This window comes from Leiobunum rupestre, chromosome 1, assembly GCF_980474605.1.
Source record: "Leiobunum rupestre chromosome 1, qqLeiRupe1.1.hap1, whole genome shotgun sequence".
NCBI lineage: Eukaryota > Metazoa > Arthropoda > Arachnida > Opiliones > Sclerosomatidae > Leiobunum > Leiobunum rupestre.
In genome coordinates this window covers 10,069,800-10,141,888 of record NC_143384.1, presented here as the reverse complement: position 1 = coordinate 10,141,888, position 72,089 = coordinate 10,069,800, and the positions used below count along the sequence as shown (strand labels likewise).

General features: G+C 34.4%; 2 protein-coding genes across 4 annotated transcripts in view; one reads left to right on the top strand and one right to left on the bottom strand.

Annotated features, from left to right (window-relative positions):
- Positions 1 to 3,064, top strand: part of LOC149961065 (uncharacterized) — an 11,795-nt gene extending 8,731 nt beyond the window's left edge. For all 3 annotated transcript variants that reach the window (XM_090174958.1, XM_090174943.1, XM_090174951.1), the window contains 2 exons: positions 496 to 861; positions 2,376 to 3,064. In XM_090174958.1, coding sequence (XP_090031084.1) covers positions 496 to 861; positions 2,376 to 3,019 — 1,010 coding nt within the window. In that variant the 3' untranslated portion in view covers positions 3,020 to 3,064. The remainder of the gene's footprint in view (positions 1 to 495; positions 862 to 2,375) is intronic.
- Positions 3,065 to 54,310: 51,246 nt separating this feature from the next.
- LOC149961064 (uncharacterized) lies at positions 54,311 to 63,861 on the bottom strand. The gene is made up of 7 exons (XM_090153725.1): positions 63,572 to 63,861; positions 63,422 to 63,516; positions 63,108 to 63,321; positions 62,912 to 63,045; positions 62,555 to 62,852; positions 62,308 to 62,488; positions 54,311 to 54,685 (listed from the first exon to the last, which is right to left on the bottom strand). The coding sequence occupies exons 1-7, from the start codon at positions 63,859 to 63,861 to the stop codon at positions 54,311 to 54,313; spliced, it is 1,587 nt and encodes a 528-aa protein (XP_090009851.1).
- Between the last annotated feature and the right edge of the window lie 8,228 nt (positions 63,862 to 72,089).

Here is a 72,089-nt window from a genome sequence, read left to right as displayed (position 1 = left end):
CCTTTTTGAAAAATGAAACGTTTCAATTTTTGTGTGCCATTTATAAGCCTCTACTTAATCTGGTTGTGAGAAAATACATTTAGAGGCGAAATTTTTAAAACAAAGATGACGCTGCTATCTTTAAATTTACCCTAGTGAACAATACCGTTAGAACTTTACTTAAAGGGACCGTTTTGATTCTATAGCTATAAACGTTCCTAAAAAAATGGACTCAAATTTATTTTTTTGCCTTTAATCGCTTTTGAAGTATCTTTCTTTACAACAGGAAATCAGAGTAATCGTCGTCTGATTGGCTTGCACATTTTTTACTTTTCAAATTTGATTGCAAAAATGCAATTTTCAAATATTGATTTTAAAAATTAGTCGATAATATTTTTATTATTTTAGCTTAAGATGTAAGCAGTATTGCTTCAGACAAAACGGCGCTCAATTTAAACATATTGAAATACTTAAGGTTTTATTTAAAGAAGAAAGTTGAAAATAGTTTATTTTTAGGTCTACCACCTGTAGCCCCTACGACTAAGCCACCGACCACTGCGACTAAGCCATCGACCACTACGACAAAGCCATCGACCACTACGACTAAGCCATCGACCACTACGACTAAGCCATCGACCACTACGACTAAGCCATCGACCACTACGACAAAGCCATTGACCACTACGACTAAGCCACCAACCACTGAGGAGAAGCTAAATCCTACCGAAGAACCAACACAGAAACCACAACCCACAGCGAAGCCAAAGCCTACCAAAGAACCAACAGATGCAGGCACAGAAACCAAAACGGAAGAAACTTCAACAAAACCGGCAGAAGGAAAATGTTTGCAACTCAGGAAAAAACTAAGCAATAATAAATTTTGTAATATAACCTTTTTATTTTATAAAATAGCGTTAAGGCTAAAGTGTCGAAGTTCGCAGTGGCGGCGATCGGAAAAAATTCCTGAGGGTGCCCGGACCATTATGTTTTGTCGAAAAATCCATATACTTAAAACTTGAGCAAGAAAATGTACAACTCTAAATCATTATCCCTATATTTTTTAAAAAAGGTCATTTCTAATATCTCATCCGTCAACAAATTCATAGATAACGAAAAATAAGTCGATGTCTTCAGAAAAATATCTGTGTACATGGCTAGATCATTAAGCCTTTCTTAGTATTTTAGGCTATTTTGCGTAATTTAAGATGATTGAGTAAAACAGGATACACGACGTTGCGATTTTCTGTTTGGGCGTATCTATCGAAATCAATTTTAGGCTTATATCATCTTATTGTTACTTGCATCTTCAATATCGAAATAACTTCTGTAAAAGACTGAATTCGAACCAAAATAAGGCAGTGAGATTAATTTAAACAGTTAATTAACAAAATGTTAAAACAGACTTATATTAGATTTCAAAAAACAAAGAATTTGAAAAACGTCAAAATGTTTTTAAAATTCGCTAAATAATTTCATGGTTTTAGTCAAATAAATTATTCAAAGCTTAGCAAATCTAGAATTTAACTTACAAATTGTTAGAGTTTATAGAAATATTTCTATTATATTGTATGAAAAACAATAATTTTAAAGTTTTAATTGAATTCGTTTTAATTGAAACAAAGCACAATGTTTCATAGCGAGACAATTAAAAAAAACCAAAGCAAACGCTTATCGAAATATTTATATTTAAGTTCCGCACAACGATTTCCATTTAAGTATGAGAGCTCTGCGACCTCTAACTGCGGAACTAGATTTCTTGGCGAATTTACAAAAGTTTTGTAAAATCGATCGTTTAGTCACGTTTTAAAATTTCAAATTCTCTCCACAGACGAAAAATACAATAAAATCAATTTTCAGGGTGATTTATTCAAATAGGATACATTTTTTATTAGAAATTATGTAAAGATAAAAGCTTTGAAACAAAATAAGCGGATGTTATTGCCTGTCGTCCCATACTATTCTTACGGCTGTTTTTAGCATATTAATAATTTTGAAAATTCAAAATTTTAAATTTTAATTAACCTCTTTTTCCAATATCCATGACAATTATGATATTTTTTAAAATGGATATCAAAATTAAATAAATTTTCTATCAAAGGTTGAAAACTTTTTCTTTTGCTACTTGCGTCTATGGGACTGACTATTTGCGAAAACCTCTTAAGGACACTATTTTATTTATTATATATATAATTTGAAAATATCTCATTTTTTTAAAAAATTTCACTAATATGACAGTATCCTATTCATTCCAAAGGTGTTTTCATTATTAACTTAATGAAAATTAACAAATTTAATAAATTTCTGAATATATAAAATGTTTATTTTGGGGATTCTTTCAAAATGTAGAATCTCTGGAATAAAGTGCTTACGCTTGATGAGTTTGTTTCTTTCCATAGGGAAAGGCATTTGGCCCGCTTGTACCAAAAAAGGCACATTTTCCGAAATACAGTGCAAGTTCCGAAGACGAGCGAACATTCCATCCTGTTACTGCGTCTCTGACAACGGATTCATTTTGCGCAACGCAACATTTTCGATTAGAGACATTAGAAAGTGTAGTCAAGCACGACGAGATTCAATTTGGAATCGCAACTGGCAACGCGACGATTACTACGAAAACAGTTATTTCGAAGATAACTACGACAACCATCAAAGAGATTTCTCTCGTAGGGCTGTTGATTTTGATTTTTGGTGGAATAGCAATTATCAGGGTGATCTGGATGATTATGACGACAATCAAAATAACAATGGAAAAGATTGGAAGAGTTTCTTTGAACAGTATTTTAGAAGAAATGAGCAGAAGAATCCACAAAATATCGATTTTATTAATAGAGGAGGTGATTACTGGTTAAACGATTATTCTAATTGGAATAACATGTTTGGAGATTCTGCGGATTTGGATTACGGTAATGAAATCGATAGTGACTATTCAAAGGGTGAAGATTACGACAACAAAGAATCACGAGACAATCACGAACGTAGCTCTTCCTTATCATATTTTTGGAAGCTTTTCAAAAAATGTCTCAATAAAGTCTTTAATTAAAGTGTAACTTTACATGATATTAAAACCACGTCCTGCAAACTAAAATTTATTAAATTTCTATATCATTACACAAGTAAAAAATCATTAACTTTACGTATTTTAATAAAGGTGATGAGCTTTTTTGTTCACGCTGTGAAATTTTGATCGGAAACAAATCGCTTCTCTTTTTAGTTCTTTTGGAGCGGTAAAAATTAAATTTTCACTCTTTTTTTTGGTAACCGATTGGCTCCTCTCCTTTCGCTCAATTTTGTGCTAGGAGCAACAAACACAAAGAGAACGCAGCCAGCATTTAAACACGCTAACGCAGTGTTGTGTACAAATTTCATTGGACGAACCTTTTCGCTGAACGTTTTACGAGCGGGGGTAGACAATTTCCGAATTTTTCCCTTCCGACGGCAGCAGGCGCTAAAGAATCTAACCAATGAAAATTGTACACAAGAAAATGCACGACTTTGACGGGTTGAGTTCTCCTTGCGTGGGGTGCTGTGTTTATTGCTTCTAGCTTTTGTGGTAGGAAGTCTTCGCTCCTTTCTTTTCACTCATTGTTGAGCGGTAAAATTGGGATTTACATCCTTGCGCCACTAATTTTCCTTTCTCTCTTTTTAAAAATGAATGTATTTCTTCTCTATTTCGCTGAAAATGACCTTAATGACTGAGCTTTCCTATTAAATTTTTAGTATAGATATGTATGCTAGTTGGTACAGGATTATTAAAATGTATTATCTTCACCAGAATAAGATAAGGAATCTTATAGGGGTGGATCTCGATTGTCTATTTTTGCTAAATGAGGAAAGTCTTTAGATTTTGGATTGGTGATTTCAATGGGAATTTTTAGCTGGATTTCGCTAAATGTTCGACACCTCGGAATAGACACTTCTTTCAAAACACCAGATTAGTTTGTTTAGCCAAAAATCTACAATTCATACCAAGTTCAAACAAATCAGCTGGTTTGGAAATTCACTTTATCAACGCCATTTTAATCGTTAAGGGAGTATAATTCTGGTAGGGACAGTCAACCTTTTGTCGATACTGCTCGTGATGAGGCAATCTAGAACAAAACTGCAATTCCCTTTGCTGCGGGGAAATCCGATATTTTGCAGCAAGAGTTTTGCCTATGCTACGATTGAGTTAGGGCTGTACTCTCATTGAAGGGCAAAAGTATTGCTTATAAGTCACATGTTTTGGGAAGCGGTAACATATACCAAAATCACTTGGTAGAAAAGTAAGAACTACGTGATAATCGATCGTAATTTTTTAGACGATTCTGTGACCTTTTCAGGTTGATTTAAAATGCAAAACCGCCAAGGGTCGACGCAAAAAAAATCGTTTAACTTAAGACAGGTTTCAGTTAGGGTAAAACTGTTGTGACGGCGAACAAAAACGTGTATTAAGGCGAATTTCTATTATTACAAAAACTCCGTGACGTTGAGTGTTTTTGCAACAAAGAAAACCCACTTCTAGGCTTAACAGACATTTTTAAACTCGCAGCTCACCGAAGTGGTGTTTTGCCTTAGAGGAAACTAGCCGAACCACACTTTCTTTCACGCCAACATTCAGCACACGGTGTGTTTTATCTCTTCAGTTCTTACAAGCCAAAAATAAAGAGTAGCTTGCATGAACAGGATCTTAGGTATTGAGGGCTGTATCCAGCGACTATTGGCACTCAGGGGTGTTTTAATTGTATTAAATTGTATTAGGAGCAAAAAAAGTGTGTGCATCCCTCTACGACACTGAGTAGAGGTGGGTCAAATTCACTGCTGCTTCAAATTTACCTTTACTTAAATAACATTTGTGTCGTTAAGTATTTGATCTCAACTAGTATTACCGCACAATCTAGTTTAAAAATATGCGATTGTGTACAAGTCTTTCACATTAAAAAGGAATGAATTTTCATAATTTAGGGCTGTAATTATTTCGTTGAAGGTTTAGTTATAAACCGATAAATCTTTTTACGACATGGTACGGCTACGAATAACTTTAATCAAATATCCGTGCTGTTAAAAACCACCTAATGACTCGGTTTATTTTAGCTACATTAGGTTGTGTGGGCTACGTTGTAAGTGGCTAAGAGGACTTCGCACACTGCAGTTTCCTTTACATGAGATTAGCGAAAGTGACGTAAATCTGTGTTTCACTACTCTCTGTTGAATAAAAATGAACTAAAGCTTGAACTAGTAACAACGATACAACTGCAGAGCTTAAAAACTATTCATTAATAACGTGTCGAACGATTTTTAATTAACTCGGACTTTAACCTTGGTCATTGGTATCCCCGGTGCCGATTTTTGGTTGGGCCGACTGTTCGACGGCGACTTTTTCGTCGCCAAATTACAGTCTGGAAACTACTCTTTTGACAGGCACTATGTCCGCCCAAATTACAGTGGGCGAAACTGTTATAACCGCAAAAAAACGCACTTTCAGACTAACATTTGGTACGTATCCCGACGCAAATTAAATTACTACTTTACTCAATAATGCAATGATACCCAACCCCGTTTCGGATTCACACCCGACTCCGATTAGGATCCATACCCGTCCCCATTTCGGATTCACCTCCGACCAAGTTTCGGATACACACCCCCTGTAGAATTTTAGAGTCGGGCCAACGCCGGCGTGTCTCTTAAAAAATAGAGGTCGGTCGACTGCCGGGCCACCCCACTCATTTACAACTCCGAAACGACGTTGGGCAACGACGTCAAATTTATCAGTATTTCCGACTCGGACTAAAAAAATACCGATTTGATGCCCTAAAAGATATATAGCTGTGATTGAATTGCTAATACTTTTTAATGAATTTGTAAACAAGCAACGATTTACCGTAATTGCAAAGAACTAATACAAACACTATTAAAATGTGTTGGTAGTGCTTGGTAAACTACATAGATGATTAATGCTCGCAATACAAGTCATCGATTTCACTTTAGCTTACAAATATTTAAGAATAATTAAGCAAACGATACACAAAATAATGGGAAACAAACGTTTTAAAGTATGCTAAGGGTCAGAGATCTTCATTAATAATATATTCCCTTAACATATTTATCTACACGAATATGACCTACTTGAGTTAAGAGATTTTTAAAAAAGCAAACACTTCAAAGAAATTTTTACTTGTCTACAAAGAGACTTTTAACGTAACAGTCATCCGACTGTCGGAAATCAGGCCCAAAACAAATATACCTCTGACAGTTATTTGAACAGTCGGCCAATAGTAGTTTTTGCCGTGTGCAAACTTTGGACACTAAAACCAACATATGGACTCTTAAGCGATTATATTTCGGCACCTATGTGCTACACGGGATGTCTTAGAGAAAAATATATATATTTTTTTTAAAGTTCAAATTAATCCTTATTTGTAAGTAAAGAGTTATATTTAAACTCCACTTTGACAAATTTAATAAAATTAGGATCAATCTTTGTCAAGATTTTGATAAATTTCTTGAAATTATATCAAACAAGCCCAAGTAAGACGAAATTCTTAATTGACCGAATTGGACATGACGTTCTTTCGCGCAACACTACTACTACATGTTTTGTTATCTACCTGCTTTTTTGCTTAAAACATGGTGGGTTATTTTCACACGCAAAATGAATTTCAAAAGCCGTCAATTTTGCAAACTAATCGGTATAGGCCGTTCTATAAAATAACGTGGCCTTCTTGTTTTAATGTGGCTATTACGTCACACTCTCTCACTAAGTCCACGAGCGCGCGCTACAGTCGCCAGAGGAAAATAGTTTTTTCTGCGCGCGTGCGAAGTATATACTAATAAAGCTGCGTCTTGTAACGTAAGATTCACATATTATATTTTTCTACATTATATTCTCATTTTAAAGAAACATCTATTGAAAATAAATTCTTGAAATTCAAGATACACAAGAATTTACAAAACAGTAAAAATAATAATTAAGGATCAATGGAAGGACTTCGTTGTTTCGTTCAAAACAAAATCGCAATATTATTACAAATTACAATTTCTAAGTTTTTAAGAAATAATTAGCCATTTTAAAAAAAAATATTTTGAAATATTATTGCGAAAAAGTAAAGGTATATATCTCGATTCAATTTTATTTCGATTCAACAAGGACCAAATATTTAAAATCTAATGAAAAATTTAAGTAGGACAAAGGTACGTATAATAAAGCCTAGAATTATAATTTGATTATTTAATAAAATACAATTTGCAGCCCCCTGTTTAATCAAGTTTTTTTAAATCTAAATATTAATTAAAATTTTATAGAAATTAAATCTTTTTAATCGAATGTTGGGAAAATCTTAACTAATTTAAGTTAATTTACATTTGTAATTAAACAATGTAATAAAAGTTTAAATTTTTTTTACAATATTTTGATCTTAACTCAATCAGGATTTATTTGATACGATAATATTTCATCCTTTCTCGATATTACTTTATTCCATCTTGATCAGAATTTATTTGATCTCAAAATATTTGATCCCATCTGGATCAGGATATATTTCATCCCTTAAGATTTATTAGCTTCTTGATATGAATTGATTCAATCTTGATAAAATAAATTAAATATATTTTCAAAAGGATATGTTTTTAGATAAGGTTAAACATTTTATATTTAGTTAAGATGAATGTGGTTTTGCAGTCTATATGCTGATATAGTTGGAGGATAAAAGAAAAATACTTCGTTAAATTTTATTTATGCAAATTTAACGAAGTATTTTCTTTTATCCTCCAAAATTTCATATTTAAATGACTTGCAAAATTAATGTCTTAAAGCTGCTTTATTAAAATTTACTTAATTATTAAGTATATTAAAAAATGGCTAAAACGATTACGGAAAAAATGAATTTAGGTAAATATGAAACAAAAATGTACAACACTTACTAACGACTTTAAGTTCGACATTTCAGAAATTTCATTAAAAATGCTATTACCTACACAATACTTGATCGATTGTTTCCGAAATGTTTAACGTGTAAATAAAACTTGCACGTTATACAAATACCATCTTTTCATTTCAAAGCACATTTCGTTTTAAATAGAAAATATACTATTGTTAGCCTTCGTCAATCAATTGTTTGGATTAGATCGATTTCCGCTACATTTGCATTTTTAACTTTTTTCTCTTACAATATTCGGTAACCATTTCTTGAGTAAAATCTATTCGGTTCTGCGGCATTCGAAGGTGGCCAAATCCAAGCCTCAAACTGCTCATTACTCTAAGGAGACATGGCCCAGCATTTGGAAAAGGATTTTTATAATGAAAATTCAGTGAGATATACTGCAGCCAGTGTAAGTAATTTCATAATTACCAAGAAATCAGTTTTAACGATTTTTTAAAGGGGAACGGTCAAGCTTTAACCAGTTAGATAGCCCTATAGCCCGTTAACAATTAAAATTTATGGCGAAAACCGCATAAAAATATTAGGCGCTTAATTTTTAATAAAATAACGCAATTTCGGGAAATTGAAAAGCGCGCGTCCGCTGCGACACCTGATGAGAAATCGGTGAGACCGAAAAACAACATAAAAGCGCGCGCTGCTGAAGACGCGAAAGATTTCTTTTGCACGCGCGGCGCGTTCCAGTTATACGAGACCTAAGTCTAAATTGCGCGATTTAAAAAGTTAGGGTAGTTAGCAAATCGCTCACTATGGTCCTGCTGGCGCTACCGATACACCTTAAGATGGCGGTGAAAATTCAAACCCTTTAATATGCAAATACGGCGATATTTGGAAAAGCTTGGCCGTTCCCCTTTAAAATAAATATTTTTTTTTGTGAAAAGCGGCATCTAAATACTAATTATTTAAAGCACTTCGACTATTGGCAAAGACAAGGCCTCAATAGTTCTTTTTGTATACTAACGTGGCCTTATTGTTTAAATGTTGCTCTTACGTCACAGTCTCTTACTTTCACAAGCCTACGAGCGCGCGCTACAGTCTTGAGGAATATAGGTTTGTCTAGCACGCGTGAATTCTAGATAAAAATTTTCAATATTAATTTAACTTTAATACAGATTTCATCCTTTTTAAATTTTGTGTTCCTAAAAAAATTAATAAAAATCTTTTAAAATTTCTTTTCGCAGTTGATAGACTATTTTAGTGAAGACGGGGAAAATGACCCATTTCTTGGTCATTTTGGTAAAGTAGCAAACGATATTATAAAGCTACTTAACATAAGGTAATAAATAAATATTTATATAACATACTGCAAAATTTACTAACGAACAATGTTTCCTTTAGTTACACGTTTGAAATGTACCCAACTTACAATTTGGGATATTACGTGAACTACTCTTGGACTGGAGTAATCGGAGAACTTCTTAAAAATGTAATATTTAACAAAAAAAAAGACTTCAAATATTAATATTTCGATTAAAGCTCAAATTAGACGGCAGCAGTTTTGGGTCAAGCAGGATAAATACGTTAAGTTAAACATTAAAAGAATTTCAAGTAATTAGAAGTCTTGGACTAATGAGGCCTTCAAGTAAAAAATAATTAAAAAGTATAGAAATGAGTTATATTTTCGAACCATAGAACAGTTTCGTGCGACTAACCAACAGAAAAAACGCAAAGCCTAAAAAATAAAAAATTGCAAATACCGTTGCGTATAGCACCGGAAAGCCGAAAAGGGCACAATTTTGGAGAATAGAATGTACCAAATGTTATTTAAATATGAACCGCCGAGAAACTTATATTCAAAGAATTATAAGAAATGCGAAAAGATAGAATGGTTGGTTTGAGTCTATTTGATCGATTCCCAAATGATCAAACGGGTCCCATTTGATCGAATTTCCACAACGGTACATACGCGCCTACGGCGCGCGTACATCAACCTAACCTAACCTAACCTAACCTAACCTGACCCTATTTATATATATCAAAAACAACGGGTCGTTATCGTCGATGACATAAAAAAAATTCCATCATATAGTGTATAAAGTAACAAGTTGGCAAGCCAAAATATACCTCTCCTCGGAAGAATTGTCCCTAGTGGTATTAATTTCTCGAGATAACCCTTAAAGATATATCTCCGCAATTTAGAGTTATTTGTTAAAAATATTAACCCATTTCTATCCCGCCCGGTATAAAATTTTAATTATAATTAAAATAATTGAGACGAAACGACCAATTTTAATTTATTCAGAATATCATAAGTTAAGTAGTTGAATTAAACCCTTTTACAGAACAAGTTTATCAGTTAAATATAATACGAAGCAAATTTTAATGAAAGAAATATCTACAGAGGCTTTTTGGAATTACTCGCTTACGAAATACTTGCCGCATCTTTAACGCTCATTTTATTTCAACACTCGCCCTTGATGAAGATACCGTAGATATCTGGTAGTGGACGACTCGTTCACTTCCTGTTGACGTTGTGACGCATACCACATGAAAAAGACCAATGCCGTCCAATTTCCAATATCATATAATGACTCACACACCCAAGAAATCATTGACTGCGTTAGAAATCGTAGATATCCAAATATCCACACCAAATGTATTTACAAGAAGCAAAAACCTTACCATCAACAAAGCACAGAGAGCCACTTGACTAACCGCCAGCTCTTAAAGCAATTAACGTTAAATTATCTCCTTTGAATTAACAGAACAATATATAGGTCGTTAAGAAAGTGGACCACCCACAGGGTCTACCCTTTAACCCTCTAATCTCGGCTGACTGCGCTAAAACAAGATTTAACCTTTAAAAAAAACCAGATTAGGCCTTCATAAATTCATTAATAAAAAAAGACTTTATTACCTATTATGCTTACGATGCCTGTCTTAATTTCAGTGAATCTAAGCAGCTATTGGTGGTTCTGTGGTAGAGCGCTCGACTGCCAAGCCGAATGGTCTGGGTTCGAAACCTGGGTGGCGCATTTGTTTTTAATCAATAGAGAAACGCTAAATTAGAATTTCTTCGATGCAATAATTTCAATTTCAATTCTATTTCAATTAAACCAAAATTTCGTACTCTATTAAATACGCTTCCGATAAAGCTGAAGGTCTAATTTTCAATAAGGCGTAACAAGTGTCGGTGGTTCTGTGGTAGAACGTCCGCCTGTCAATCAGGAGGTCTCAGGTTCAAATCCCGCCCGATGCGATCGCAAATTGATACTAAGACGAATACCGTGTACAACTGGTGGAAACCCTGCCATTGGACGTTGAGAGGTAGCATTACACTCAGCACTCGGTCCGTCCCAAAGTCATTAAGAAGAAGTTGGAGAGAAAACGCCCATATAAACACAACAGACTCAACATGCACAACCATCAGAACACAAACACAACAAATTCAACACTCACAACCTACGCATAAACATTACAAAAACGTAATACACCAAACCGTCACGACGGTGAGCGAAAAAACACCATCCAAACCAAACCGCAAATGCATCCGTTAACGCTCACCGTCACACGGTGGTTTTGCCAACCCTTTGAGAAACTGCGTACGCAGTGATTACACTTTGCACCGAAAATGCGAACGCGTTCCCAGTCCTGACAGACCCACAGACCCACAGACAGATCCACCCACAGACCCACCCACAGACCCACAGACAGACACGGTCGTTGTATAACCCCTCCTAGGGGACTTTGTCCCCTCGGAGAGGTAAAAATCTCTTCATCTTTGTTAAAGCAATGAATTATTCCATCATTATTCCTTCTGCACTTCATATTGACATTCGGTAAAATAAAAACATACCAACTGGTACTATAAATACTTTTGAATTCGATCAAATAGTATTCGATCATTTGAAGGTTCGATCTTATGAAACAAATGACAAATGGGATTCGATCAGATGGAATTTCGATCAATTGCAACGTATAATGATTGACTGTCGATCACATATTTTTCGATCAAATGGACCAACACCGAATGGTCATATAAGGGAGCAAAAAATATAAAGCTTTTAAAATTTCAAGTTCATCGTTGGTTCGTATTTACATTAAATTTGGCACATTAAAAAATTCTCCATCACTGGACCTGTATTCGACTTTCCGTTGCTAAGCAACAGTTTTCGTCTTTTCATTGATAGGCTTAGCTTTAATTTTAACCAGATTGGGGGATCTTAAAATTAATTTTGCGCGTTAAAATGCGCCGCCATGTTTGGGTATAAAAGCAAGTAAATAAGCCTGATATACCTCACAATGTAAATTTACTGTCACGCGCATAAACGTCATTTTGATATCGGTCAAATGTCTGCACAGAACCGATGAGCCACAAATTGGGTGAAACAAGCCTTCTGTTGTAAATTCTAGGTAATTTACATAAATTTAATTTCTTTTCGACTCAAAGGTCCGATATTCGAATCCTTATTTTATTCTCGAAGACCTTATGGTTCAAGCTAGGTGCAACAAACACAAAGAGAACGCAGCTAGCTTGTAAACACGCTAAGGCAGTTTTGTGTACAAATTTCATTGGACGAGCCCTTACGCTGAACGTTGTTTTACGGGCGCGGGGGGGGAGACGATTTCCGAATTTTCCCCTTCCGACGGCAGCAGGCGCTAAAGTGTCGAACCAATGAAAAATGTACGCAAGAAAATGCACGACTTTTGACGGGTTGCGTTATCCTTGTGTAGGGTGCTGTGTTTGTTGCTCCTAGGGTCAAGTAACTTTTTAAAATTAATAAAATGTTTAGATTTTTTGAACGTTTAGCTTTTTTTCCACCTTATATGATGGCCCTTTCTACATTATCACATTTTTATCATTCTTTGAATTAAAGTTTATCGGTGGTTCGTATTAAAATAGCCTACCTTACCCCTGGAGCAGTCACTGGCCGTTCTAGCTTTGTAACCCAAAACACGTGCGTACGTTTTGTTTTTCAGAAATCTGACATATCATTGTTCCCAGTTCCATTTACCTATTCTTTGTTCACTGACCTTGACTACAGCGTTCCAATGGCATTCGCCGGCTGGACTCTAGTCTCTGGGACTCCACTCTACGAGGACCTACTTATATTCGCTTCTCTCTCAATTTTTGATAACAAAGTGAGAATTTTCAAGGAAACTTTAGGTCAGGGGTGCCCAAATTTTTATCAAGGTTAATATCCCCGGTTTATTACAGTTATTTTGATTATAATATTTTAGTATTATTTCTATAATACCATTTGAAGGTTAAGAGAGGCATTTTGGCATCTTGGTTTTAGATCAACATCACGTTCAGTGTTCCTAGGTGGAAAAAAAGTTAATTGTTAAACACCCTAGATATAAAAGGGTTTATGGATAAAAGAAACCAATAGTTGACAATATATTTCTTACTGAAAACGATTTCGTAAAAAATATACATCAGTCTATGTTTATTGACTATTTTCGTGGTGCTAATTAAAGTAAAATGTCGCTTCTCTAAAATAAATGAATTTAAACATAAACGGCATTTAGATATTTATTTTACTCCGAAACCAAAAGTTTAAACACGAAGTAATTTGTAGTTCTCTAAAATGAACCGTTTAATTATTAAGGGCTCTAGTTATTTGTGGTATGCAATATTTCTAACTAGCCATTTTTTTAAATGTCTTCCAACTATTTGCATTTCGTCCGAACATACCTGAGAATTTAAGTCTTATTTTATTTTTTCAAGGTTTGGATTACATTGTTGGCACTTTTAACGTCATTTCCGTATATTGTATGTTTTCTGATATTATTCGCCGATACTATCTATTCAACTCAAAGTTCATTTCTCAAAATCTATACACGGTGTCAAACTAAAAGTATTGCGGTTTTCTTCAAACAGGGTAATGTTTTAATTACATTTTGAAATACATTTGTTTGTACTAGGATGTCGAACACCAAAGAACTTTATAAGTCAAAAAATAACATTAAAAAACTGAAAATTATTCAAAAAAGAATAATCTCCTTACTTTCACTTGTAAATAAAACAGGCCCAAGGGCCTTAATCCCATACAAAGGTTTAATAAAAGTTCAAAAATCCTAAACCCTAGATTTTCCCAAGGGCGTATCCAGGATTTTTTTTCAGGGGGGGTTTTGAGGGAAAATTTCAAGGGGGGGGTGCTGACGGAAGTTTTACTGATTTTTATTAAGCACCCCCCCCCCATTCATCAGCATTTGGGGGTGGGTTTGAACCCCTAAACCCCCCTTAAATACGTCCTTGGATTTTCCCTCTTAAGGGGGAAGACTACAGTGGCCATTGTCTACTTTCGCGCTATTTCAAGCTGAACTCTTTTTATTTTGTATTTTAACTTATACAATTAATATTTATGTGTAGAACAGCCTAGTGACTTAAATAATTTTGTCAATTTTAAATTTAAAAGTAATTAAGTTATTACGTTTTAATTTGGACCCCCGGAGCTAAACAAGTTGGGCAAGCACCCAAACTACCCTTTAGTTAGGACCTTATATCTCGTTAACTATTAATATTATAATTATCAAAATTATTTTAAGCACTAGAGGAAGGTTTAGCCTATTAAGGAAATTATTATTCAATTATGTAATTGATCAACAGAAACGTCAGCTTGAACGAAAAAGTGGCTTTTACTGTATTCTCCCCGATTAAAGACCTTATATGGAAAATTAAAAAACAAATTCGTCGAAAGAACTTATCCCTCTACCAGACTACTTTTGGTGTCCAGTCTACGGCTGACTGAGACATGGATCATATATAACATCCTTGACAGAGTTGAAAAGTTATTTAATCATTTTTCGAAAAGTAATTCATTTTTTTTGCTCTTACAACTGATGTAAAATCCAACCAATAAATAAATTTCCAGTCGGAGGCCACTTATTTGTGGTCATGCATTAGAAAGATTGAATAAAATGTATTTTTTTTAAATATAGGTACTAATTTTGTCAAGGGGAACATAATTATAGTTTTAATGAGCGATTGTCAAGTTTTGGGTGCAATATAAGACACCAAATGTCTAGATATGCTATCGTTTATTTCGGTTCAAAAACCAAGTCTTTAATCAATGTTTAATTCATTCCAGATGCAAAACTAAGGATTATTCCAGTTTATCAAATTTGTGCCTGGTACGGCTTTGTCCTGGCAATGTTTCTCGTGAATACCGTATTCAGCGGCAACTTACTTTCTAAAATAGCATTACCAGAAAAAAATATTTATTTTGAAAATATAAATGAAGTTTTAGAGAAACCGCAAATATCAATAATAACGTGTCGAGGTCCACTAACCGACAACAGCATTATTTACGTATGATTAATTATTTATTATACGTTTGTAGCAAACGAAAACAACTTATCTTATCTAAAATTTAGAATTGACGATAGATAACTTCGTCCATCCGTTATTCAACCGCAACAAATTTTGGCTGTTTACACCGAGTAAACATAATTTTAAATTTTACTCAAAAATTCTACGAGAAGTCATTTCGAAAAAACACATTATTGTTTTAATCTGAGGTTCAACTTTTAGATTTAAAGATTTGTTTTGTCCATCGTTATTAAAATAAATTTCTTGAGTTCTTTGGATAATAAAAACCTAATTCGATCCCAGCTTGTGGCACTGGAAGAAAACTCGGAGCAACTCCGTCTGTGTTGAGTTTCCGAGTTCTCTTCTCACTGGTTTAAGGGGTTTTTCCCTAGCTCTTCGGTTTCCCCTTCCATAAAAACCTGTTAATTTTAATGGTAGTAGTAAGTGTAGGGAGCTATTGGCTCGCGTGGCATGAAGGGCTTGCCACCACCCTCCTAGGCATTGTAACCCGGCCACCTGTTTAAAGGCATTATAAGTCGCTAGATGACTTGGGCCTAAGGTGGTGCCTTGGGTATTAGCCTAGCTAATTATTTATAATAAGCATTGCTTATTATGTATAGTAGAGGTGAACTAACAAAATTTTTACCTAACCCATATTTTCACCCCATAATATCTCTTAAACCATTTAACTTTTATCTTACGTTACAATCGAAGGAAAGCACTAACCGACCGAAAATTAAAAAAATCCTTTTTTATGAGTTAATTGCAGAAGGTTTCAACGGACCGAAATATATATTTTATAAAAGCTGGAAAAAAACGTTACTATAATTGAAACCAGGTGGATTATGTTGGCATTATCTGTTAAAAATAAATATCAAAACAAGAACATGCAAAGCAGACCACCTTGAAAGGGCCAAAAATATACACCCCACAAGAAATTGGAAGCGCGCGTTTTTGTTTTTCACTCGAAGGGCTTTCCTTTCGAATAGTAATGAAGAATAGTAATTTAATGCAATAATTTTGCTTTGGGCCCATTCGACCGAAGCATTTTATAGGACTTTGGAAAAATTATATGTTATCCGGTGGGTCGCCGACAGAAGGTTCCACGGAGAAAGTTGAAGAGCAAATACCATAAAAAGAAAGAATCACAGTTGGTTCCGTCAAAATACGCATGCTTTGCCTTAAGGTTTTAGGTCATTACAAAAAAAAAACAGTTGGTTTATGAGGCATAAGCTTTCTGCCTTAAGTTTCTTAAACCAAGATAAGCAATTGAGTAAACGCTTCAGATTTCCAGAAATAGATGTTTAAAATTTATGAAATAAAATGAAGAATAGCATATCAACCGTTATGGTTAACATTAAAATTTTTTTTATCAATTTAAATTGATACCACTTCGAAATAAAATGATTCTTTAAATTTGTTAAATCAAATTAAGTATGGCTCATTATTCTTTAGAACAGTGTGCTCATATGCTTGAGCATTATCATGATGACGAAAACTCACGTTTAGTAAGTTAGCTACTTTGAAATCGATATCCCAACTATTGACCTAGTCACATGACTGTTCTCCAAGTTATTAACGACTTAAATAATACCGGAAACATTAATCCGAGGTTCCGTGGACCAGACCGAAACTACATCGACATGGACGTTGTCTGGGCGTATTTTGTTGCTAATACTCGATCAGAGCGTCTTATGTGGAGCAACGAGAACCCCACTGGGAATTAGGTCATCACCATCAACAACAGTTTTGGGTCAATGTGTGAGCAGATCTCTTAGGAGATAGACTTATTGGTTATATTTTTTATACTGGTTCGACTTAACAGACTTGTTTACTTCATCTTCCTTTAAAATGAAGTGTCGGAGGATATTAATTTGGGCTATTACATGGCTCTTTGGTTTGAACAGGACGGTGTGGAGTACTTCAACATTGAGTTCCCAAATAGATGGATTGCGAGGAATGAACCTCTAGGTAGACCTCCTAGATCGCTGGACTTATTATCTCAGGACTTCTTCTTGTGGGGTATTATCAAAAACCACGTATACCGTACACCTATTACGAGCATCGAAGAGTTACGGAAGTGAATCGTTGAAGCCTGTCGCCTTGTGACTCCATCAATTACCCAAAGCTCTTTTCAAAATATGCTTAACCATCCCGAAATATGTATCGCAGCGAACGGCGGTAACATTGAACCTTATTTGTAATTTCTAAACAATATACTTCAGAAAATCACTTAAAATCCCCGAAATGTTGTACAATTACAGATAAGTTGTCAGAAATCAGTTATCAAGTGTAAAAACGTTTAGAGAGTACCTACCTTCTCGCTTAATAATTATTAAAAATGACGGAAAAGATAAGTAACATTCAGTGATTTTTTTTTATTTACGACGGAAAATAATTATTCGTATGGGAATAACTTGGCCTAAGGTGGTGCCTTGGGTATTAGTCTAGCTGACAGGGGCGTAGAAACGTTCTAAAACTTGGAGGGGGCAAAGAGAAACGAAAAGGGGTCTGGAGAATGGTTTTTAATTTTTAATGGAGTGTAGATTCTCCGAATGCATGTGTACTTTTTAGTACTATGTAAATTGGCGGGAAAATACTGAAATTTAAAAACAGTTGAGATTCTATAAACTGTATATGCTTTTAAAATGATAATTTGAGCCTTGCGAAGATTTCAACTGACCAAAACGTTGGAGGGGGCAATAACATTAGTTGCCCCTCGCAGTCAAATTATAGGGAGGGGCATTACCCCCCTGCCCCTCCCGGTTCCTACGCCCCTGCTAGCTGATTATGATCAGCATGCACCACGGCCGAAGTTTCCCCGGCACGAATGGGGGTGAAGAAGAAATAACGTCACCAACGTGCGTTTCAACAGCGTTTGCTGATGGGAACTAATGAGGGACAATGTCAATTTGATTTTTTGGGGGAACGAGATCACGTTTGAAACATGGGGTGAATTTGGAGCAACGCTGAAAATCATCTCGAGGATTTCATTCTCCCGAAGTAACAAATAAACTATAATATATTCTTTTGGGAGATAACTGTGCAAAATGATCTAAACTACAGCTCAAAATTTTTGTTTCTTGGGGACGGGTTTGTAAAGGAAGATAATCCATCAGCAATTGACTTGACTCTGTTGGGCTTACGTAACTTCAAGATAGGGTAAAATCTATGCTCTCAGTAACGCCTAAGGTTAACACGTCTAGGAGTATTCTTATAATTAAAGTTATAAGATTGAAAATTGACAATCAAATTTATTTGAGTTTACAATACTGACAGACCGGACAATATCATCAATAATTAATTAATTAGAAAAAACGTTAAAATATACACCACATAAACCATAAATGGTTGTTAACGTTCATTATAAAATATTTAGTTGAAGTATATTAAAATATCTATCGCGGCAGCGAATGGTATCCTCCTTGAAATATGCAAGTGACCCGAACGACCGCTGATCAAAACCACGCAGACGTTTTAATTTAACCAATTTGAGGCTATTTTCGAAACCGGTTTAAATTCCGCCTTACTGGACTACTATCAATGCAGCTCTTGATCTGATCTAATTCTGCTCTTATTCAATAATCCGTCAGTTTGGTCACCTAAGACCGCGGTTCCCAAATTTATTTTGCTATGGAACCCTAAATTATCCACCTAATTCTGGTGGAACCCCAACTAATTTTTTTACTTATCTTAAAAGACTTGACACAAACAAAGATGGCCGCGCTGAGAATTCTCGGAACCCCTGTGTTCCTTCCACGGAACCCTAGGGTTCCGTGGAACACCTTTTGGGAACCGCTGACCTAAGACCACGGACCTCTTGTTTCAACTCAAAACTGAGGTGAGAAACTTCATTGGGGTCGGATGTTGTGAACACGGGGGTAGCCAAAACGTTCTTTGACAAAATATTGCCCGTCTTTAATAGAAAGGGATGGTCCCCCGAAAAAAAAAAGTGGAATTAGTAGAGCTCTGGCCATTATTTATCTAAGCTCAATTAGGAACGACCCGACTAACACACTGTGAGGCGCCTACGCCGAGAGCTGACTGTAAACTTGCCAAGAATCATAGGGACGATCAACGTCCAAAATGAATACTAACGGTTTAAAAAAAGAAAATGAGAAACAAATATTGTAAGATTGGATAGAAGAGTTACTGTATTTGACTTAAAGGGAGTCAATAATTGTGTAGTTTCGGGATAATAATGTTATGCAATATTTTGCATTACATCTTCCATTGCAAGAAACGAATTTTTATTCAAATCTGCAGTAGTCGGGTAGACAGCGGATTAAATACTGTCTTTTGTTTGTCAATTCAAAAAGAAATAGACAAAGTAGAGAGGAACGCTTTTGAGCTGTCTCTGCAGGATATTATCCTCATCGTGTACATTTAAAACAATGGTATTTATCATTTATGGTATTTGGGGTCGTTCGAAAGTAGTTATCTGCAAAAACGTAAATTACATGGTCACTTGTCTTTACTTTGTAAGCACTTGGTTCCCTTCGCCAAAACCTCGTCTGATACATCGTATTGTCTTCGACTCTCGCAAGCTCAAAGAAGTTGGGTTTATTTTGAGGGATAAACGGCAAAATCATTGCACAACCAGTTAGTTTTTGTAAAAAACATCACCCATCAAATGAGAACCACTTTCCGTAAAGCGGTTCAATGTTTATAGTGAAAGATAAAAATTATTTGAAATTATCTACTTTTCATTTCATATCAACCAATTCTAATTGTCTAAATTAAATGCGATAAAAGAAAAAATAGATTTAAATTAATACCTTTCTTTTCAACCTTTTAGAGTCCTCTTAAAATTGTCAAGGATAAGTTGGACAAACAGTTGATGATACTTGAAGGAACCGGTCCAGAACATTTGGACATATTGTTAGAATCCTTTCAGAAAATAGGACGAGGAGAAGCTGTCGGAGTTCTTTCAAAAAATGCCTTACTAGAGTTTTCAGATTATTTTCTCTCAGACTTTGACGCGGACAATAATTTCTATTTCACAAACCAGCCGGTCGTGGTTCAACCGATGGCTTACCCAATAAAACGGACGCTTAACCTGACCATTACTACAAAGTGGAAAGAGCTGTAAGTGTAATATAATACTAATCAGTTAGGCTAATACCCAAGGCACCACCTTAGGCCTAAGTCATCAATCGACTGGGTGGCTGGGTTAAATTGCCTAAGAGGGTAGTGGTATGCCCTTCATTCTACGCGAGCCAACAGCTCCCTATACTAACTATTACCGTTAATCTCAACAAGTTTTAATGGAAGGAGAATACGAAGAGCTCGTGATTAAACCCCTTAATCCAGTGGAGAGAGAACTTGCAAACTCAACGCTGAAGAAGTCGTTCCGAATTTTCACCCAGTGGCACAAACTGTGATCGACCCCGGCTCCTACTTGTTGCTAGGTGATAGTTCTAACCACTCCACCACCCCACTTAATACAATAGCAATGAAAATAGTTAAACTAAGAAACTGTCTTAATGTTTAAGAATTTAAATGTTTTTAAAAATTACGGATGAGAAGCCAATGGTCGCAAATATGGCAAGATTTTACTTCTAGAGATTTATAGGTAAAAAACTCCACAAAATTGGCATCTTTTTTAGTACTCTTATACACCTTTATTTCTAGCTTATCGATTCTTAAGTCAAGCAGTTTAATATTAATACGAATTTCTAGCAAAACATATAGGAAACACAGAATCATGCCTCAAAACATACCGGAAGTATTAATATTCCTGATGATGTGATTCTTAAGCCATACGCAGCGTTGGAGTATTTACTTATTTATAAATAAAATGCTCGTTCTCTAGTAGTTACAAAAACTACAATAGAGATATATTATCGCACTTTTAAATGTATTTTGGAAAACAGCGGATGTATGTTTCACTCAAATAATATTTGCAGAAAAGTGAGATAAATACTTATCTCTGCGAGACACGCATTACTTAATGTCGTTCTTTTTCGGTTCTTTGTACAACGCATCTGTCTTTTAATAATATCGCTCAGTTATCAAAATGTTTCTTAACCATACGAATAACAATTGTAAATGTTGAATTGCTTCAAATGGAAAACGCACCAGATAAAATAAATAATCAAGTATCCACAAAGATACATAGAATATGTGAGAACCTTTTCATGCTCCTAGACATCTCTAGTAATAGCATCAAAAGGTCGCTCGCTGACGAGGAATGTGGCCTGGGTATAAGTATAGCATTTTAATAATAATAATAAAACCATAGCTTCAGTCTGTCGCGAAATCCTCCAAGACTAATTGAATGGGTTCTTATTAAAACAACATGGAAAATAACAGAAAAATTGAAAGGGGATCATATTCAAATCATATTTTGTATATTAAAGTTAGGGTCTATCTTCCATTGGTAAAATACGCGAATAAGTAGATTAGTCCATAATTAAAAGGGATAATATAGCTAAATCCTAAACAAATTTGAAGAAATTAAAAAAACTTACTAATAACTCGTACCAATAGGTCTTCGAGCAAAAAACGCGAAACTCGGATCATATAGATCTTCGAGTAATAAACAAAATTAAAAAGAAATAAAATACACTGCAAATCTTTGAAACACCTAAAAAGCGTTTATAGATCACCTAAAAAAACACAAAGGAACGTCACAAAATTTAAACACCTGACACCTGTTGAACGTTGAATCAAGTGTAATTTACGTGTTAATCATGTGTAATTATGTGTGGGATATGTGTACTTTACATGTACTATATATGTACTTGAAACGTTTTTCGTCGATGTCTCACAGATGTTCTTTTACAACACCTGTGGAACGAGATAGTAACAAAATTCGGGCATCTGTAACATCTACAATACACTTGACACCTGCGGAACGCTAGCTCAACATGTTCAGTTGAACATCTGAAGAACACATGTGTCTAAGAAATGCAGTTCCCCTAACATATACAACACTTAAAAATTCCTGTTAAATTTACAGGAATTTACCTGGCAGAAAATTACCAGGAAAATTCCTGTAACATTACAGGTATTTTTTCCTGTGATCGTAGCAAGTAAAAACCTGTTCTAGACACGATAAATATAAAGTACCATTAGGCCTAACAGTAAATTTTAAATCGCTGTTGTTCCAACATGAAATTTCCCATTAGGTTTACGGGAATTTAACAATATAACTTTATTATCCTGTTGTCACAAAAATTATGCTGTCGCTATAGGCCTACCCAAAATTAATTCCAAATATTAGTTACTACATGAGAATTGTACATATGTGATCTAAACAATTGTTACATGAATAGCAATTTTAAATTTAAATAGATAAAACTAAATTATTGATTAATTTTTTTTATTTGAAAAACATGATTTTTAAAACACAAACAAGTGCAGAGACCTCACCAAGATTCTTTTTAGTAAAAATACTATTACAATTTATACTATTTAAAGTTCATAATTTCAAATCAATTAATAAAATAAAATCTGTCAACGTTCATTAACACTTGTATTTCGGGGAAATTAAATTATAAACGTGAATTTTCTGCTATTTAGTACTTAAAGGGTTAGGTTTTCTTCTTCCTGTCACAATTTAATTTTACTTTCCTGCCGCACAAATATCCTGGTGGTAGGCAAACCGCAGAAAACGTTGGCCTACCACCAGGGTATTTGTGCGACATGGAAGTAAATTTAAAGGGTAACAGGCAGAAAAAACAGACCTTTAATTTAATTTAACAATTGATGTTTTTTGAAATTATCAGCTTCAGCTTTCTTGTCTGTTTGCCATTGATGGAGATACTCGAGATGAAACTTTACTCAAATCCAGCTGTTTCAGTTTCTCAATCTTGATTTTAATAAATTCAGCCAAAATATTTTACAATTTGAAACTCTTCAGCAGTGTTCAATGTCTTCTACGAGGGTACTGCCTCTAAACAATATAATAATTTTAATAACTGGAAATTCTTCATACAAAATCACAATTATTGAACCAAAAACATTTATATATGCACATTAAGTATATTCATTAAGATTTTAGGCAGGTTCTTTCAACGGTAGTGATTAAAATAAAATTGCAATTGCAATTTATTTTAGTAAAAAAGTTTAAATGGATAACCAAATTTCAAACTCAATTTTAAAAAGGGAGCTAAATGGATTTTTTATCACCTAGCTTACTCAATGGGTGACCACAGACTAAGATAGATAATTTTTGAAGATATTTAAAGGCAACTTCTCTTACATTTCACCCAGAATGACATTAATTGAATAAAAGAAATGTAATCCCATACTTCAAGACTTGGGAGAGGTGGTTTTTAAGAGGTGTTAAAACAATAACTTAAATTTTAAAATAAGTCTGAATAACTATGTTAAGTAATAAAAGGGTGGTTAAATATGTTTGGATTCAATAATTGAAATTTAGGGCAAAAAAAACTTGAATATTTAAGTTATCTCAGTGAAATAAAAAAGTTTCCTTTAAATGTAGCTAAAAATAAACATTATTAGTTTGTGTTCACCCATTGAATATGGTATCAGGTGTATAATTTTCATTTCGCCATCTTTTTAAAATAATGAAGTGCTTAAATGTCTTACATATGATTCTGGGTTAAAAAAATCATATATTACAGTATTAACTTAAGTAAATAAAATTTTTCATCTGCTACCATAACCAATGGTCACACAGACTAACAAAGATAACTTTCCACTATATTTAAAGCCAACTTCCCTTACATTTCACTATGAAAACACTGAAACTTCTTTCAATGCTATAACTTTATTATATGCAATTTTTTTTTCCTAGAATTACAATTATTGAATCAAAGAAAATATGTAACCACCTTTGAATTACCCAACACAGCTTTTCAGACTTGGCCAGGTTGTTTTGAAGTGATGGTGTATAATTTAAAAAAAAAATTTCAGCTTTTAAATAAGATTTTATTTTGGATCCACCCTTTATCATTTACATAAAACATGAAATAATTTATTTTTTAATTATAATTTAACCATCACTTTAAAAACCTTGTGCAAGTCAGAATAGTTGTGTAGAGTACTAATAACGAAGATAAATATTTATTGGTTCAGTTATGTGTAGGGAAGCTTGTTTTAAGATATGGTTAAAATGAATTTGGAAAAAAATGCTTGAGCTTTCAAATATATTATACAGAGTGGATACCAAAATTTCCAAATAAAATTTAATAAAAGCTTGCTAAATGAAATTTTTTCACTTCCTAACATACAGACTTAAAAAGATAATTTTCCACTATATTTAAGGCAACTTCCCTAAAATTTCCTCCTGAAAACACTGAAGTTTCCTTCAATCCAATAACTTTAACATATGCAAATGTTTCACTCAGAATCATCACATAAACTGAACCAAGAAATATTTATCTCCATTATTAGTACCCCGTACAAGGTTTTTAAAGTGATGGTTAAATTAGAATTAAAAAATAAATTATTTCAGATTTTATGTCATAGATGGATACCAAAAAAATCTTATTTAAAAGCTGAAGTATTTTTTTTAATTTGAACACCATCACTTAAAAACAATAATTAACCTTGCCCAAGTCTGATAAGCTGTGTTGGGTAATTCTAAGGTGGTTACATATTTTTTAGATTCAATAATTGTAATTCTGGGAAAGAAATGGCATGTAATTAAGTTATCCCATTGAAAGACACTTCAGTGTTTTCTTAGTGAAATCATATGTAACATAATTACTCATTAGTATGCCTCTGTATAACTTTTCCATTAAAAAAAATTCAATGAGACCTTGTTTCACGCGGAACATAGAATAAGCAAAAATGCTTATAATCCTTGCGCTATTGAAAAGGTTACCATGGAAATGAAATCATGTGATCGAGAGGCACGAGCTAAACTTGACATGGGCAAAGCCAGAAACGCGCGAGGAATTCTCATTAACTTCCGTTTCCAATCAGTAAAGTTGATGACGCGTATTTCGTCACGGAATTGTAAGTGACGTAAATAATAATAAATAATAATAATCAGCTAGGCTAATACCCAAGGCACCACCTTAGGCCTAAGTCATCAAGCGACTTTTGAAGCCATTAATTCAGGTGGCCGGGTTACAATGCGTAGGAGGGTGGTGGCAAGCCCTGCATGCCACGAGATCGAGCCAACGGCTCCCTACACTAATTTACGTCATATCCCGTGAACAAGGTTTCATTAACGAAAATGCTTTTATGGCATACTTATGAGTGATTATGTTACATATGGTGAAATGTAAGGGAAGTTGGCTTTAAATATAGTGGAAAATTACCTTTGTTATTCTTTGTTCACCCATTGAGAATGGTAGCAGGTGAAAATAAAATTAGCCAGCCTAATTCTGTAATATATGCAAATTATTCACTCAGAATCACAATTATTAAACCCAAAAAATATTTAGCTATTTTATTATTACCCAACAAAGATAGTCAGACTTAGCGAAGCTTATTTTAAGATGTGATTAAAATTAATTTAGAAAAAAAATGCTTGGGCGTTTAAATATATGATACAGGGTGGATAACAAAATTTCAAAATAAAATTTAATAAAAGCTTGCTAAATGAATTTTTTTCACTTCCTTACATATTCAATGGGTGAACACAGACTTCAAAAGATAATTTTCAACTATATTTAAGGGCAACTTCCCTTAAAGTTTCCTGCAATCCAATAACTTTAACTTATGAAAATTTTTCACTCAGAATCATCACATTAAATGTGATCCATCCTGTACCCTAGTTACCTCAAACAATTTTTTTCCAAATTAATTTTTAACTAATCTTAAAACAAGCTTCCCTAAGTCTTTTTAGCTCTATAGGGTAATAATAAAATAGCTAAATATTTTTTGGGTTCAATAATTTTGATTCTGAGTGAAAAATTTGCATATATTACTGTATTAGTTTGGCCATGGTTTGGCTAATTATTTTTTTTCATCTGCTACCTAATGGTAATTTTCCACTATATTTAAAGCGAACTTCGCTTTCATTTCACTATGAAAGCTTCTTTCAATGCGATTACTTAATTAAATGCATTTTTTTCCCCAGAATTACAATTATTGAATCGAAAAATTACCCAACGCAGCTTATCAGACTTGGGCAAGGTTGTTTTAAAGTGATGGTGTTAAATAAAAAAATATAATTCATCTTTTGAATAAGAAGTAATTTATCCATTCAATTCTAAATTAACGAACATTAAAAAACCAGGTTCAAGTCAGAATAGCTGTGCAAAGTACTAATAACGTAGAAAATGTTTTGGTTCAATTGACCTGATGAAAAATTTGCATATGTTAAAGTTACTGGACTGATGGAAGCTTCATTGTTTTCAGATCGAAATTGAAGGGAAGTTGCCTTTAATTAGCTTTATAAGTCTTATGTTCACCCACTGAATATGTTAACGAGTGAAAAAATTTCATTAAGCAAACCTTTATTATATTTGAGTTTGAAATTTTGGTATACATCATCGTGTATAATATATTTAAAAGCAAAAGCATTTTTTTAAAAATTCATTTGAATCATAAATTAAAACAACCTTCCCTAAGTCTGACTAGGGTAATAATAAAATAGCTATGCTAAATATTTTAGTTTCAATAATTGAGATTCTAGATGAAATATTTTTATATATTACAGTATTAAGTTGACTAAGTTTTTTACCTGCTATTTTCCTTCAAAGTGATAACTATAATATATACAAATTTATCACTCAGAATAATAGGTGATACTTTAATTACTGTTAGGTGCAAAAGTTTTAAACTATCGCGTTTAACGGGATAATTTAAAAATTGACGCGTTAATTGAGTTAAGACTAGGCGATTTGTTCATACCAAATATACAACACAAATATCTATTTAACTAAAATGGCCCCATTATTAACTTAATTATTACTTTAAAATAATGAAATTTAAAATTCTACTCACTATTTTGTATTTGATGATAAATTGTGTGCCGAGATACGATCTTCTACAATTGCACCACGGCAAAGCCGTTACTTTTTGAAAAATCTCTCGTAAGACACAGCCTACTTAGATCCACTGCTACTCGCACTAGAGTAGCAGAGGATCTAAGTTGGCCTTCCGTAAGACGACAATAAACTTTCAAGGTGCGAATTACGAATAAAATAACAAGATGATAAATCTTAAATGCGCGAAATACGAAATAAAATAACAAGACGTTAAATTTTTAAGGCGCGAAATACGAAATAACATACTAAGATGGTTAACTTTCAAGGCGCGAAATACGAAATAACATACTAAGATGGTTAACTTTCAAGGCGCGAAATACGAAATAACATACTAAGATGGTTAACTTTCAAGGCGCGAAATACGAAATAACATACTAAGATGGTTAACTTTCAAGGCGCGAAATACGAAATAACATACTAAGATGGTTAACTTTCAAGGCGCGAAATACGAAATAAAAATTATTCTTCTTTGAATTATTTTATATGACGTATAACGTTTCAAATATAATTTGTTTAATTTTTTATTACGTTGTTCACTTGCTAAGTAAAATTTAATCGTAATGATTTCTTATTTACCGTGTCATACACGGTAATATAAAAATAAATAAAAGTCAAAATTAAAACTTGCCGGTGTAATCTAGACGCTCAAAAACACACATAAAATACGTTCAAAAGAACACTTGCAGATGTAATCTAGACGCTCGTGAAAAAAGCTTCAATGCAACTCAGACGTTCGATGTTCATTAGACGTTCTAGAAACATCTATATTACACTTTGAACATCTGTAAGACACTTGTATTTTTGTAAATAACCCCTGAGCTACGTTAAGGAAACATTAAATAACGTAAAGCGAACACCAGTAGGTCATCTGTCACCTGCGCATGTGTTCCACAGATGTTTTCCGGTGTTTTTTAGCCGTCCCAAAGATTTGCAGTGTAGCCAGAAATTCCAACGGTAGACCGGTTTCGTTCTATTTGGAACTCCTCAGTACCGTGCGGAAAATCTGGCTGGCGACTGTCAAATCTAAAGGAGAAACTAAGCCTAAACATTAAAAATTTCAAAACGCGTTGCATAGCAACGGAAAGCCGAAAAGGGGGAGTGTGTTGGAGAATAGAATATACGATAAGTTAAGTTAGAAGATACCACCTATGGTTGGAATTTCTGGCTATTTTATTTATTTTTAATTTAGTTTATTACTCGAAGATCTATTTGATCCGAGTTTCGCGTTTTTTGCTCGAAGACCTATTGGGTACGAGTTATTAGTAAGTTTTTTAATTTCTTCAAATTTGTTTAGGATTTAGCTATATTATCCCTTTTAATTATGGACTAATCTACTTATTCGCGTATTTTATCATCCTTCTCACAGTCCATAGGTGGTTTCTTCTAGTCTATCTTCCATTGTCGTGTCTAAAAAAATAATGTAAATAAAAAAATATTTTATTCAATACTTGTACCAAGAGCGTATATCTGGTGTTTTCTTGTGATTAATAGCCTTTTTCCCAATCCTAAAAGACTACGTCTAAAGGCTGGTTCACACGTGCAGTGTTTTCCGGATTTTCTCTATTTTATCGTTTTACCACCTTTTCCCGTTGTTCTGGCGCACGGGAAAACGACTGTACACACGGACAACATTTGACGGATTTTTTCGCCGTCAGCGCTGCCGGTAAACGAGAAAACGGAGAAAAAAATGTTGAAATATCTCTACTTTATTTTCCCGTTTTTGAAGCTCTTTGAGTTCGACTAATCAGCGAGCGTTTCGCTGTCACGTTATATAAGGAGTGATTTTGAAAATCTTTAAAAGTAGAATTAAGAATTTTTGCGTATACCACATGACGGCATAACGCTCGCTGACTGGTCGAGCCCAACGCCCCTCAAAAAAAGGTTATCCGTTTTCTCGTTCCCCGGCAGCGCTCGCTGTGATAAAATCCGGCAAATTTTGTCCCCGTGTAAAGTCGTGTTCCTGCGCGCCAGAACCACGGGAAAAGGCGGTAAAACTAGAAAATATAGAAAACCATGAAAACACTGCCCGTGTGAACTAGGCTTTAGAAGTGATAAAAGCACACGCCATCAACTTTTCCCCCCTCTTTAGCCCGGAGAAAACTTTGACCATGATGCTCGTGATCGTCTTAACATAGACATTAACTCTAAATATAATTAAATACATTCTTTCTTGTACTTATATATTAATTTTAGGGCTCTAAAATATTTCGAAGCACACCTTTTACAAAAATCGATTGATGACAAAACGTATCGAAAAAGGGAAACGTACTGGAAAAAAACTCTAAAACCCGAATTGCCAGAAGACATAATACTGAAAATGGACAACTTGCTTTTTGCTTTCATTTTCTTCGGAGTTGGAAGTACCTTAACAGTCATTGTTTTCATATTGGAAAAAATAGGCCAATATTCTCAGAGGAAAGAGATACATAGTCACAAAAATAAAGTGAAGCGTAACAGAAGGAAAAAGATGGCAATAAACTTGGGGCAGTACCCGTTATACGTTTTCAACAACAAAAGTTATAAAATAAACGTGATCATGGAGGAGTGTGAAATAGTAAATCACCGAAAGCATTAAATCATTTGTCATGTATCGCTGTTACCAGATTTTAAAATCAAACATTGACATTTAGGTGAAACCCCCGTGAATGTTTAGTATCAGTGATTAAAGCAAAATTAAAATTGGCGTTAGTAAATTAATTTTCATAATAATAAAATTCGACTAGTTTTGGCACACCTCTGTGCCATAATCAAATGAACATTTACAATTTTCGTGTTTTTATTTAATTTTGCTGTAATATACACGCATCAGTGATTGTAACTTGATACGGTAAAAAACTCCCTAGGAACTATCGGCATGGAAAAACTTTTGTAAAGCAGATTTGTATCAAATAATGGAGTTTTACCTATTTACTGAGCGCAATCTAAGTAGTTAATCGAAAAGTGGAAAATCTAAATGAATATATAGAAAATATAATTATAAATAGTTACATGCTAGATAGCAATTACATTTTTTCATTATAAAACTCTAAAATAAAAGTATTATATTATATTAATGATATTTAAAAACAATGCAACTTGAGAGTAAGCAAAAATACAATTTTTTTAATTTTGGCAATGTTTTCAGGGGAGGCGATTTAAGAGAAAACTAAGAAAGGAGCTCAGCGCTTTGAATGAAAATTTACCTTTGGCTAAGTTGCGTTGGAGTCATTTTCCTTACATTTACGCTTTGTATTAAGAGTACTTTAGATAACAAGAGCGATAGTATAAAATAAATCTTTGTATAGTGCATTGAAATTCTCAATTAATAAAGTATAATGAGCAAGTTTGAATATCCCTCTTAATTTCCCAATGCGGCGTGGGATCCCAGAATTTTTAATTTGGGGAGGGGATTTCGGATTCACTTAGTAAGCCTAAACCGTATACTTAATAAACATCAGTGGCGGCGGAACGGGGGGGGGGGTACAGGGGTACATGTACCCCCCGATTTCATCGAGTGGGTACAAGCTATATACTTGTACACCCCCCCCCAAATTTCATTCTACCTTTCCCCATATATTAACATTCAATATACGTTGTATATTAACATTCAATATACGTTGTATATTAACATTCAATATACGTTGTATATTAACATTCAATTTACGTTGTATATTAACGTTCATTATATATTAACGTAAACGATGGTACACATAGCATCCCCTCGAAACATTTGGGGAAATAGACCCTTTAATACGCCGCTGCTCTGAGTTTGTACCCCCCAATTAAAAAGCTTCCGCCGCCACTGATAAACGTAAAATAGCTTTTTCCCTTAGCAAAAGTAGCATAAGACCCAAAAGTGTGTCAGCTGTACCTTCGCGCCTCTTAAAATTTCTAGTGAGGCCTAGTCACACACTATAGACTACATAACCTACTAGTTGGAATAGTACTAGCAACATTTTATTTAGTCTATAGTCTGGCGCGATTTTCTCTCTTCGATTTACTCGCCCGTAGACATACGTTCTAAAACGCCTCACTCGGCGGCGCTGGAGTACCTCGATTTTGATGACGCATTTTCCGACCCCCCGTTCGTTTCCCTTTCTTACTTTGCGACAAACTCTCATTAACTACTATACCGTTCTGACACACTTTTGGGTCTTATGCTACTTTTGCCCACGGACTGTAAATTTTAGAGGACCGGTATTCCCGAGGTATTTTACGCCCCGTTCACCGATCAGGCTGACGGGAGTCGCTCAAGGTCATAAAAAAAACTAAAGCGCGTGTCATTCGGTCGGCCAGATTTCCAGATAACATGCGGGGGGGGTCTATCTCTATGCGTGGTACAAATGACCTTGACGGACTCTCTCTCTCTAGTTCGAAGTGATTGATGCTCGGGGAAACCAAAATTCTACAGGGGAAGGCTACGCTTTACTCGTCCTCTAAAATTTACAGTCCATGCTTTTGCCCTAGGTAATAATTTTTGATATTAGACATTAAAGTGACATAAAATTAAAAGCCATACTTCAATTATTATTATACAAGCTAAAAACCGCTTGATCTGAAAACAAATGGTATCTGATACTAAAAGCGTAGGAATACAAGTCATCTGACTTTGGTTAGTGCCACCCTGCATTTTGTTACAATTTGAGACGAGGAACGACACTATTAGTGCTTTGTGACTAAATTTTCACAACCATACGGTGGTCAAGCATTGCTCAACTGGCTACCAGGGCAACGGGCGAAAGAATATTCACGGATATGATAACGACTCAATTTAGACATTATTATTAATTCAAAAATAAATTGAGATTCCCGTTAAGGCATTAGTAGCGACTGCATTGCGTTTTTTAAATTTCACCCGCACACAGCTTTAAAACTGACGCACTTTCCCTGATATATCTAGGTTTGGGTTAAATATTTAAAATTTCCCTGATATCTCCCTGTTTTTTTTTTGGAAATAATCTGTTTCACTGATATTTCCAGGTTTTCCAGGTTCTACAGGTTTGTATGAACCCTGTAAAAATGCGTGGCAGCCTATAGCGCCCTGAGACAAATTATGTTTTTTGTTAACCAAAATCGCTTATGATTTGGGTTTTTGGGTTTAATTTTCTAAATTTGTTTGGGATTAATTCATTAGTTAAATAAATAACTTTCTAAATTCATATAATTTTATTAATATATTATTGTATTATGAATTTATTATTATATTATGAATAAGGCTTAGGAGGTTTGCAAGTTCAATATGCGTAGTTGATGATTAATGAAATTAAAAACGACTTCGTTATATTTGCATATTTAATAAAATATTTATGATATTTTGTAAATATCATAAATATTTTATTAAATATGCAAATATATCGAAGTCGTTTTTAATTTCATTAATAATTATATTATGAATGTATTATTATTTTATGAATTTATTATTATATTATGAATGTATTATTATTTTATGAATTTATTATTATATTATGAATGTATTATTATTTTATGAATTTATTATTATTTTATGAATTCATTATTATATTATGAATGTTTTATTATTTTATGAATGTATTATTATATTATGAATATATTATGTTATTAATTTATTATTATATTATGAATATATTATGTTATTAATTTATTATTATATTACGAATATATTATTATATTAGCTAGTTGAGTAAATTGGGGTTTAGAAAACGGAAACAAAATGCACTTTACTTTAAATATGCAAATTAAATGATTTTTAAATAGTAAATAGGCATTTTTTAAAATTGCAAACGTTTACTGAAGCAATATTAACATATATTTGTTTTCTTTGATTAGTTTAAGATGTAATTATGATAAAGCGTTTTTGTACACAATATTTTTAGTTTCTCCGTTTGGAGTAAGTATGTACACGTTATTTGCAGCTCCAACTCTTGAGCACGCCACATAAAGCATGGGTTTCCCGCAGTTTTAAGTGACTGTCCTTGCGCTTTATTAATTGTCATTGCGAAGTTAAGATTGATTGGAAATTGCAGGCGTTAAAAATCAAATGGCATATCGGTTGGTATTATGGTTATGCGTGGAATGAATACGGGCCGGGCAAAGGTGTCTGCGTGACACAGTTAGAGAGAGGGGGGGGGAGCTGTGAAAGAGAACGAACGCGAGCGAAAAGGGTCGAAGGTCGTGCCATGCAGCAGCTAAGAAAGGCAATTAGATCCAGAGAGATAAACTCCCGTGTCTCTTAATACCCGCGTATCGCGACAGTGCGAGGTCAGGGGATTCGGTCTTGCGGGCACCGGTTATTGGTCCCGTGGTCAAAAACTACGAAGGTTAGAAATCTCAAGACGCCCCTATAACCTGACGGCAAGGGCCACAATGTCACAGACCAAATTTCGTGTGAATCGGACAATTATCTTGGGCGTGCATAGAAGGTAACAAACCAATATATATAAATATATATACAAACATCAGATTATATATATATATATATATATATATATATATATAGATATAGATATAAGATAAATATATTATTATAGTATGTGTACTGTGTAGTATAATTATTATTTCTGAGGGTTTTGTAAAATTATAAACCAAAATCTGATGTATGAAATTTTGGAAGGGAATTTTGGGGGTTCAAAAACATTGACTTCACCTTCGCCTGAAATCTAGGATGGTACAACGTACCCCTGTACCCACCTATTCAACCACCACTGCATTGTATGTTGAATCTCTGTTTCCGACATAATTTAGAGATAGCCATTACAAAGTGGACATGGACTAATACAAATTCATTACATTGGGTTGCCGCGGTTCGGTTCGCTTATTTCTTAGGGATGCAACGGATAACCGGAACCGGAACCGGAACCGAGAAGAACCGAGAAAATTCTAGGAACCGGAACCGAAACCGGAACCGATAATATAAAAATTTGATAACCGTATATGGAACCGGAACTGAAATTTGCAAAAAAAAGATAACACAAACCGGAACCGGAACCGAGTTTTCCATTGTTTTAAACGGTTTTTAAACGGTTCTATAACTTTATTTACCAACATTTAGCGCATGTTGAAATTTAGTAATTAAACTTCCTAATTTACTATTAGTTTTTCACATAAGCTTTATCCCATCTCAGATAACTCTATGTGGGTTTCTACGTAACTGTCAACTGACACACCCTTACGTATTCTCAATTGAAAATGGGCTCGTCCTCCAAATGTTTGCTTTCAAAACTGGCATCATCCGGAAATCCGCGATAGTTTTTGTTTTATTTTCTTCAGTCGGAAAACTCGACACAATTTCACAAATGTAGCAAAGGCCACAAAAAATATTTGTCGTCTACTGCTACTAGACTAGATAAATGTTGTTACTGTTAATGCCTTAATGACATTCGCGTCCGATTACTCACTCTACACCGGGGGCTAAGCTCCTAGACCCCTCGTTTCGTTTCTCTTTGCGCCCTCCATCTTCTAAAACGTTCCTACGCCCCTGAAATGAGGAGGGGAAGGGAAAGCAATGTCTCCCCAAAACTTGAAAGTACATCATCCCCCCCCCCATCTTGAAACGATGAAACCATGGGAATTTTCAAACAGAAGATTTCATTTTTACCCTATTTTATTGAATAAACAAATACATGAGTTCCCTACGAGAAAATAGTAGCAATGTTTTTTTTTATTATTTTACATTAAGTCATCTAGATCGTGATTCTGGTCGAACTTCGGCGTCTGAACTCCAGACTTCCAAGTTCTACCAGAACCTTTGTTTTTAATGCTCCAGACGCTGATTTCCGTGATTTATCTTAATCGTTTCACTTAGGGCTTAAAGCCATTTTTAAGCGCTTTATATATTTAACATGCAAGTACGCGTTAAATCTAATTGTAGAAGGCGATACATGTTAGCCCTAACTCTAGATGGCGATAATCGCGACTCAGCCTTAATGATTATAAGGGACCCCAAAAACAGTTTCGCGGGAGGACCCCGAACCCACAGCTACGTCACTGAGAAAGCTACTATTTTTAAAATATAATTTATCAAAAACAAATTTTATATTCTATATAAATAAATGTGGTGGATTTTATTTCTCTTTGACTTCATTTGAATCGCTTGTGTATTTAACTTTAATTAATACTAAACACACTGGAACCGTATAGGAACCGTTTAGGAACCGGAACCGATCGGTTCTAAATTTTGAGAACCGGAACCGACAAATTAAAATTTTAAGAACCAGAACCGTAACCGATAAAGCAAAAATTTCGGAACCGGAACCGGATCCGGAACCGAGATAGTCCAAAAAAGTGGAAGCGTTGCATCCCTATTATTTCCAAATATTTGGAAGAAACATAGCACACGCGCCGAAAAAAACACCAATAGTTTGGACAAAACGAAATTAAGTTATTTCTAAATACAACGATTTTATATTCCAATTGAGACAATAGACATAATAGTCCTTGTCAATTGTCACTGTTCTCAGTGATTTATTTATTCTTTTTCGCGGCTATTTCAAAAGTAATAGTATTCGAAAAGAATTCGGTTCTTTCGGTTCAGTCCGGTTCCGTTTTCCTTCGGTTCCGGTTCGGTTCTACATGGAACCGGAAACGAACCGAAGTGGCTTCGGTTCTCATTTCTTGGAACCGGAACCGGAACCGAACCGGGAATTTCGGTTCGGTTCCGGTTCTAAAGGGCAACCCTATGCGTGGTACGTTGAATCTTGAAGACCAAGTGTATCATGGACAGGAATAAATGACGACCCTATGCGTGGTACGTTGAATCTTGAAGACCAAGTGTATCATGGACAGGAATCAGGGGCGTAGGAACCAGGGGGGGGGGCAAGGGGGGCAATGCCCCTACCTAGAATTTTACTGGGAGGGGCAACTAATGTTACTGCCCCCTCCAACTTTTTGATCAGTTGAAATCTTCGCGAGGCTCAAATTATAATTTTAAAAGCATATAAAGCTTATAGAACCTCAACTGTGTTTAAATTTGAGTCTTTTCCCGCCCATGTATATAGTAGTAAAATGTACAAATGCATTCGGAGAAGCTACACTCCATTAAAAATTCAAAACCATTCTCCAGACCCCTTTTGGTTTCACTTTGCCCCCTCCAACTTCTAGAACGTTCCTACGCCCCTGACAGGAATCAATGACGACCCTATGCGTGGTACGTTGAATCTTGAAGACCAAGTGTATCATGGACAGGAAAAAATTACGACCTACATCCACAATCACTTCAAATTTCCCACTGGTGCCGACAGAATGAAGAGTTATCTATTACTTAAAAGTAATTTAAGCTTCTAAGACGCGTAGGTTAATCGAAAAGAAGACAAGGATCATTTATGGCCACCCCTTTACCAAAATCGAAGCTTATTTTTTAAAACTTAAAAAAATTAAACCTTCCACAGTTATATAATTCAGCCTTAATTCATGCTTCATTTCGTCTTTAAATGCTACTTATTAACAGCTGTAGAATGGAGATATGAACTAGTTTATAAAGCGCCACCAAAAAACTCAAAGCTAAGTTTTGTTTTAAACTGTCTCAAATATACAGTCTTCAATAGCCTAATTTCTGATTCAAACTTACAGATTAACGAAGTAAGTGATTTATCAAGTAAAACATTTCTTAAATAACTGGTAATCAACGGACTTGAATGAGGCTTTATTTTCTAGAATAATCAGCTTGAGTTTTAGACTTATTTAAAGCTGCATTATAGATAATTCTTTAGGCCAACATTTAAGTGTGATATATTTATTCTTGTCTTAATCTGAAGTAGGAGATTTGTTTAAGTCTATCTTGCAGTAGAATAAATCAGAGCTATATTAGTCTCAAACTAATCTAAAAATAGGAGATTTGAGTTGTTCTGCATTTAATTGGAATTATTTGCAATTTCCATAGTCTTAGTCTAAAAGGGTCAAACGAGTTTCGTTTTACACTTAAATAGGTTTTGAGCACAAAATTAAAAATTTCAGTGAGAAATTCGCAAAGCACTCTTTTTGGGCCCTTTAGAGTTTATTAGTACTGTGCTGGAATTATGGGAATTATAGGAGAGCTGCTGATATCATTAAATCTAATAAAACATGCATGCTCAATATGTGAGCTGTACATTGCAATACACAGTAAAATTATTATCAGCTATTGCATGGTGACTGATATTAGTGATATATTTATTTTAAAATAAATACTGCTATTTCAAAGCGAAACCTAGTATGTTTGCGTTAGCTCGTTGTTTTTAAAATTTTACAATATTATATTTACATGTATTTACATTTAATTGTTGTAAGAAATATATGAACTATTGAAAACTTTCATGATATCCTAGTTCAATTTAAATGATTGACCTCCTTTCATTAAAAAATAATTTCTTTTGATTTAAAAAATAAATTCTTTTGATTTAAAAATTTTATATTATCTAATTAAATATTTGAACACCTAAAATTTTTTAATTTATAATTGACTTTTGAGAACTGTAAATGTATCAAAGGCAATCGAGACACTTAATATTTAAACAATTGTAATTTGGTTTCTGGAAAAATTTAATATGCTAAACTACATTGTTTCATAACAGTTCTCATGAAAATACACATTAAATGGTTCCGCTTGTTATGACATGAATAATGTCTACTTGTAAAGCAAACCTAGCACATTTTTAAGGAACCACAAAATGGTTTAAGTTCAGAAATAGGGTTTCAATCATGCCGAATTATCATTCGTTGGATCTGCCGTACGGGAAGGCTGGATCAACCTAAATTTTAGTTCGAACTTTTCAAAGTTAAGTTAAAAAGAACCACCTATGGACTGCACTGTAAAGGATGATAAAATTGGCGAATAAGTAGATAAGTCCATTATGAAAAGGGATAATAAAGCTAAACCCTAAACAAATTTGAAGAAATTTATTAACTTACTATTAGCTCGTACCGATAGGTCTTCGAGCAAACCAAAAACGCGAAACTCGGACCAAATGATGCTACAACCATTTAAGTTTTAACTAATATTAATGTAGGTTAAGGAGTTTGAAAAAGAATTCTTCGAATTTTAAAAATGACTTTGGCTATTATACCCACAATCGTAAAATAGGGCATGTGGGAAATTGAAAGTATTGTCCATCGGCGAAATACAATAATAGTCTTACTTTCTTTTTCATATAATTTTACGATATCGTCTTTTTGAGACCAGTATTTTATAAAAACATTGGGCCAATTAAAGGTTGAGTTGCATATATAATCAAAACACGCCGTCGTGTTGACTCTATAATTATCGGTTATATAAATATAAAAACGATGAATTTTTTAAAACTTCATCTTTGACAAAAGCCCGTTACGAGTTCTGAACTAACACATGTGTTTCGTAAATAAAAAATTCAGCCATAAATATAGCGTTAGATGGGAAAAATTTACTATAAAAATTCCCTCTGAAATTTCCCATATTATTCTGAGATGAAATGTTTAAGTCAGTTGCAGCCGATAACCAAGAAAAACAACTAGTTTTCATTCTTCAATACGATAAGAAATGGTGAACTTCACCCGAGAAATAACTGTAGCTACTGTCAAGGTAAGGTTCTTAAATCAATCCTGATATTATTTTTCCTTAAGATATTGTACTTGAGAACCATTATTTAAAACAATAATTTTATTATAATTACGGATATTTATTGTTATTTCGATAAGTTGGCACACTATACCTAGAATGAAAATAAAATAATCAGTTGTCAAAACAAGATGCTTAAAATCGACAACATTTAAACTTCCTCGGCATTGAACAGTGACTTAAAAAGGTGAAATGATCAAAACCTAGGTTATTTGATAGCTTTTGGCCATTTTCAGCGAAATTGAGCGGTGAATTATAAGGTCAATTATGTATATTTTTGTAAACTAGAAACTATGGCAAAATTCAGAGCACCCGTGAGTTTCGGAATTTTCCATTGGTTTTTATATCCGAGGAGTTAAAAATGGGTTGCTCTTAAATAATAATAATAAAAATCAGCTAGGCTAATACCCAAGGCACCACCATAGGCCTAAGTCATCGAGCGACTTTTAAAGCCTTCAATTCAGGCTGCCGGGTTACAATGCGTAGAGGGTGGTGGCAAGCCCTGCATACCACGCGAGCCAACAGTTCCCTACACTAACTATTACCGTTAACCTCAACAAGTTTTTATGGAAGGGGAAGCTACTATTTTTTTTACGACGATACATTTAAAAACTTCCTTCACCCATTTTCTGGAAGAGGGATGGGAGAGTGGTTAAAATCTCACCACACAGGAAGAAGAGCTGGGTTCAATCCCAGCTTGTGGCACTGGGAAAATCTTGGAATAAGTTTTATCATTATTAGAATTTTCTTTTTAAGAAGGAATACTTCTGTGCAAGATTCCATGTCAGAGTGACTGAGAATAATCATAACACGTCAGCCAGGAATTGAACCTACAATGGTAGCAGGTTTGGGAAGGTAACGCATAAAATATTATTTATTCCTGCGCAATAAATATATGTCATGTACATATTTAGGTAATCTCAGGACCTTCATGACAGGGAAAAGTGCTTTTTCCTTTAGCATAAATACATCTTTGGGTTAATGGTAATAGTTAGTGTAGGGAGCTGTTGGCTCGCGTGGCATAAACGGCTAACACCACCCTTCTAAGCGTTTTAACTGGTGTAACCCTTCAGGTTCATTTTCCCCCGTATACTTACATATTTTAATTTTTTTCTGTGTTATTTACTTTTGTTATTACGTTTTTCCCCGTACTCTGACTACCGATTCTCAAAGCCCCCGCGTCAGACCAATCTGGTCTTGAACATATTGTTTTGTATTAATTTAATCAATTTTAATGGATATTCTTAACCCCTCGTAACGTACCATATACCAAACGTCTTATAATTTTAAGATCTAATATATAAAAAAAACCCCTGCGAGTTAGAAATAATTAAAATTAACTTAAACTTAAGAACTTAAATAATTTATGACTGGTACATAGGAATCCCGTATAATTTACATAGCTCATAGGAACTGGTCTAACCTACCCTTAAATATAAAAATTAAGTTAATCAATTAAACCGTTATCTTAAAATAAATTAACAACTCAATTCCTGCCTTCAGCAATACTAAAATTAGAGCCCTCACATTATAGAGCTAATTGGCGTATTTCCCCTCGTCGTATTACCGTGGTGCAATACCTTCCGAGCCATCTCGAACCAGATTTTTCCCAACAACTTTCCAAACTAGACCAATAATATCCCCCCAGCTAACAGCGATCCAATGTAAAACTTATCATGTTCGCGAGCCTCTGGCCTACTACCAGGTCGTGATTACCCAAGAAAAAGCGCTCGTTTCCCAAGGCCGTCGCCACAGGGTCAAGACGGCGCCCGGACTTTACCGCTTGGAGACAGAAAATCGGGAACCTCGAGACTCTGTGGCATTCCCCCCCCCCCCCCGCAATCCCAAGCGACCTTTCGTAAATCGGACAGCGTCACCACCGCATGACTAGACACGAGTCTTAAATACACCAATGACCTAAGAAAAATGGGAGGTCACCAGTTGCTTTTTGTTTCAACCCCGCCCCCCAATAATCCGAACAAAACCAAGAGACAGAGCCCCAAAAGGAGAGAACTTGGTAGAACTTGACAGAACTGGACAGAAGTATGCCATTGCCACGAGGAGAGAACTCTACCTGGACCCAAGATGAATTTCTGAGCCCAAGTCTGGAATGACCGTCTGCTAAATCTAAGCGCGGTCTCGACCGTCAGACCCCTCTATACCACAAAAGTTAATTCCGATGAAACTAAATCTTCGGACAGTCAACCAGAGCCGTTTCAGGAGTCCCCTTGAACGAGTTAATTTGCCGATGATCTCCGATCTTCCGATGATTCCGAGAGTAAGCATCCGACGATATGAGATCCGATCCCTCGCCTAGCCAGATGTTATAGATCGAAACCCGAAGTACCTACGCCGCTTGTAAGAAGTTCGTCGTCGTCATCCGGACATCCCTACCGTAAACCGGCTCGTTAGTTACCGTAATCCGGGCATACGTGCCGTAAGCGAGACGAACGAACAGTTTGGAACTGTCATCGCGAAACAAGAAGTCCCCCGTCGAGCCCCTTCAAGAAAACGCGTGTGCGTGTGTCTTGCGTAATCCAGAACCCCGTAACCCGGAATCCCGTAAATCGAAGAGCACCCACGAAGAAAATCAAGTGTTAAGAACCAAATTTCTTCCCCCCCCCCTTGTAGAATACCCAGGGTCAAGTCTGAAATAACTGTTTAAACGTAGAGAGAAAATTTCTAAGGTGCTACCCCTCGCTATTGTCCGAGGAAAGGTTAAAATAGACCCCCGAGTTCGAGAGCTCATATCCACTTTGTATCGTTGTACCGTTAAGAATAAATTTTGCCGTTCGTGTTTTTCCCCTCGCCTTAGTATATTTTGTAAAGTTTTTGGAGTTTTTAGAATTAAATTGTAGTCAGCCATAATTGTAGTGTTTCTTTTTAATTGTAGTTATCAGAGTTTAGTGTATATTGTTTATTTTATTTCCCCCCGCTGATCCTATTGAGAACCTTTAGGGAAACTTTTAATTAACCAATTAGTCAGAGTGTTTTAATTTTTTGTCTCTAATGTGCATGTTATCCCCCACTTAAAAGTAAAAATAATAAAGTGATGGCCTAACTATCCTACTAATCAAAAGAACCATAATATCTGTTTTCCCCCCAAATTTTATTACTTTGTGTAGTGTTAAATAAAGATTTTGTGATTGACTAAAGACAAAGGGTTTCCATTCTGAATTCGAATCTCCCCCATTTTTCTATTTTTTTCTTTCCCCCGTATGTAACCTCCCTCTCTCAGATTTAATTCCCGCCACGAAAGGCCACGACTCGCATTTTGTCACCATCTTCCCCCCGCCTTGGTGAATTAATATCTTTGAGCAAGGGCTAGGAATATTTCCGTCCATCAATTGTATGGCGAATTCCTTAAAAAGGTTACACTGGCTACCTGATTTAAAGGCATTAAATGCCGTCAGATGACCTCGGACGAAGTAGATAATTTAATACTTCGAGTCAATTTTATTGGCTTTTTGTTGGAAATTATGTCTTATATGTAATCGAATCTTTAACTATAGTTCAAAAAGATCGAATTTTCAGTTTTCTCATGAGAATCGTCCCTAAAGTCTGATAAAGATGTAAAATTAACAAAAATAGTCTGTAAATGGAATAATTTTTATCTTTACAGGGGAGGTTAAACGGCAAGCAAACATCACGGCCACCAGGGGCCCCAATGTCCAAGGGCTCCCGAGTTCAATAGATTCCTAGTTAAGAAGTGCCATAACAGAAAAGCGAAAGATGCAATATTTAATATTATTCACGTAGTCTTCATGTAAACGCAAAAACCAAAAGGGCCCCGAATTTTTGCCGCTAGGGGCCGCCAATCGGCTTTATCAACCTCTGTATATCTGTGAACTCTTCTCTTAAATATTTGTTAACAAAACGTATTGACTTTAACAGGAAGAGAAGTATGATAGCGAGCAGTGGTGGTTCTCGTACAAAGTGGGAACTTCAATGGGACTTGACCCGTTTCATTACATGTTTCGATCTGAATACAAGAGGTACAAATTGAAGCACTAGAGCATTCTATAAAATCGGCCCAAAACCGGCCAAAATATTCATACAGACTATAGAGCTAGTTCAGCAGGACTAACAACATTTGTTATTCTTTGGTTTAAGAGAATTCGGCTTATGTCCTGTCTTTATATGAATTCTTTAGTTCTTTTATTGCTCAACAAGAGGTCTTAGACCCATCACGTTAAGACAGTGGACAAAACAAATTATACGTATACATAGGAGATATTATATTCAGTTTGTATGTACATGAAACCGTACAATGTGAGGGAGATACAAGGGAAATAAAATCATGAAATATTTTAGAGACGTACCTTTTAAGAGTTGGAGGGACCCTATGTGCTGAAGTATGTTTGGGGTTAAGAATATTTTCAAGTTTCTTTTTAAACCCGTGGATTCGGGACTAGTATTTTGCTTATTTGCCATCATACATTTATTACAAAAATCAGTTCAAATAAGAAAAACGGCGCGGAAAACCGGAAATTAGTGAGGCCTAGGCTAGCAACTACGTTATACTCCTAACAATCGACTGCTCTCAATTTCTTACGGGTTTGCCAGATTAATATTTTTCTCTCATACGAAAAACCGGCCAAACCTTCACCTTCTCGGAACTCAAAAGGTGGAAAGCACACCACACCGATTTTACAGAACGCTCTATTGATTAAGCCTTGAGCTGATTTTATATATTATTATGTTGTTTTTACCTCTCCGAGGGGACAAAGTCCCCTAGGAGGGGTTATACAACGACCGTGTCTGTCTGTGGGTGGGTCTGTGGGTAGGTCTGTGTGTGGGGGTGTGGGTGTGTCTGTCTGTCAGGACTGCGAACGCGTTCGCATTTTCGGTGCAAAGTGTAATCACTGCGTACGCAGTTTCTCAAAGGGTTGGCAACACCACCGTGTGACGGTGAGCGTTAACGGATGCATTTGCGGTTTGGTTTGGATGGTGTTTTTTCGCTCACCGTCGTGACGGTTTGGTGTATTACGGTTTTTGTAATGTTTATGCGTAGGTTGTGAGTGTTGAATTTGTTGTGTTTGTGTTCTGATGGATGTGCATGTTGAGTCTGTTGTGTTTATATGGGCGTTTTCTCTCCAACTTCTTCTTAATGACTTTGGGACGGACCGAGTGCTGAGTGTAATGCTACCTCTCAACGTCCAATGGCAGGGTTTCCACCAGTTGTACACGGTATTCGTCTTAGTATCAATTTGCGATCGCATCGGGCGGGATTTGAACCCGAGACCTCCTGATTGACAGGCGGACGTTCTACCACAGAACCACCGACACTTGTTACGCCTTATTGAAAATTAGACCTTCAGCTTTATCGGAAGCGTATTTAATAGAGTACGAAATTTTGGTTTAATTGAAATAGAATTGAAATTGAAATTATTGCATCGAAGAAATTCTAATTTAGCGTTTCTCTATTGATTAAAAACAAATGCGCCACCCAGGTATCGAACCCAGACCATTCGGCTTGGCAGTCGAGCGCTCTACCACAGAACCACCGATAGCTGCTTAGATTCACTGAAATTAAGACAGGCATCGTAAGCATAATAGGTAATAAAGTCTTTTTTTATTAATGAATTTATGAAGGCCTAATCTGGTATTTTTTAAAGGTTAAATCTTGTTTTAGCGCAGTCAGCCGAGATTAGAGGGTTAAAGGGTAGACCCTGTGGGTGGTCCACTTTCTTAACGACCTATATATAGTTCTGTTAATTCAAAGGAGATAATTTAACGTTAATTGCTTTAAAAGCTGGCGGTTAGTCAAGTGGCTCTCTGTGCTTTGTTGATGGTAAGGTTTTTGCTTCTTGTAAATACATTTGGTGTGGATATTTGGATATCTACGATTTCTAACGCAGTCAATGATTTCTTGGGTGTGCGAGTCATTATATGATATTGGAAATTGGACGGCATTGGTCTTTTTCATGTGGTATGCGTCACAACGTCAACAGGAAGTGAACGAGTCGTCCACTATCAGATATCTACGGTATCTTCATCAAGGGCGAGTGTTGAAATAAAATGAGCGTTAAAGATGCGGCAAGTATTTCGTAAGCGAGTAATTCCAAAAAGCCTCTGTAGATATTTCATTAAAATTTGCTTCGTATTATATTTAACTGATAAACTTGTTCTGTAAAAGGGTTTAATTCAATTGTGCATTGTTATAGTACGTCTAACTTACTGTTGTAACTACTTAACTTATGATATTCTGAATAAATTAAAATTGGTCGTTTCGTCTCAATTATTTTAATTATAATTAAAATTTTATACCGGGCGGGATAGAAATGGGTTAATATTTTTAACAAATAACTCTTAATTGCGGAGATATATCTTTAAGGGTTATCTCGAGAAATTAATACCACTAGGGACAATTCTTCCGAGGAGAGGTATATTTTGGCTTGCCAACTTGTTTTCAGCATCACTTGTAACAAATTAAAGTATTTTTAATGGAACTAAACGTTTTGAGATAAATTTTATGAAGGCCGTATTTATGGAGAAAAAGTACATTTAGGAGGTAATAGATGAGGATTATTAATTTGGATAAAATACATCTATGGTTTAAAAAATCAAATGGTATCTATTCAGAAAAAAATTGCCAGGCGTAGAGTTTAACACGATTATAAATTATTACCTTTTGACAGGGTGCGATGGATTTTAGGATATATGTTTACCAATTCCAGTGGCGTAGCCAGGGGGCCCCAGGGGGCACATTCCCCCCCGAAACGTATGGTCGTACGTACAAATATTTTTATTTTTTTACTTTTTTTTTCAATGGTGTGCACCCCCACTCCCCGAAGAAAATCCTGGCTACGCCACTGACCAATTCCAACTCACCATAGCAACAAAATTTAACATTTATGACTTAATTAGTTAATACGATTTTTTTAAAGCACTGCCAGTATTATAATGACGTGAAATAAAAAATTAGAGTATATTAATTAAAGGCAGAATGTTAGGATGATTTTCAGTTATTCTTTAAATACACCCTACGGTCTGAAAGTAATTGAGTCCCTTTGAAGGTCAATCAAATCAGACAGTTATTTCAATGGTTTTCTAAAGATTGCGTCATCCGAAGCGAATGAAGAACACGTCTATCCTCTCGTCCAAATTTTTCAATAACTCTATACTTTTAGTGCTAATTTTAATCAGATAAAAAGTTTTTTTCTGGTGAAATGACCCGGTGGGTGCAAATGTCCCACTGGCCTGTAATTGCCGTGATCCAATTTTTTATTCCGCGTGGACCCTACGACGATACCTAAGGTTTATAATCCCCTTTGATCTGCTGGGTGAACTACCACGTTCTGCTAATCGACAATATGAATTTGTTTTATAGGTTACGGTATCTGATATTGGACAGAACTAAACAAAATGAATTGTTCACAGATTGGAAAATGGTACAAATATGATTAAAAATATTTTAACCCATTAAGTCTAAAAAAACTTCATTTCAGGACGTCGATATTACTATTGACCGTATCGCTCCCAATCCGGCATCTTATTTAGTGAGATCTCTGAGCAACAGTATAACGTCCACATACACGAGCATACTTTCTCGAACGAGCGCAGTGAGGACCAACGTCGATTACCAGTCCTTGATGAGTCTCCCGCTGAACGTCTGGCTCTGTTTCATCGTGTCCACAATTATTCTCATTTTGGTCAAACGGTGCAGCGAAGTTATAATAACTTACGCTGCAGTTTGTTCTCAAAGTGGACTTCGAAAATTTCTGTTTTTCACGTTCGGCGACAGTAAGAATGAATTTGGGTTCTGATTTTGAATCCAGAAAATACTCAAAATGTGTCTATGAATTCCTAGATGAGGATAGTTTGCCCGAGAGTTTCACCGGAAATTTCGTTAAAATGCTTCTGATGTTTCAATTAATGTTACTTGGTGCTTACTACGATGGAAATTTGCAGGCGAGCTTTACTTTTGACAATGGTGATCTCTTCAATACCCTCGACGATTTAATAGGAAAAAGTGTGAAAATAGTTTTCAATAGGAAGTCGTCTGCGGCAGCTTCTTTTTCCGAGGTAAAGGGTTTCAAATTATCTAGATATTTTGTTAAATATAAGACTTTTCTCCCCACAATGCGGAATGAGTCTGCCTAGATTGGTGTTTGCAGGGTATTTTGGTTTCATCACTAGCTTTCAATGTGCATCTGTTCTTGGGCTATATTAATGAGGTACATTTATGTAGAATATAAATGAGAGATCTAATTAAATTATGGGTCTTGCTAGAAAAATATGTATCAATCAGGGTGGACTAACATTTATTTGATTAGGCGTTAGCAACATCTGTACTGTAAAATTGATATTGAATAGCTTAGTACCCCTTTCAAAGGCTACAAAATATATTTTTTAAAGTTATCTCAGTAATAGTTAGTGTAGGGAGCTGTTGGCTCGCGTGGCATGAAGAGCTTGCCACCACCCTCCTACTCATTGTAACCCGATCACCTTTTTAGGGCTTAAAAGTCGCTAGATGACTTGGGTCTAAGGTGGTGCCTTGGATATTAGCCTAGCTGTTTATCTAGCTGATTATAATCTAGTCTCCTTTGACATTGCGCGAGCTGATTATTATTATTATAATAGTTATTTGTAGTATGTTTAATCGCGTGACCTCGCAAAACAAAGTTGCAGATGATTCCTTTTAAAGCCAAGCTCCAAAACTTTCCATTTCATTTACTGTAATTCAAGTTTCTTAATCTTTAGTGTAATAAGTATTAATTAGATAAAAACTGTTGTTTTCGATAAAATATATAATTAGAAATAAATAAAGTTATTTTGGAAGGAAAAGTAAAAATTTTATTTGGGATACGGTTTTAAAACGTCGAGCGAAAGCCTAACTTACCTATTTATGAAATTAAAACCGAAAACGCTGACTTATCATTGAACTGTCCAACAAATAATGGAATGGTAAAATGTGTATTATTTTCGAGAATAGGCGCCCATACGATTTGATAAAGTTTTTCAGAAAACATTGCGTCAAGTCAGCCTGTCTGAAACATGATTTTTGACATCAATTTTTGATCTCTAGTTTATAATCTACTTCAATTAGCTATACCAGCTTAGTGACGTCATGCGCGTTTGTTGATAAAAATAGCTTTAACCACGAGAAACGGAAGAACTTTCTTTAAAATGCTAGTCTTAATGGGCGCCCGCAGGTGGGGCCTTAAAAAATATCTGCGGGTGCCCATGCCAGTCTAGAACCATAGCTAGCAATGAAACTATGACGTTAATATTTATCCACGTTGTTTATTGAAGTAGGGTTTTCGCAGCAGAGCAACTACATGACCAGTTTTAGAACCGCAATGCTGATCCGACCAGCAAGGTGTCAAGCTAGTTTTTCTAGTAATTCTTTGGATGGAACACTACCGGATATGCATAACTTTGGAGACTGTTTTAACCTTTTCTCTTAGCAAATTTTACTCACATACATATTTTCCTTAATGCCACCTTGTTAATGTTTACTAAACAATATTGCTTATAACCAATTTCAATTGGAAAACCACCTCAAAACTCAATCTAACTGCGTTTCTTTGAATCCTAACCAAAAATGGTTCACATGAAAACTTTTCTGCAATATACCCTGATCTCCTTCTACGATTAAATAAAATCAGAAATATTTGACCATAAAACCTTGGGTTAAATTTTACACAATTTATTATTTCTATTTTCTCTAAATAAAAAATTGATCAACAACATATTATGGAAATTATGTTAATTTCTTTTCTAGTTTTGTAAACAGTCGAAAAAATACCGAACGCTATAAAAGAGAAGAGAGTATTCATCTTATCCAAACTTGAAAGAATATTTCAAAGACGACTCCGTAATGACGAAAATGATTTCTGGAAAGAAAGTACTGGTAGATTTCGAAAACAATTTGAGAGCTAATCTGAAATACCTCCCGAAAGAGAAGCAGTGGGAAATATTTCTTCACACCAGTGGCTTACGTAATGAGGAGAAACATTTCCACTCAAGTATTGGAGCATGTAAACTCCAGGTAAGAATCAATTAGTAATAATAAATTTATTGGCTATTCTATTTTTAAGCAATTCAAAATAAATTTGTGTTTTTTGGCAATTTTCGATTACTACTACCCATTTATATAAGCTGCTGTTTTTTGCTGCTGTATATAGAATCAACTCCAACCCGATATAGCCAACTAAAATATTTCCCAATAACAAATAAAAAAATTCTTAAAAGATATTTTTTAAAAGTTCATGCAGTGTCTCAGGGTGACCGGTCAGGCTATTTTGTTCAAAAACTATTTAATCTAGAGATCTGAAATTGGAAGCTTATATTTATTGAAAAGGGAACTTTTTAATTTATAAATTTTATAAAAAGCGAAAAAGATTTCGTAGTTTTCACAAAAATATATTTTCTACGAAAGGCGTCAAAAATAACCTTTTAAAGAAAACTTTTTAGAGATAACTCTCAAACCTTCAAATAAATTGGTTCAATTAAAAAAATCAATTATCAGTTAGATATTACGTCAAGAACAGAAACCAGTAAGTATTACCTTTAATAACTTTGGGGGAGTCATTTTAAAATTAAATTATAAGCATAGCAAAATTCAGTGTACCCAAGAATACAGTTTTATTCAATCAAACAATTACACATTTAGTACTTACTAAATACAACAGGACATGCTATTTGTCCATGAATAAAGCGAATTGATATTGTATTTTATTGGCATTAAACAAAAGATATTAAGTAAGCAAAGTTCAGAAGAGCTAAAAGGTCAAAATAATTACGGTTATAGTTTAATAATGCCTCCTTCTACTGCTGTGCAGATCTTGCTCCGAGTAACCATATTTCTAAATAGCTTCAAAATAATATTTTAAGTGAATATTTACCATTTTCTATGAAATAAAATTAATTTTTAGCTTCGAGAGTACGTTTTAAAACTTTCTCATTCAAACGTTTTGTCTGATGCTTATTGTTGAAATTTTTTTTTGAAAATTGCGAAATATTTTTCGAGTTTCAAATTTAAAATAATCCCTAACCAATAAATGTACCATGAAAATTTCAGAACTTTAAATTAAATAGTTTTTAGGAAGAATGTTTTGGCCATCGCCATGAGACATCCTGTATAACAATTAAAATGTTCGATACTAGTCTAATATTTAATAAATTAATAAACCAGTAAATAATTTTCCATATTTCAGTTTCTTAACCAAAACTAAATAGTTCACCAAATATCTGGTCACTCTGAAAACTATAGTGTATATGTGTGCATGGCTGAAAACTCGGAACCACTCCTTTTGCATTCAGTTTCCTAGATCTCTTCCCACTGGTTTAACAGGTTTTTCCCTTTCCATAAAAACTTTCTGAGGTTAAGGCTAATAGTGTAGGGAGCTGTTGGCTCTCGTGGTATGAAGGGCTTGCCACCACCCTCCTACGCATTCTAACCTGGCCACTGGTAATTCGTGCCTTGGGAATTTGCTTATCCAATTTTTATTTTTATTAGATCGCATTCTAAAAAACAAAATAATTTTATATCATTATTTGCGGCTACAAAATAGATTACAAAAAAATAATAGCATAACCTAAACGGTATTTTTCATATAGGTTTATATAATAATCAAGTTATTTGATTGATTTTAGGATACTGTGGTTCGTCAGCACAAGTCAGTTTACTCCTTGCAGACGAGTGGAAGCGCGACTTCGTGGAGAAAGTGCACCGGAACCAATCATGATCACTGGGCTGTCTTTCAGGGATCTTCTGCCGCCAATCTCATCATATACCTTAATTCTAATATTTGCTTATCTTTATTGCTTAATTCGGTTTCTTTGTATTTATCAGAAAAACAAAAACCCACCAGGCAAAACATAAGGAAAGGAGATAAGACACGATTTAGTTGAAGTACCAATATTTGCGCATAATAGTAACTTTGTGTTTTATACTATGACGTATAAAACGAAGGTTAAAACCTTACCGAGATACACTGAATACCATACATCCCATAGGTAATTCTTAAATACATTCTCCCTACAAATATATTCTAACATAACACATATACAAATATCTTATCACTCAACACTAGGTTGAGTGGTTTATTTAGCTCGGTTAAATTTGTGTTCAGTTTTATTATTTTGCCAAAGTTAGATGAAGTACGAGTATGTTTATTTAAGCGATTATACAAATTATTCGTGAGTATTAAATCTACGTTGGTATTCCATGAACGTCTGAGCCCTTGAATTAAACTAGTCTTCCCCTTTGGTAAGGTGTTGTGACTTGTCTCCAAGGAGAAGGTGATGTTCCTTCATCTTAAATGGAAAACATTTCAGCGTCAACCGAACATTTATCACATTGTTTTAAGCTAATAAAGAATTTGAACTTGTAAAATAAATTAAATATTGCCTTTAGTCGGTAACTGAATGATTTTGTATGCAAAAATGTATGATTTTTTTGTTTCATTAGGGATATTCAAATGTAGAATATTCAGGGTCTTTTCATCCAATACCAGTTTTTATTTTGTTAAATATCATCTGATTAAACTTTTTAAAAAACATCTAATTAGCAGCCCATTTGTTATTATCTTGCAAAAACAAATGTAATTTAATAAATTTAATGAGGGTTAAAAATTTTAAGTGGCTATTTTTGTGCTTTAAAATTTAAATTGGGCTCTTTAAAGAAGATAGGTTTTGTGTGTCCCAAATTTAAAACTTGAGAAGGTGTATAAAGGGTGTTATATTAGACCGTAAATTAAGTAATCTCACACTGGTTGTTAGTAGCTCCCTTAAGGAAGTAATTTAGGGAAAAGTTAAGTACCCTACAGGGAGTACTGCGAAACCCTTAAGCTAGTAGTGTAACACCCGTAAGGGAGTAGTGTAATACCAGAAACAAAGGCAGTCGCTTAGTTCCCAATAAAGCTATCTATCTAGTTTTAAACGAAAACTTAAAGTGATTGTACAGATATTTTAAGAAACCACCTAAAAATATTCCCAGAAAGTGAAGCGAGCTGTCCTAAGAAATCACGCAAAAATATTAACATTAAGCAATGAACCCGTAAAAAAATGTGCTATAGAAAACTATACTAAATCGTATAGAGCTCAGTTGTTTCTCTCTCATCGGGGTTCTATCCCGTATACAGAGTGGCCTGATTTGCTCTGACCAGGCCACTCTCTCATCGGGGTTCTATCCCGTATACAGAGTGGCCTGATTTGCTCTGACCAGGCCACTCTCTCATCGGGGTTCTATCCCGTATACAGAGTGGACTGATTTGCTCTGACCAGGCCACTCTCTCATCTGGGTTCTATCCCGTATACAGAGTGGCCTGATTTGCTCTGACCAGGCCACTCTCTCATCGGGGTTCTATCCCGTATACAGAGTGGCCTGATTTGCTCTGACCAGGCCACTCTCTCATCGGGGTTCTATCCCGTATACAGAGTGGCCTGATTTGCTCTGACCAGGCCACTCTCTCATCGGGGTTCTATCCCGTATACAGAGTGGCCTGATTTGCTCTGACCAGGCCACTCTCTCATCTGGGTTCTATCCCGTATACAGAGTGGCCTGATTTGCTCTGACCAGGCCACTCTCTCATCGGGGTTCTATCCCGTATACAGAGTGGCCTGATTTGCTCTGACCAGGCCACTCTCTCATCGGGGTTCTATCCCGTATACAGAGTGGCCTGATTTGCTCTGACCAGGCCACTCTCTCATCGGGGTTCTATCCCGTATACAGAGTGGCCTGATTTGCTCTGACCAGGCCACTCTCTCATCTGGGTTCTATCCCGTATACAGAGTGGCCTGATTTGCTCTGACCAGGCCACTCTCTCATCGGGGTTCTATCCCGTATACAGAGTGGCCTGATTTGCTCTGACCAGGCCACTCTCTCATCGGGGTTCTATCCCGTATACAGAGTGGCCTGATTTGCTCTGACCAGGCCACTCTCTCATCGGGGTTCTATCCCGTATACAGAGTGGCCTGATTTGCTCTGACCAGGCCACTCTCTCATCGGGGTTCTATCCCGTATACAGAGTGGCCTGATTTGCTCTGACCAGGCCACTCTCTCATCGGGGTTCTATCCCGTGTACAGAGTGGCCTGATTTGCTCTGACCAGGCCACTCTCTCATCTGGGTTCTATCCCGTATACAGAGTGGCCTGATTTGCTCTGACCAGGCCACTCTCTCATCGGGGTTCTATCCCGTATACAGAGTGGCCTGATTTGCTCTGACCAGGCCACTCTCTCATCGGGGTTCTATCCCGTATACAGAGTGGCCTGATTTGCTCTGACCAGGCCACTCTCTCATCTGGGTTCTATCCCGTATACAGAGTGGCCTGATTTGCTCTGACCAGGCCACTCTCTCATCGGGGTTCTATCCCGTATACAGAGTGGCCTGATTTGCTCTGACCAGGCCACTCTCTCATCTGGGTTCTATCCCGTATACAGAGTGGCCTGATTTGCTCTGACCAGGCCACTCTCTCATCTGAGTTCTATCCCGTATACAGAGTGGCCTGATTTGCTCTGACCAGGCCACTCTCTCATCGGGGTTCTATCCCGTATACAGAGTGGCCTGATTTGCTCTGACCAGGCCACTCTCTCATCTGGGTTCTATCCCGTATACAGAGTGGCCTGATTTGCTCTGACCAGGCCACTCTCTCATCGGGGTTCTATCCCGTATACAGAGTGGCCTGATTTGCTCTGACCAGGCCACTCTCTCAACCAGGTTCTATCCCGTATACAGAGTGGCCTGATTTGCTCTGACCAGGCCACTCTCTCATCGGGGTTCTATCCCGTATACAGAGTGGCCTGATTTGCTCTGACCAGGCTCTTTTCTCAAAACTTATTTGATATATAATTGCAGAAACCTCGAATACCTGCTCACGTTTTTTTTTCATTATTTTTTGACCGCTTGGTGCTAGGGAACAATTTTCAATGAAAAAGTTGTAGAGCGTACTTGAAAACCTACAAATGACATTTTTTCGATCACAAACGAACAATTTTTCACTTAGAAAATGAGGTCAGCCAAAAACAAGTTCACCTTAGCAGGCCAGAGGGTAATTTGACCAAGCTTAGTTAAATTAATTGTTTTTGAGAATATCATGTCAATGGACGATAAGTTTACTATTTAGTTTTTTTATTAACAAGTGAGAGAAAGATAAAAAAGTTATTTCGAATCAAACTAAGAAAAAACATTTTTAATCGAAGCAACGAAAGAGTGGCGAATATACAGGTATGGTTAGATAATTCCTCCGTGTGCTCTGATCCATGTTTCTGAGCGATGAAGCATTCTTTATAATGTGCCGCTGGAAACTGTCCGGAGTGATCAATTGAAAAGCATCGATGATACGCTGACGTAAGTCTTCCAGGCTCGTAACAGGCGTCGCATAGACATGATCTTTGACGAAATCCCACAGTAAGAAGTCCGTCGGTGGGAGGTGGTCAGGCGACCTTTGAGGCCTCTGGGATGGTCCGTTTCGTCCTATCCATCGTTGTTGGGATTCGTAAAAGTGTTCTACTACAGCTCGAGGTTGATGTGGAGGCGCACCGTCATGTTATTACCAGGGTCATCCGTTGTTGGCCAAAAGAATATCTTCTAATTCTTCATTCTGTAACAAAGTGAAGTAACTCTGCCCATTTAGACGGTTTGGCAGGAAAAATGGGCCGATGACTCGATCTCCGAACAGACCGGCCCACACGTTTAACCGAAATTGTTGTTGTTGGTCATGGGGAAATCCCCATCGTGGATTCACATCACTCCACGTGTGATGGTTTTGGTGATTAAATGGTCAGTCTTTCATCGGTCACCAACATCAGATTTAAAAAAACCGGAGTTTCGTTCACCATGTTGCTTAACCAGTTACAAAAGTCAAATCTACGAACCATATCTCCGTCCTGAAGAGCTTGATAAAGTAGAGCTCGAAAAGGATGGAAATTGTGACAATCCGAATTGCTTGCTTGAGAATATGCGGCGATAAACGTTAAAACTAGCTCTTCCTCGTTGATGTTTTGACAACCAGTTCCTTGGTATCTTGGATTGACATGTCCATGGTCCTGGAAATCTCGAACAGCCCCGAGAACGGTGTTGTGACTGGGAAATTTGTCATGATACCGCATAATTGAAAAGTTGACATACCCTAAGAGCGTTTCGATGGGCTTCACCAAAAAATAATTCGACTATTAAAGCACACTGTTCAGCAGAATACTCAGGCATTGTGTAACTTGGCAAACTTGCAAGACTATGACTGCGCTTCATTTTGGGCTATTTTGGTTTAAAAAGCCTATTTATAAATTAAGAAGGTCTAATTAGACCAGCTTATTTTTCTCTCACTGGTTTGTTGACAAGTTATTCTCAAAAACAAATAATTTAACTAAGCTTTTTAAAAAAAAACCTTTTGTCTGCTAAGGCGAACGGGTTTTTTACTGTTCTCATTATCTAAGTGAAAAATTGTTCGTTTGTGATCGAACAAACTTTATATGTAGTCTTTCAAGTATCATCTACATCGTTCTCATTGAAAATTGTTCTCTGGCACATAGCGATAAATTTTTTTTTAAATAAACGTGAAAAGGTATTCGAGTTTTCTGCAATTTACAATTTAACTAAAAACACGTACCCTGAAAATTTTAAAATTATATCTCAAATAGTTTTTGAGAAAATAGCCTGGATAGAGCAAATCGAGTGCTCCATAGAAAATTCTACAGAGATCACTTCGTGAGTCCGTGTTTTTTTGCGTAGTCTGTTCTAAAGACGTGTCTATATATATTTACCAAAGATTCTGTGAAATCTCTTTGTGATATTACCATTGCTTTTCATATGTAATTAAATTCCATAATTATACAGAACATCTACAAAATAATTACTAATTATCGAGGGCACTTCGAATCACCCCCTTTTTTTTCAATATCGAATACCAAATCGAATATCGAATCGATTTCAGAAAGAAACCCGGATCGATTAATAACAGAATCGAAATAAACAAATATGAATCGAATGTTCGAGCCACGAATTTAAATTCCGTCGAATGAAATATCGAATCGAAAATGATTTTCGAATCCAAGAATTGCTCAATAACGAATCGAGCCACGAAACCAGTTTCACGGTTGGAGATTCGACTACAGACGACCCATTTGGCGGCTAAGTTTGAAATATTCAGCCCCTCCTTTGGGTCCTCCTTTAAGATCAGTTCCACCGATTCGATTCGATTGCTCATAATTCGGGTTATCGAATTGAATATAATCTTTTCATTTTAAAAATCGTAGGTTAATTAATGAAATTGAAGTATCGATTCGAGGTTCGTAAATGGATCAAAAATGTTTCAAATCATCGTTACAGATTGCTTATGATCAACTGAATCGCAAATTAGATAAATATTCGGAACTTCCACGCAAACTCTACGAAAGTTTCTACAAAAAAGTTAGTAATTGCTGTACAAATAAATTGAAAAAATGACCCAAGAATAACCACAACTTTCTACTTAAACATAGTGGTGCAATTAAGTGTAATTTCTGTAGAACATTTAGTACGGAAAAGTGTAAAATTTCCTTTAATATGGTTTTCACACTTTGAAACGCTTTCAAAATGGCGCCTAAAAAGATTCTCGAAAAAGAGTTAATTAAGGCCGGGCAATGGATTCTTGAAACTCTGGATTTAACGAAATTAAGCAAATATTGATATCATACCCAAAGTCGTAAATTTGAGAATGTGATAATTAGAGAAGATATGTTAGACAAACGCTTAAAAAAAGCGTCCTGGAAACGTGTATTACAGTAGACGTAGCCAGGGCCGTCACCAGCCCAAAAAATTAGGTAGGGCCATGGTAGGGCACATTTTGAGGTCTACACAGAGTAAAGACGACTTTTATTAGTATTCACAATATCTGAATTCATACGTCGTGTATTTCCTCTAAAAAAACGCAAATTAGCAATGACACTTTAAATTACAATATTTTAATTTTTCTATATGTACAATAATTATACAATCAGTTTTCGAGATAGATAGATCAATCGTTTTATTAGTTTTATTATAAACCAACGACTACCGGGCTACCTTTCACGAGCCGCCCTTACTCCGATCCCTGGAACTAGGCTATGCCTGAATTTCTCTAATTCTCCGGTAGAAGTCGGAGCTCTGCTGATATATTACTAAATATGCCTAGGCGGATATACGGGCCTGATTCTCGGATCGTACTTTCGATCGTATATCGTACCGACCGCCTAAATATCGTACAAATGGCAACTCTGGAAGAGGGAATGGGGGTTGTATGTATCTGTGTTCAGCGATATCTAGATACACGATATCTAGATACGGATCTAGCTACGTTTTTAGGTACTTTTTTTAGGTACAAGATACTATTGTGGGTAAAAGATACTAACTTTGTTCAGGCGAACACAGATATATAAAAATCTCTTACACAAACCTTTTTTTCCGTATCTGTTTGCAAAGAATGTATCTTATGTATCTAAATTATTGCCCTTCGGTATCTACCTTTTTTTGAGGTGCTATATCTGCGACGTTCCTTATCTGTATCTTTCTTGTTTTGGTAGTTATTTTTAATACATCGATAAAAAGATATACCAGGTGCAAAGAGTGAAAACGAACGTAATTATGGTTTTAGTTTGAATAAGCATTAGTAGTAGTAAACTAAATATGAACATGTAAAAATCCAAGATGGCCGCCAAGATGGCCACCAAAACAACCCCCCACCCCCCCCCCCAAAAATATTTTCAAAAACAAAAAAATTTTGTCCTTGGAAAAATCGAAAAACATATTTTTGTTTCAATCTCAAATTTCACCTTGAAGATGATCTTTGACCTCGACGCCTGACACCTGTCCACAACCACTAAGCCTCGGTCTATCAAATCAACAAGTTTGGTCACGATCGGACAAGGTCGAACCGAGATATCGGCGGTAATATGTGACCCCACCAAATACTTACGTTAATTTACTTTTGGTGTCATTTTTTCGTTTTTTTCGTTTTTTGGCCATTTAAAATGCTAATTAGTTATTTGCGAGATGGGGAAACGAATTCGCGACCTTCGCTTTATACCCTTGGCGGTTTTGGCCCCACCCAAAATACTTTAAAGAGTTAATAAACGTGTCTAAACTTGCAATAATAACTATTTCTATAAATAATAATTGTTTTTACATTTAAAAGTCAAAGGATATGTGTAAGCGTAAGACGTCTCAAAAATCGAGCTCTTTAAAGGTTAAAAAAATGAAGTTATTTATGGGGAAACCAGAAATTAAATGCAAATCGCCTACCGAGAATCCTTGTTATTATAATGAGCCATGTCGCAAACACGCTTTTAATTTCTTTGATAATTTAAACTTTAGTGTTAAATGCTGGATTTGTCAAAAACAATGTCTTGACAAGACAATTTTTAAACAACACTTAATGGATCACTTATCGAGTAGTTATAAAAATCAAATTCGTATTGATGTTTGCGATTGTCTTCATTCAAAGAAACCAGAATATACAACCAAAGAAGAAATATTAGACGATCAAATTATTGATTATTTGAACGAGTTTAACGTAAAACATCAAGAATGGTTAAACGAGTTTGTTAATGGTACTGGAACTCCAAAGAAAATTCAACGTAAAAAAAAGACAACTGGTATTAAGTCCGAAGAAACTTTAAATTCAACAATGAAATCAAATATTGTATTTCCACCGGACTTTGTCATGCCATCTGATGAGCAGATGGAAGCTATTATTTTTTTTCAAGAATATTGTAAAAATAATCAAATTTTAACTCTTAATCAAGTTGAAACACCCATTGAGGTTTTGGAAAATCTTGAACAAACTTGTCAAATGATTGAAAATATGTAAATAAAGCTGATTTTCTAATATATTGTGATTATTTTTCTTACGTAAAAATAGATATTTTAACTCTTTAATGTTAAGGTTTAGCGTGGTAGATCGGTAGCGTTGCAGGACGTTATTCAAACAGTCTCAAGTTCAAATCACAATCCTTTCGATCTATCACGCTAAATCTTTTATTAGTATAAAACGAGATGTCGCCCAACTGAAACTGTCATTATAAAGATGTCAAGTTTCGTAGTATTTCTACCTTCGAACGCATCACCCGATATTTACCCGGAAAATACACCTTCTAGCTTTAAAGTTCAATTAGCAAAACCTTTAAATTTTAATAATGAAAAATGGTCTTGCGCATTAGCAGAAATAATTCTTCCTGAAACTTATTCGAATATAACAAATGAGTATTCGCATTTCCAAGTAGGGCACGTGTCAGATGTTATTTCACCCGAAGAAAATCAATGGGATTATATTAAAATTGAAATTCCACCAAAACGTTACGAGGGTGATCTAGATCGAAATAAGAATAATATTCCAACATCTCTTCAAAATAATATACTCAACGAGTTTGCTAAAACTATTGAAGCCAATCAAGTACTTAAAGGAAAAATACATATGAATACGGTAAAAGTTGACGAAAACGAAGACAGTTCAAAATTAAAAATACAGTTACAAAAAGATGTGCAAGTAAGAATACCTCAAGCATCGCCCCTAGCATCTGTTCTGGAATTTCGAGAAAATGATTTTGTCGACAGTGATTATCTTTCTAATTATCCTCTCTCGAATCACGCTAAAACTATTTCTTTAACTTACGCAACAAATTTTATCGAAGTACGAATTAAAAAAGCGTTAGTTGTGAATAAATATCAACAAAAATATTTACCACGACAAATTCCCGTGGAAGAAATACAATCACAACCCAGGAGAAAAAAAACAGAAAATTAACAAGAAACCGAAACTAAAACCAGAAGTGAAACAAGAGGAAAAACCAAAACTTGAACCAAAAACAAATTTAGAAGAAAAGCCAAATTTTAAACTAGAAGAAAATATAAACAACATTTTACCAACAGAACCTTTAATTCTAAATATTAATGAAGACGTCAACCAACCAGAAGTTTTCAATCCTTCCGAAGAAAATATTCTACCAAGTTCTCTCCCAATACCCATTAATCCACCATCTCAGCCTGTTATTAAACAAATACAATGGAATAATTACGCGATTGTTTTTGAAGCGGGCAGATATGAGGGAGAAAGACAATATAATAATGAAATTCAACCGTTCACATTACACTTAATTATACGTGATTTATTAGAACGATGTAAACCAAGACAGTTTGATGGTTTAAAAACCGCAATATCTTCCGATGATGAAGATAATTTATATTTTAATTTAGAAATACCGGTAGGAATGGAAATTAAATTTCAAAATCCATTAGCAGATCTTTTTAAAATTCCACCAGACACTTATTTTACGGGTATTCAAAAATTTGGACCGTTAAATAATTTAAATAATATTACTTTTAATTCGCGTACTAATTTTATCGACATACGTATTGAGACAACAAAAATACCGCAATTTGAGCAGGAAGATTGGGCTTTCTATACCGTATCAATCATACAACCTTTTTTATTTGAAGGTCAGAGAGATGATTTTGGAAATATTATCCCATTATCTTTGCATAGGCAATTAAAAAACGAGATTCAACAGGCGACTAACTTCCCCCCTTTAAATCGGTACGAAATTAGTTACGCAATAGAAGAAATAAATCGAGGTCATTACTTAAGAATTTCATTTCCTAAAGATCTACAAATTGCCTTCACTGGGAGATTAGCAAATATTTTTAATATAAACGCGCCATAATTTCAAAATGGTGTAATTAGCAGTCAAAATCCTTTAAAAGTTTATGAGGAAAAATTTATGTCAGATGAGGAATCTGTTATAGATTTTAGGTACAATAAAAATATTCCAATCGAACACCCTAACTGGGAAAATGACAGTTATACGTTTGAACGAAACTATTACGAGGCTGATAAAGATTTAAGCGGGAATTTTAAACCGTTATCTGTTCATTTCAAAATTTTGAATGAACTTCAAAAATATTTTGATTCGCATATCTCACTTAAGGTTGGATTTTTTTTTTTAAAGAAAATGGAAATTATTATTTTCAAATTGAGTTAATGAGTGGGCTGGAAATTAAAATATTCGGTCCTCTAGCAGACCTCTTACAAATTGAGTACAAAGTAGATTATATATCCTCAGTTTATAAAAGCAAACCATTAGACCCTCTTCAAATTAGATTAGAATTAGATAATACGGCTAATTTTATAATTTTTCGAAACGATTTAAACAGAGTTGAGAATAGTCGACGACAAAAACGTGATATTGATTTCCACAATTACGAACATGGTAAAAATAATAAACTAAATATTGTAGACAAATTCCATTGTCGAATTCCAACTGGTGTGTACCACACTATTGATGATATTTTATTAGCAATGAAACAATCATTGCCACATCAGAGTTGGGCTAAATTCGAGTTTAATTTTAATTCAGATTCGACAGTTTCAGTTAAAGGTTTGGGTGGAAACAGTTTTTTAACCTTTCCAATAGATAACCCCAAACTCGGGCGAATGTTAGGTTTTTCAAACAATCAAATTGAAAGGCCTCTTTTTAACGAAATAGGCATGTACCCCGCAGATCTCAACCACGGAATATCCGGAATTTATGTCTATACAAATATTATACAACCTATAATAACAGGACACACTAATACCCCCCTGCTGAGAATTATCAAATTAAACGAAAATAAAAATCGAGCACAGGTTGAAAGATTTCATTTTTTAGACCATTTTCCAGTTCTCTACGATCAAATACAGACTATAGAAATTTCTTTAAGGTCGGATTACGGTGAACTCCTGCCATATAAAACAGGCAAGACTATTATTAAATTAATATTTAAAAGACTGGATGCTTAGTCTAAAGTACACTTAAAACAAGCTCATCATGGAAAGATATTATCATCATTATGTTCAAACAGGACGCGGATATAACATCTTTCGAGGAAGCCAATATCAGACTGGACGTGGATTTGGGTCAATTTTTAAAAGTTTAGCAAGATTCGTAACACCTCTTTTTCGACCCGTAGCTAAATCACTCGGTATTCAAGGGTTGGTTATGGGGAAAAGGATAATGGACGATGTTGTTGCTGGTCAAAATTTTAAGGAGTCGTTAAAAAAATAGTAAAATTGCTGGAACAAATCTTTTAAATAGTTTCGGTGATACCATATTAAATACACAGAAAGGCTCTGGAGCTCGAAGAGTAAAGAAGCGCAAATCAAAATTACGCAATAAGCAAAGACAACGCAAGAGAACAAAAACCGATTTTCTTGACTAAAGCATTATGCCTCAATTTGAATCTATGTGTTCGGAGTTGGAGCTTTTTAACGAACCCCTGATTAATGGTAATATTGAGTTGAATAAATTTGTAGACTATTTCCCTATAGCTCCCTTATCTAATGCTACACAGATTGATTTTTCTATCCCCGGGGGAGATTATTATATTGACATGTCAAACTTGATGCTTAAAATTCGAATTCGGGTTAAAAAAGAACAAAACGGTGTTTTAATAGATATACCTGCAGCCGAAAAAAAAGTATCACTATGCAATCTTCCATTGCATTCTATTTTTAGCCAAATAGACGTGTTTATGAATGAGACTTTAGTACAATCTAGCAACAACTGCTACCCATATTTAGCATATTTAGCAACAGTTTTAAATTTTGATAAAGGCGCCAAACAATCTTACAAAACCGCCGAGGGCTATTACGAAGACGGGTTTTGCGACCCAACGCTAGCGTTTAACGATGCTAATAAAGATATGAAAAATAATGGAATTTTAAAAAGAAGTAAAGATATTGCCCCCCCCCCCCCTCCCCTCTGCACAGCCCTGCATAATTTACAGAACCAAATAACCTTTCACTTATGAATCTATCTGCAATGGCTAAATCCACGAAACGATAGGTATCTCCAACTCCATTTTGTACAATTTTAATCCATGGATCACCATTATCTTTTATGTTTAGGAATGGTAAATCCAGTCGACAAAAAATTCCATCATCATCCCGTAGTAAAAGTTGCCATCTACAAATTCGTTTTACAACAGGTAATTTCATTTTAATTATCAAAATAATTTAATTAAAAGCGCACCTTGCTTTAGATTCATTCAAGCTCGGTGTTGACACAATTTTTTCTAATTTGGCCTGTATTGTGGCAGTTCGAAGTTGATTGTTACAACCGCCTGCTTTTTCAACCGCTTTTAAAATACTGAAACCCTGTTTCTTCATTTCTTGACTAGAACCTGGAGTTTCCGAACTCGTTCCTGAATTCGGAGATGGGGCTACTGTTTTCAAAATTGATCTTAAAGGTGTTGGTGATGCCACTTTCTCAATATTTTTACAGGTTATTAGACTCATGAAAGGACAAGATACGGATGGAAAATTTGATGCTGGAATACGGAGTTATAGTTATTGTAAAGCTACCAATGATAATGAAATGTAAAATTACTTCTACATGGGCAGACCCATTTAAATAATATCTTGGTGGAGTCTCCAAGTATGTTTGACTCTTTCAGCTCATTATTAACTTCAAAACATCTGGATGGAAGAATAACGTAACCTCTCGCTATTTTCAATCTGTGCCTGTGAAAAATATTCTTATCACTTTTTCCATTCTAAGCAATCTTTAAATGAAGACTTATTACCAAGGAGGGTGTATTTTAACAACACTGCCATTTTTAACTCCGTATTCATCAATTATATTTTGATTTAGTAGCAATGTACAGTTTTCTGAAAGTTGAGTACCGATTTGAGGTGATATTAAGGCATTCGAGGTGTTTTGGATTTTACAGTATGCCCAATTTAAGCCTCTTTCTTTATGGAGTTTCAAAATACGTAAAATTAGAATTTTCACACTGTCTAAATATAAAAAAATAGGAATTTTAATAACCAACATTCACTTGTACATTATCATAAAGCGCATTTCATAAAAACTATTTATGGGACTAGAATTTAGCACCTTTCTTGGTTGATTTGGTCAATTGGTGTTGCCAAATTGCTTTGGATGATTTTTCTCGGATATCCAATTTCCTTAACTGATCAGCAAACCCACCTCTGAAATTAATCTATTATTTTATTGAACAACCAAATTATTTCACTAACTGTGTACTTAATTGGTTTTTTCTTCTTTCCAGAATCTACCAATAGTGGATTTTCTTTGTTTGTTTTTTCTGGGGTTTTATGTTGCCAAGATATTTGTTGTATCCATGTAGTTCCTTTTCTTTCATCATGCTTTGACTCTGGAGTTTTGGGAGTTGATATGACTTGCGAACTATTCTCTGAAGAGTGAAATTTGCCACTGTCATTATCTGGTTTTTTTGGAGTAATAGTTACGCAGGGTGTGTCTGTAACTACAAAACTATCGTCAAAATTTGACATTTCTTCATAATGCTCTTGCATTTCTGTTGTCTCATCTTTATTTGAATTTTCTGTACATAAAAATTATTTTTGATACACATTTTGTAGTTTTAGTACACTTGGGTGTCCAATAGGCCTACCTGTAATTTTAAATACCTTCTACGAATTGATGTAATTATAATTATTTTTAATTATACACTTAAAATATTTTTAACATTTGTGTTTTTATATTTTTCAGCCTTCAAATTATTTATACAACCTTCTTTAATTCTTTATTATTAATTTAATTTGTTAGCTTTTAGTTTTATTGTTAGTGTTTCATATGTTGTTAAGTGTATAAAAAATATATTGAAATATCATAGTTATTAAATATTATAATAACTAATTGTGTTTTTTTGATTACTTAAAATAGCATTGTTTTTTAAAATAATAAAATATTTGCGAAAAACTTATTTATATTAGTTTAATTATTTAAAGTATTTTGGGTGGGGCCAAAACCGCCAAGGGTATAAAGCGAAGGTCGCGAATTCGTTTCCCCATCTCGCAAATAACTAATTAGCATTTTAAATGGCCAAAAAACGAAAAAAAACAAAAAATGACACCAAAAGTAAATTAACGTAAGTATTTGGTGGGGTCACATATTACCGCCGATATCTCGGTTCGACCTTGTCCGATCGTGACCAAACTTGTTGATTTGATAGACCGAGGCTTAGTGGTTGTGGACAGGTGTCAGGCGTCGAGGTCAAAGATCATCTTCAAGGTGAAATTTGAGATTGAAACAAAAATATGTTTTTCGATTTTTCCAAGGACAAAAATTTTTTGTTTTTGAAAATATTTTTAAGGGGGGGGGTGGGGGGTTGTTTTGGTGGCCATCTTGGCGGCCATCTTGGATTTTTACATGTTCATATTTAGTTTACTACTAAAACTTAACACTTTTTTCCAACATGGCCGCCAAGATGGCCACCAAAACAACCCCCCCATCCCCCCAAAATATTTTTCAAAAACAAAAAATTTTTGTCCTTGGAAAAATCGAAAAACATATTTTTGTTTTCAATCTCAAATTTCACCTTGAAGATGATCTTTGACCTCGACGCCTGACACCTGTCCACAACCACTAAACCTCGGTCTATCAAATCAACAAGTTTGGTCACGATCGGACAAGGTCGAACCGAGATATCGGCGGTAATATGTGACCCCACCAAATACTTATGTTAATTTACTTTTGGTGTTACTTTTTTCGTTTTTTCGTTTTTTCGCCGTTTAAAATGCTAATTAGTGATTTGCGAGATGGGGAAACCTTCGCTTTATAGCCTTGGCAACGTTTGGCCACACCCAATCACGTGATATCCAACTTACCCCTGTTGAAAATTAAACTTTATTTACTTTTTGGAAATAAATAAATAAACAATCAATACATAGTTTGCATCCCTACGTCATCAATGACGCAGTTCCAAGTATAGATATAAGAACCAAGAATAAATATTTAATTTGAGCTAGAATGAACTATGCCGCCATTTTGCCGGTGTAGATTTCTTAGTAAAACGGGAGGGTTAACAGTTTCAATCGTCTGTTTGCGAATTTTAATTATTTTCAAATGATTAAGAAATTAGTTTCACGTTAAAAATGGTTATCTGCCTGGTTAAAAATTGTTCGAGTAGTTCAATTACCAAGGGAGAGCGAAAATTGTTTATTTTATTCGATAGCGAAGGTAATTGTAAAAAGGATGACTGCAAATGCCTAACTTTGATAAGCTTTGTCAACTTCTTTTCGTAGATATTTCTGTCGTAATTTGATATTTTATTTAAATAACCCGGCCTTAGAATCTTATCTGACTTTGTTTAGGGCCCATTTAAAATTTTAAAGCATAAATCTAATTAGTTTTGTAGCTTTGACGAGATTACAAACAAAATGGCTACCTATTTAGTAGCTACGTGCGAAATGGTTTGAATTTTTGATCGCCCTCCCAGTTTCCTTGGAGACCATAGGCCCCTCCCTTCGGTGCAAACTATGTATACACATTTTAAAACAAATTACAATGGGGCTGGTCAATATCCGCCCGAGATATAGCCCCTTATGTATAACCCCGGTCGAAATAAAATACAATTTAACTTACCCCTGTCGAAATAAAATACATATTTTAAAACACAACAAATTGCAATAGGCCTGATTGGTCAATATCCGACCAATAACTTATGTTTTACCCCTGTTGAAATGAAACTTTATTTACTTTTGGAGATAAATAAATAATACAATAACGACATAATAAACAATCAATACATATTTTAAAAACACAACAAATTACAATGAATAAAAGCGGTATTTATTTAAGTAATTGTTTGTTTTATTTAAATAATAGTCTTATTCACTTTCAATTATTTAAACATTTTGCAATTTTTATTAAACTATTAGTTATTTAAATAAATATTGAAATATAGCCGAGCTTATTTTATTCATGGATTAATCTACTGCCGAGCACTAACTTTTGCAACTCGAAAGGCTATAATTTTACCCAAATAGATGTCTGGTTAATTTTTAATAGTAAAATAATATATTCTAAAGTTGGAAAAACATTTTTAAGTTACATAATCAATAAAAATTCCAAGAACCATTTATTGAAAATAAATAAAAAATAATTAACTTTTTTAAATTAAAAATAGCAACATTGTAGATAGAATTTTCTCTGACTATACACAGTAAACGAACGGCTGATTATTGGTGACTATATTAAAACAAAATTAAATTTATTAATTTGAATTATTTTCAAAATTAAACATTACTTACATTGATTGATAATTTTAACTTTCTGCTGAAACACGTTACCAGAAACACGGTCTATGAAATTCTGCCGGATTGCGAGCTATATCTTTAAATTCATAAATAAAAAACTACCTCTAGGATATAACTGGTTCAACATTGTAACCTTGTAAAACTGATTTGATACCCACCCTTAATTATCGTCACGTGTAAACGTTATCAACTACAGTTACAGCCTTCTAAAACTAGTTTGGATTTTTCAACAATTGACTAATTATATCAATTAAACGCAAAAATGTTTATTAACATCTGGTATTATTGATCCTACTCTATTTTTCCCAACTTTCGCATTTCCGCGCCAGATTGAATTAATCAATAAAATTATAAACGCAGATCACGTTTTGCCAGGAGACATTCCACAGAGCCAGTGAGAAAAAAAAACTGGTTGCTCTAACAAACGTTGTATATATTTAATGTGAATTAAAAAACGGTTTTTTTCAAAAAATTCAATTTTATTTTGTATTGCTCTGTTGTTTATGTAACTTTTCTCTATATAATACAAGAAATATTTATAAAAAAAAGATTTATTTCATTTTATACACAGTGTTTTTTTAGATCGAGGATAAATACATACTGAACTTTATTCAGATTCTATACAATCTGTATCTCTCGAACGTCTTCTATTTCCTCTTACACCACATATTATACAAATTAAATGTTGAGGAAAGATTAATAATGCATCCGATGGAATTCTCATTGATAAACAATTGCCTTGTCTAAAAACAACAGGTTTGTAGTAAAATCGACATTGTTTATTCCAACAATAATACAGGAGTCCACCATATGTTTCTAACGACTCAGTATATCCAAAACAATAAGGACAACAAATAAAACCATCTTTTTGTGCTTTAACAGAACCTCTTTCTAACAAATTTTTGCAAGAACTCTCGTCCACTGTATAAAATGAAGAAATAATTAAAAATATAATTAAAGAATATTAAAATTACTAAATAACATACTTTTATCTCCAAAATTGAAGAAAAACTGTATTTCTTAATATTCAACTCTCTCGTTTACACGGCGAATATATTTCTAATGATTAAAGGTATAATTCAAGTTTTTATACAAATTATGTATGTGTAGATATTAGTATTATCATAAATTAAAAACCCCGAAGATTTCAGGTTATATAAAAATAAGTCAAGGTAAAATCTTTTTTCATAATATAGTATATTTAAAATCACCTTTAGAAATAATTAATCAAATAATTATGTTTCAAAAATAATTTATATTTTGTAATTATTTTCAACCTTATTAAACGATAATTATAATACAAATTTATCGTAAATACATGTACTTTTTATATATTAAAAAGGGTGTTCGTATCGTTGGAATGTGCTTTCCCCCATCAATACACAAACCTGCTAACCTTGAGGAATTTAATATTTTTCAAAATATAAGTTATTTGTTGAGTTGTATAATATCACTGTAAAACCTAATTGCGAGTAAATTTTTTTTATTATATCACAGTTGAAATGGGAAAACGCGAGATGTCTCAAAAATCGCCCTCTTTAAAAGTTAAAAAAATGAAGTTATTTATGGGGAAACCAGAATTTAAATGCGATTCACTAGTTGATAATGAATGTTATTTTGACCAGCCATGTCGAAAACACGCGTTTGATTTTATAGATAGTTTTAAATTTAGTGTTAAATGCTGGGTTTGTCAAGCTTTATTTCTGGAACGAAGAGTTTTTAAGATGCATCTGATGAACCATTTGACATCTAGTTATTTTAATAAAACACTTCTTAATATTGATGTTTGCGATTGTCTTCATTCAAATCAACCGAAATACACAAGCGAAGAAGAAATATTAGACGACCAAATTATTGATTATTTGAACGAGTTTAACGTAAAAAATCAAGAATGGTACGATGATTTAGTAATCGACGGTAAGATTCAACCTTCGAACTCAAATGTTGAACCAACTAGTAAAGAAGAAAGTATAGATTCGAATATTCTTAACATGGCTGAAGAAACGTTGAATTCTTTAATGGAGTCTAACCCTGTACTTACAAACGATTTGAAAATGCCGAGCGATAATCAGCTGGAAGCACTTATTTATTTTGAAGAATATTGTAAAAATAATCAAATTTTAATCCCCAACAATGCGGAAACTTCTATTGAAGTATTGCAAAATCTTGAAAAAACTTGTAAAATGATTTAAAACATGTAAATAAATCTTTTTTCTATAAAATACACTGTTATTATTTTCCATAAGAGATGATAAAATAGCGCAATTGATTTGTGAGAGAATATTTTATCCATCAGTAGTAGAGTGTGAAGTATGTTTAACCAAGACTTTACCTAAAGTTTTGACATAATATACTATTTCTTGTTATTAAACAGAAATTTAAAGAAACGGAAAGAGGATGTCATGGGTTCGGTTCAACCAACTAACACAACTTAATGTTTATAATTTAATTTATGTAAAATAATTAAATAAATATTTAACAAACAGTTAAAAAATGTTGGTATATATGATTATATATAGAATTTGTTAAAATAGAGTTAATATAATTTTATTACAAGAAAACAACAATGTATAAATACAATTCCGATTAAAAAATTAACTGGGTATATATGACCAATTCTTTCTAAATCAGATCATCCCTTCTATGATTGTTTGATGAATATAATTATTGATAAAATAAGTCTCTCCAAGTTTAGTAATAAAAAAACTCAATAACGCATAATTTTTTTATTAACAATTGATAGCATCGACCCCACACAAAATTATTTAAAAGCTTTAAAAATTATAAATGTGAAGCATGAAATATTTCACTGAGTTTGTAAATTGAATTTTCTGAAATAAGTTGACAACAAAGATAAATCTAAGCGTAAATTAAACTTAAAATTAGGTAAATGAATATCGTAAGGTACCAGAATTTACGTACGTCTTATTATCTGGAATTTTTAGGCATCTTAACTACTATAAGCGTATTAAAACTTAATTTAATGTATTTGTCCGCGTGAAAAAATTTGCATTCGTGAACGTTTCTCTTCGTGTATTGAATAAACGTAACAAATTAAGAATAAATCGTTCTTATTGTATCTTGGTCTGTTTATTGTATTTGTACGTTTTCTGGTTCAATAGGCTACAATAAGTTTTGAAGATGACATATGGAGTTATTTATCTCCCGTCTTTTAATGTAAACAACCTATATTATGTGTAAACTATGAAATACATTTATAATTACATTTATTATTACCACTATTATAATTTCTAGAGGGCTGTATTTTTAATTTGAATGGTTTCTTTATTAAGCGTACAGTCAATGGTTTTTATTGTTGCTTGCTTATGCTTCATTTTAATTATATTTATAATTAATTTAATTGGGTACAAATATTAAATAATGGAAAATTTCGTTACAAAAATGTATGTAGGTATATTGTATTTTTTAATACATACAACCATCTATTATTATTTTACATTTTAGCGTATACGTCACAAGATTGGATTAAAGACTTAGTTATTGGCAACAGCAAATATAATATATATAACTTAGATTAGTCAATTTATCATTTTCACAAGCACGTTGGTATTTTATAACGACAAAACGATCGTTAGGTTTCATGGAAAACGAAATAATGGGCGGGAATAATAGAACTGGCACGTGCTTTCCATAATGATGTTAGTGTGATGATTAAAAAAAGAATTTTATTTAAAACCGGCACTCTATGAACAAATACCAAAAATTTTGATTTTTATGGATTTTTGCCTATTTCATTACTTTTGACACATAACAGAATAAAATCTGTTGACGACAGTCGAAAAAAATGAGTGCTGAACAAAATAAAGAATTGTGTAAGGAGAATGAATTGTTGTCACTACAGCATACAATTATAGAATTGAAAAAACAGAAACGAAAACTTCAAGCGGAATATATAGCAGAGAGAATACTCCTTGAAAGTTTGTTACCTTTCATACGAAAGGAACCTATCTAACGAATATTTGCAAAGGATTTCGGAAGAAAAAAGATTATTGAGTTAAGATGAATTATCCACGTGGGGTTTTTTTCGCCCTTTCTACGGTTTAATTGTTGAAAGACGGAAAGATTGTGATGTACCGTTAATAGTTCGCGGTAATCAGATTCATTTGTGTCCATTTATTCTTGCCAAATTGGAAATGTAAAATAATATCACAAAAAAAAGTTAAAAAATTTTTTATTTATAATTTTTATTTCAAGGTGTAACGATAAAATATTTTTGTGTAACCTGTTTAAAATCGGGTTGTTAATGTAGTTTATATTACGTGGTCTGTTAGAAAAAACAAACCACATCGCTTTCTATACAAACTAGTTTCGCTTTGATTTTTGTTGGCGAATAATGACTTATAAAGAAAATAAGGAACCGTTTAAGGACTATGAACTGATTAAACATTTAAATAAAGAATTGAAAAAACTTAATCGAAATCTTGAAATGGATTTAATTGCACAAAGAATGATATATTTTCAAAAAGAGCATAATTCTCACGAAATTCTTTTGGAAGGAGCCCCAAAAACTGGGTTCTTAAAGGCGATAGACAATTTAGTGGTTTTTATAGATAGCGTGTTAAATGTTATTAACGATAGTTCCTTTGTGTCAACAAAAAATGTTGTAAAATATTAATAAAAGTTTTAAATTTTAAATCAGAGTTTTTATTTTAGAGTGTGACAGCTAGAAGGATGTAAGATAATTTAAAAACAAATTATAACAATTTTTTACAAACATATTTAATTTCAGGTTCAGAGTTGAAAATTATTTTATAACATTGTATTATTCATTTTTGAGTTTTATGTTATAAATTTACATAATACTATTACATACTAAACAATCAGATAAAACAACCCTCATCAAGGCGGAGTTTCCCCAACTGTCTTAGCCGGCGGGCTATCTTAGCGTGAGGGAAAACGTTACGCGCACCAACTCCAGGGTATACCGGGAGAAAAAGCCATTTCGCGCGTAGCTACTAAATAGGTAGCCATTTTGTTGGTAATCTCGTCAAAGCGACAAAACTAATTAGATTTATGCTTTCAAATTTTAAATGGGCCCTAAACAAAGTCAGATAAGATTCTAAGGCCGGGTTATTTAAATAAAATATCAAATTACGACAGAAATATCTACGAAAAGAAGTTGACAAAGCTTATCAAAGTTAGGCCTTTGCGGTCATCCTTTTTACAATTACCTTCGCTATCAAATAAACAATTTTCGCTCCCCTTGGTAATTGAACTACTCGAACAATTTTTAACCAGGCAGATAACCATTTTTAACGTGAAACTAATTTCTTAATCATTTGAAAATAATTAAAATCCGCAAACCGACGATTGAAACTGTTAACCCTCCCGTTTTACTAAGAAATCTACACCGGCAAAATGGCGGCATATTTCATTCTAGCTCAAATTAAATATTTATTCTTGGTTCTTATATCTATACTTGGAACTGCGTCATTGATGACGTAGGGATGCAAACTTTAACC

Excerpts from the sequence above, each read along its gene's own strand:
- LOC149961064 (XM_090153725.1), bottom strand. The coding sequence starts at position 63,861 with ATGCAAGAGCATTATGAAGAAATGTCAAATTTTGACGATAGTTTTGTA. Across the intron at positions 63,046-63,107 it reads GTTAAAATACACCCTCCTTG|GCACAGATTGAAAATAGCGA; the intron begins GTAATAAGTCTT and ends TATTTTTCACAG. Across the intron at positions 54,686-62,307 it reads GTGAAAGGTTATTTGGTTCT|CCCATCGAAACGCTCTTAGG; the intron begins GTAAATTATGCA and ends TTTTTGGTGAAG.